The following is a 65,958-nucleotide window of genomic DNA, read 5'->3' as shown; positions in this document are numbered from 1 at the left end:
CTGGCGAGGAGTCCCCCCACCCTGGGCAATGTCGGCGAGCAACCTATTGGCCGGAGCAACACCAAAAGAGGCGACAAATGAGGGAGGAGAGAGAAAAAGTGCACGTGCAGGGGCAGCAGCTTCCAGGTGCGATTTCAGCTTCATCCGACGTCCAATCAAGGCGATTCTAATGGTGTTGAAAAGCTTATTCCGAGAGTTTTCTTTTGATACTAATTTTGCAGCAAATGGTAATTGGAAGAAAAAGTTATGGAGGAGAGAAGTTTTAGGTTTTTTAAGCTTTTTGGTTAAATCTAGGACAATCCAACCGTTGGATCGCAATCCGAAATCACTGATAGACTCAGAATGATGAAACCTTCGAGATGGGACTGACCTCGCTCTAATCAGGCACCATTTGAATAAGGGATCATCAGACGGTCCAGATTACTTGGTGAGATTTTTCGACTTTTTGATGCTCAAAAATTAAATATAATTATATGATAATTATTAATAATTTTTGGACTTTATTTGGGTGTGATCAGATTGATGATAGCTCACCAGTGCTCGAAATCGAATTTTTGGCCTGATCCGACAGCCTGTCCAAGAACATAGTCAATATTATAGTTGATCGCAGCATTTTCAGACGTCCCGGACACGTTCCAGGTAGCAGAATTTGTAAAGATAGTCTCGAACTTAAGTTGTGTAATTTTTACCTTGGTTAAGCTAGCTAGATAAATCTGTAAATATTCATGGCTTAGTAAAATTAAGTAAAATAATTTTAAATAATATAAGGACGATGTAGAGGACCTCCAGGAATATTTTTATAATTTTTAATGTGCTGAAAATAAATATTTGAACTGTAGAGGAGTTAGGGATCCGAGCTGAAATTTGAAGTATTAGACCTAGATTAGGATTCTTGTAGACCCCGGATGGACATTTTAATTATTGTTGTGGGCTTGAGGCCCTGTGTGTTGTTATTGGTTCATTTTCTTATAGGGTAGTTAGATCCAATTATAGAAGAGACTCTGCTAAAATTTAGGTAAGATCTTAGGATTTCTTTTAATTCTATAGTTTGAATTAATTATTTAATTTTGTTAGTCTTTTGATAGAGGTCACTGTGTAAGTTTAGGTGATTGGTATCGGCCGTCTTTCTCCTTTCAGCTGGACCAGCTGCAAATGAGTTGACCAGTCTGTGAGTTGGATATTGATTATTTTTGCAATTTTAATATTAATTATATATCTGACATACTCATGCATTTTATAGATATTCAATTATGTGCATATATAGTTAATATATCAGGGGCATTTTGGCTGCTGCATATTTAATTATTGTTATTTATTTGTGATTGCAGCCTTGAGGATAATTTGGAGCACTGTGTATGTATTGGCATGAGTATGGTGTGGATATGGATATGGGTAAGACGGGTAGTCGCAGTTGGAGCTTGACCCGCTAGGAGCCGATCTTTATATATGGACAAGTGGGGGTGAGTATGGCTTTGAATTGATCTCGTTGACCCCTACACTTGGATTATTAAGCAAAAGTCCGGCTCGAGTTGACCTCGCTGGCAAGTATTGGATTAAGAGAGCTGTATAGGGGATCAACGACTATATATATATATATATATGTATATATGTATGTATGTATGTATACACACACACACATATATACATCTATGATACACTGGGTGTGTGAGTAGCTCCAAATTAACTTCTCGTGCGAACATTGGGTGAATTAATTATTAAATGTGATGGATTTGCATTTCATGGTAAGATTGCACTAGTTTTAGATAGTTATAGAAATTGCACTTATAATCAATATCTAAACTCTTTGAGTCGAACGCTCATTCCTGTTCAAATTTTTTTTTTCCCAATGTTGTAGGAGGAGCGTATTTATTTCTTCGAGTCTAACCTGTATTTTTCCTCTGCAGATTGTGCTTCTTAATTTAATAGTTTCTTGTAACTATTTATTTATTTATTTGTTAATAACTAGAACTCTGCTGTGAGATTGAGTTATGTATTTACGGTATTAATTAATGAAAAATTATCATGAAATTAAATAGTTTGTGCATAACGGCATCAGGGTTGAGCTAGGCTCCCCTAGTTTTGGTTTCTGATAAATTATTAGGTTGGGTTGGCTCAAATAAAAACATAATATTTTATTTAATTCTATTTTCATGTTGGACCTTAATTTTAGCCCTGGTTATGAGTTTGAGAATATTGAGACTTACTATGGATCTCAGGGGCTTTATATTAGCCCAGGTCATAATGTAGGTCCAGCCCTTAAAAATTAGGTAGTGACAAAGTTGGTATCAGAGAGTAGGCTCTAGATTCATGGAAATTGTTTTCTTGGGTTTGTCACTTACAGAGTATAAGATCCTATTTCATCTTCTTCTGTAATTTCTTATTTTTAGATTCTGCATTTTTTCTTAGGTAGTATAAAAGTGCTTCAGTCTAGTATCTCATTTTTCGTGGAGTATATGGTAATGTAAACTTGAGCTAGCAGATGTGTTAAGGTCTGCCATGGGGATGTGTACTCCAAGAAGTTTTGTGTTTTTGTAAGTATGGAGTTATGTGGCATGCCTATCTAGCACAAGACATGAGTACATAAAGGTAAGTTATGGCAATATAGCTACCTTAGATAGGGGTGAGGATATCACTGCTGGCAGTCGTCAGTTGATAGCCTAGTCAGAGTAAGTTTATGATATCAGTGGGTTCCAGAGAGATTAGAGATTAGGAAACTTAGTCTGTTGGGACGTACCGTAGTAACTATACAATATTCTCAATTTTTGTGCTATAAGCTACATAGTATAGTATTGATATGGAATTATTATTGTAGAGCTGCGTGCTTCCCCGTGGTGTACTATGATGAAGGTGGTTACAGACAGCCTCTGTTTTGGTATAGTTATGCTAGAACAGAGTTCTATTTCTACAAGAGTTTGGAACTCCTAATTAGAGGTTTAAATCCTTGAGTTAAAGTATCAAAGATTACAGTTGGGTGGTAGCTAGAGTCAATAACTCGGTCACTCTCACATGAGCTAGAGTTATATCATGAGTTGCTATAAGACTAGAGGTTTCAATTTAGTTGTAAAATAAAGTTAACACCTACAGAGTGAGACCACTTGGTCTTCGGTATGAGATCTTGGGCAGTTTTTACATTACGATGGATGTTTTGTCTAAAGTTTAGTAAGAATAGTATATCCTTTGTGTGTCAGCGAGGTGCAAAGTACAACCTTACTGCCTAAAGGAGATTGGAGGCTAGGAATAGTGTTCATAGCCAGTTAGATGATGTTTTAGGGAATTTTAGAGTATGATAAGAGAGCAGATAGCCTTATATAGTTGTGGCAATATAGTAGATGTAGTACCTCTCTTACTGTTAGATGTGCTGCAGAGTATAATAATGTCCTTCAAGAGAGACAGCAGATTGCTATTGGTGTTGGTAATTAACTGAATGGCATCCTAGTCAGAATTGTAAGTTGCAATAAAGAGTTATTGGTTCAAGTACCCTAAAGAGGACACAAATCCCACTATAGGAATCATATAAGTGATAAGACCATAAAGTACACAAAGCTTTTGAGTTAATGATAGGTATGGATACTCAGTATCTTAAGTTTGGCTATTTAAGTTGAAACGAGAAAATAGAATTCCTGTAAATCTCCATCTTAAAGTAGTAAAGGGTAGTTTGTAGTCTAATGGTTAGGAAGAAAGATTACTTAGTGAATGTTTAACTACTATTCCTTGAGTTCTTCTTTAGCCTCTTACTGCTCAAGAATAGAGTATACTCCAAGTAAAGGAAAGGATAAGGGCAGAAGTTAGCATAGATAAATCATAGAATATGTACATATATAGAAGAAGTACAAAAAGGAAAGATAAAATAGTTAGTTTAGATGTAGCAGAGAAATAACACGAATGCCAGTGGAAGTGCTAGCTAGAGTAGTCAGAGGACCAATTCAGAGTAACATTGAAATATAGATGACTTATTAGAGATAGTAAAAAGGTACAAGTTTCTGATATGATAGTCGAGTCAAGAAAGAGAATAGAGCTAAAGAATAAAATAGTCAAAGTTCGATTTTGGATAAGATAAAGGAGTTAGCTAAAGAACAAATTAAGGCCCAAATTAGGATAAGATTAAGAAGAGTAGATTTAGGATATAGAGGAGGTAAAATGCTGTAACACCCCTATGTTCGGTAGTGCGTTCTACTGTTCCGGTGACCAGTGTTATCCAGATAGCTAGGATGCCTAGAACTACACTTAGATATGGGTGAGGAGACATAAAATAATGAAATACAAGAAAAGAAAATACAAGAAAAACAAAAAAAAAATAATAGCAATGAAATGTAACCAAGTTAAACGAGTCGAGAACCATAGCGATGGGTGACCTTGAAAAGTTTAGCGTGAACCGTTGACTATACTGGATCATGGAAACCCTGAAAAATATTTTTAAGACTTAAATGAACATCTATTGAAGTATAAATGTCATTAGAAATATCAAAGAAAAATTAAATAATTAGTACAAAAAAAAACGAGAAATCGAGAAAACGACAAAACTCGGTGTTACCAAAAAATCGGGAATGCAACCTGAATAAGGGCATTGTGATCAAATGATATCCCGAGTTGCCTTTTGACCTAAATGTCCATTAAAAATAAATGATATTACACTTTAAAAATGTCATGAAAAATTAAAAGGAGATACATTATGTAAATAGTGAAAGTGTGGTGGCCAAATTACAAAAATTGGAAACTTTAAATAAATAACCATTAAATTATTCCTAAGTGCTCCACTAACTCTCATCTTGAGCCACCTATATAGTAATTGGGATAGATTGTTCCACTAACCATCTCATTTTCTTCAAGCTTTCATCCATGGCCGAAATGAAATCCTCCCAAATTCACCATGGCCGTTTCATGCATGAGCTCAAGTTCTCCATGATCAAGCCATTATTTCTTCAAGCTTCCTTCATGAAAAATGATCCTTACACCATAGGCAACCTATAGGCAGCAAAAAGGAGAGGAAATTTCAAGGATTTTTCAAGCTCAAGTTGAGGTTAGTGCTTAATCTTTCCATTTTCCTTCAATAATCCTTGTGTTGAGCTTTGGATAAGTTGAATTGCTAAGAAAAATTGAGGAAATGATGAGTATTGGTGAACCTTAATTTTGGCAGCCATGGAAATGCAGGGTTAGTGACTTATTCTTATATGTATTGGATTGGAATTAAGGTTGATTAACTCAAATAAAAGTTGTAGTAGCTTAATATCCAAGTATGTGCATATTAGTGCTTGAATTAAGGGTTTGAAATGGGACCTTGATGCTTTGGCAAACTGCCATGTTTGGTAACCTATAATATCATGAATTTGTGTGTGAATATGAAGTTTATTAATGAAATATGATAGTGTTAAATTGTAGGCAGCATGTGTAAGTGATATTGAAGTATGAGTATATTGAAGTGTATGTGTAATATTGATATTGAGATATGTTGAATTTTGGTGGAAGTGAATGTTGGGCTTGAATGGTGAATTGTGTGCATTGAGCACTTGAGTTTTCTGCCCAATATGCTTGCTGGAATTGTATACAATATATATATGGAAGTGCCATTGATTGAATATTGAAGTAATAAGGAGGAGAAGGAATATCAAATTGGAAGTGTAAGTGTTTTGTGCAGGTTGTGTATTGATGGCAGCACCTAAATTAGGTCATAAGTGCCAAACTGTGAACCCAATTAGTATGAGGCCAATGGAGGGTGAAACTAGACACCAAATAGGCCAACTTTCATGGAGAAATGTTACCTAAAATCTGCCTAGAAGGTGACTTCAAAAATGACCAAATCCGGATTAGTGACTTGAAAGCCTGAAAATTGACTATTTGGGTAGTAGCTAGTATTTTAGCCATAACTCACTCAAAACAGGTCTAATTGACCTAAAATTTTTACCATGAATAGTTTAGACATAGATCTACAATTCTTATGAAGGCACCAAATCCCAAAAATGGCCATAACCAAGCCAAATAGCTTGCACAAGTTCTGGTACCAAAACTGGCCGAACCAAAAGTGACCTAAAAATGACCTAAAGTTACCATTTTGATGCATTCTGTCTAGCATTGGTAAATTGACCATAACTTGGTCTACACAACTCAGAATGACCTGAAATTTTGCCCCGCGTGCAATAAGACATAGACCTACAAGTTTGTAGTTTGGACCGAAACCCGAAAAATGAGGGAACTAGGTCGTCCGGCTAGGTCAAAATAGTACACCGAAATTCAATAAATTGCAATAAAATGTAATACACTTGAAAATGAATTTGGTAACATATACCAACACTAAAGGGCTATAAAATGTGACATATTGGTAACATTGGAATTGACTCACTTAGAGTGCATTAAAGGTCAATATTATAAGTTGACTAATGAAATGAATTAAAGGGAACAGTACCAAGAAAATTTAGATATTGGATTTTATGGTTGGAAACAAATTCATTGAGTACTGAAACACTTTAAATTGTGTGTTTTAGTTAATAAGGATATTGAGAAGTATAAAGAACATTGAGTCAAGGCCTAGGAGTGACTCAAATCAGGTTTGTACACAACTAGTTTTTAACTGATTTTATTCTGAATATTTCATATGATTAAATGACATATTTTTCTTATGTATTATGCTTAACAAGCGTTGGATTTAATTCAATGATTATTGAAATTGTTATAGTATGTATGAATTTAGCTTTGTGAAATGGTATTTCCACAAGTATTAAGCATTATTGTGAATTGAATAAATTATGTTTTGAAAAATTGTGATAGAACATGTTTTGAATTGTAATGGGCAATTTGCCTGGAAAAATGCAAATTTATGATTTGAATTGTGATGAGCATAAAAATTATTGGATATTGGAATTGACTTTGAATCGAATTGTATTGTGATTTATGCTCACTAAAAGGATTGTGATATTGTTTTATATCTCATTATAGATGCTTGACTAGGTTATTACCCGTCTCTCTCATTTGTTGAGAAGACAATGGAGTTAGTTGTGTTTTGATTACCATGGTACGTGCACAGGCTTAGATTCTCCTCTTATTGGAGGTTAGATCTAAGTTTTATGTTATGGCCCTTTCGGAAAATTCATTATTGTGATGTGTACTGTGCACGATGATTTGACCTCCCCGACTATAGGGAGTTAGAATCACCCCGAAGATGGCCCTTTCGGATTAGTCTTGCATAGTTAGTGAGATAAAGAATGATTTTTGAGATAAAGAATGACTTTTGAGATAAAGAATGTTTTTTGAATAGTAAAGAATTATGATTTCAATTGTGAATTATGCATAATTGATTTTGTTGGAATTACCTTAAATGGTTAGTTATGATTTGATAAATTGAATTTCGTGATCAAAGTCATTTTATACAAATGATTTATATTATTTGCAATGGTTATTTTGAGTTTTGGAATTTGATGAGTATTCAGATTTCTAAATTATTTGCTGTAAATTTTGTCAATGTATATTGTACTATGTTTTAAATTATAGTTGTGCACCACTGAGTTCACCACTCAGCGATAGCTTTGTATGCTGGCGCAGATAAAAAAAGCATAGAGCAATTGAGTAAGCTTCTTTGAAGAGACATTCAGATCAGCTCCAGGTATATCATAGGTATACCTATGTACATAGGTTTTGATATATGCATGTAATAATATGTATGTGAATTATTTAAGCAGTTGTATAAAAACTCTTGTAAAATATTTTGGTATGTAATTAAATGTAAATTATTGTGAATGTAAATTTGAGGTTTCATTTACCTGAATAGTTTTGTAATATTAATTTTTGAGTCTTGTAATCAATGAAATGTTTCTTTTATGATGAGGTTGGTTTGAAAATGAAATGATTGATTATTGAGATTGAATTGTGAGATGAAATGAAGTTTCTTGGAGTTGTATTTGAGAAAACATAATGGGAGTGTTTTTCCTTTTCAGGTTTGAAGAATTGTTTTCTCAAAACACAACCGGCACTTTGCCGAAATTTTAAAAAAATTTTATAACACCAAATTTTAATCGATGATTTAAATTTTACGAAAATTATTTTAAAATCCCTTGTAGTATATCTAAGGGGTTATCGGTAGGCGAAGTACGGTAATTCATTAGGTGTACTACGGGATCATGTTATATCTTACGGGGGAGTAGGGTGTGACAAATGCGATTCTATGAAAGGTAAATGAGATAAACAGAAAGGTAAGGATAGAGAGCTTAGAAAAGGACGACATTAGGGAGAACGTTTGTCATGGTATAGAACCTAAAAGTACAGAACTCAAAGCAGGTCATAATTAATGTAGAGTTAGGGCCCAGAATGTGTGTCACACCTTACCCCTCTGTAAGGCATAACATGATCTCGTAGTATACCTAATGAATTACCGTACTTCGCCTATCGATAACCCATTAAATATACTACAAGGGATTTTAAAATCATTTTTTTACTTTTTGGAAGTGGTGAGCTTTTTTGGTAGGAATTTAAAATATTTAATTTAAAAGTCATGTAAAATTTCTGTCCATTTCCATTTTTCCTTAATTTTTAGGAAAATTTTAGCAGAGTGCTGGCTGTATTTGAGAAAATCAAAAAATTTTACCTGTTGAAAACAATTCCAAATATATCACTTCAACCAAAATCAACCACCAAATTCAACTCAACACAATTTCTCCCAACTCCATAATTCAAATCAATATTTCACAACTCAAAATGTCAATTCAATTATTTTCAAAATTAGTAATAATTAAATTCATACACATTGCATTAAAGAAAAATTCATTTACATTCATCAACCCAAAAATTACATTAGAAAATCCAAAATAATATTATTACAAAATCTATACAATTGCTCAAGATCAGTTTATACATGTACATACAGTTAAATACACAAAAATAATATTACAATCAGGGTATAAAATTATACCCGACAAAATCTCAAGGATGTAGATTCGTGATCCTCAGCAGCTCACTCTGCTACTCTACTAGTCTCTATATCTGCGACAACAATAAATAGTCATCGCTAAGTACTATAATTCAATGGTGCACAACATTCTAAAATAATACTTTATGCATAATTCAAATCACATTTATTCAAATATGGTACTGAAAATGAAAAGTAGATACAAAAGACAATTTATAATTTTAGTCAAAACAGTCTCATTTCGGAAGTCTCAAAATAGATTTCATAACAACACACAGTTATATCATGCCATTAGAACAATGTTCATCTCAATAGCCAGAGGCTTATGAGAAATCTCAAGGCTAGCTAGCTCAATCTATAGGTACTCATTCAATTTCTTTATCTATTGGCACACACATCAACACTTCAGTCAGAGAGGGAATCAAAATTCAAAACTAATTCCTTCCACTAGTCATGCTAGTGAGGCATTCAAATATGTGGTCATGACACTGTGATTTCAAAACTATCTTAACCATTTACCAAACATTTACTGACAATTAATACACAGATCATTAAATTTCCAACAATTTAGATTAAAAGCATAGTATACATTTCACTCACCATTTTGCAATATAAGTAAATCACAATTCATTTCATGCATTTAGCAAAAGAAATTTAAAGAACATTTTATGTTGCGCACAAACCTCGTGCGAGTTGCCTCTAGGCCTTGACTCGATGTCTCGGGTTCTTTTCCAATATTATTTTCAACTAAAACACATAATTTTACAGTGTTTTAGTATCATAACGTATGATAAATTCAATAATAAAATCACAATTACTTATGTCTAGCTCTAAATGCTTAATTTAACATTCTTTGAATTTTGCATTTCGGGGTTACTATTTATGATACTATTCAAGTCAAATTGTTGACTTTCTTATGCTTACTAGGTATGGGAATTTCAATTTCACCCACATACCGCATTTTGGTTGCTTAATTTGTTGATTTTGGTTGTCCCTTCAATTTTTAGGTCTCCTAGGCACAATTTCAAATTTTTAGTTTTGATGTCCTATTTTGCATTGTTCCATTGGTTATGTTGTTGTGGTAATTTGGCTAAGTGTTCTTCATAGAAGTTGTTCCTTATTGTCTTCGCTTTAATCCCCTTTTTGAATCACTCCATTCGGAGTTTTGTAGCCCAAGATATGACCATTTGAATAGGGTTGTCCGGATTGGTCTACCTAGAGTTTCTTGGCACGTAATTTGGTTCTGGCAGTTTTGAATCACTAACTTTGGGTGGTGAAACGACTGGGTTATGGGTAGAATTTGGGTTGGTGTTATTCATAAAAGTTGTAGTGCTCTGTCATACCTTTTCAATGCCATAAAAATAAGGTCATTTGGACCTGTCTAACCCAAGTTATGGTCAAATGAGCAAATACTGTTCATTTAGTTATTTTGGTACAGTGGCAGTGCACAATACTTAGGTTTGACCTAATTGTTTACTATGTTAATGTCATTTTCTGGGCATGATTCCTAAATAAAAAATGTGCCATTATGTGTCTATTTTCATTGCCAATTGGCCTCACACCAATTGGGTTGATAAATTTTCAGTTTTGGTTCCTGAAAGGGACCTAGGTCAAGCTACCAGAATCTGATCACTAACCAATCAGAATTGTAACTTGGTTCTAGCAATTCACACACACCACAAATGGTCACAATTGACCATTTCTCAACTCAAGCAAGGTCAATGGCATCAATTGACCAATTCCACAAATTTTTCCTAATTTTCCAAGATGCCAAGAACCCTAATTACTCATTTATGTAATTCAATGCAATTAAAGTGTACATACATTGTCCATACAACTAATTTACCTCAATTAGCCATTTAATTTCATCAAAATCACTCAATTCCTAACCTCACTTAGGCTGGCCGAAATCCCAATTCCTCCCCCAACAATTGTTTTCTTTTCATTTTAAGTAACTTTCTTGGTTAATTAAGCCATAAACACAACAAATAAGCTGAAATTTTCAAGTTAAATTACATACCTCCACTTGAATTCCAATTCTTCACTTCTTCTTCTCTTTTCTTCTTTCTTTCTTGCTCAATCACCTTGTCTAGTGTAGATTGGAAGCTTTTTAGGGCTTAGGGTTGGAATTTATGGGATAAAATCAAGTAATTCAAGCTTTAAAAGCTTATTAATGGAGGTTGAGCAAATGGTGGGTTATGGGAGTGGTGGCTGTCGAAAATTTAGAGAAGAATGAGTGATTTTTCTTTTTTAATTTTAATGTAATTTATGTCTTTCATATGCTTTTGACTTGGTCAATTTATGTAGGAAAATTAAAATTATTTATGATGTCACATATGAGCTCATCATGGTGATGTAATAACTTTTCTTTTTTCTTTTTCTATTTTAATTTGTTTTTTTTTTCATTAGTTCTTTAATTTAATTTTCGATCTCGAAATTTTTATTTCTCAGATTTTATCGGACAGTTAGGTCAGGAGTCAGCTCTAGGGGTGAATTGACCAAATCGTCCTTCGCTGGTTCAATCCGGTTTGCAAGTTATTCCATATTTCTTCTGAATCCCTGACCTAATTATTTGACCTGCTTAACAATTCTTTTCTGTGATTTTCTCTTTTCCACTATGTTTGCAATAGTCCTAAGGACCGCGACGTCACATTTTCCAGTTCGGAATTTGGGTTAAAACTAACCTCGCAATCACTTCTCGGGAAGGTCACCCATCACTGTGACTCTCGGTTCATTTAACCTTTTATGTTCTGTTTTTCTTATTTATACTTAACTATCTAGCAATCACTAATTATTTGCATTCAGAGCTTATCTAGGTGTCTTAGATGTGGTTCTAATTTTCTTAATTGTCCGGACTGACATCGATCACCAGAACAGTAAAAATGTACCAGGCTATGCAAATAGGGGTGTTACAATATGGAGCTTGAAGTTATAGGATTAGATCAGCCTCTACTTGGTCCCCATTCCTAAGGTGAAGTGGATAGCAATGGGCAAGATTCCTTTAACCTATTAACAATATCGCGAAGGTTAGGCGAGGAATATAACAAGAATGAGCAAAAGCTAGAAGGTATGCAATAGTGTTCTAAACTGTCGTATTAGACAGAGAAAAGAAATTAGTAAGTAGTAAGTTGACAAAAGTCAATCTAATGGATCAAATAAGCATAATGAGAGAAAATAATAATAGATAATGACACTTAGGCTTTAGGTTAGACTTTTAAGATAGTAAGAAGGTAGATAGAGGTTCGTTATGAATGTCAAGCGAATGTCTTTAGTGTGACCATCAGAATCACTTTGCAGTAAAGCAATAATGACAGAACAATAGTAGGGGTAGAATGGGAAGCGATGGATATAGGTGGTTATAAGTCACAAGAAAGTTCAAGGATCAAAATAATGGTTATAAGTAAGGGTGGAGTTACTACCGGAAGAATCTATTAGTGACAGATATCTTTCAGAATACAGCAAAAGTCAGGAGTACAATACAAATAATGATAGGTATGAAATGTAGATCGAATATAAGCAAAGTTAATAAATTATAAAATGTTATGTCAGTTAGGACGATGGTATAATAGAGGTTTGGTGCGGCTGATGCCTTATAGGTAGAACACATCTTTTGCAAGGAGATGATAAAATTTGAAGAGAAAGACCAAGAGACATTAGTTAAACATTATTATACAGACAATCGTGTGTAGTTGACTGTAAAAGGATATTTCTCCTTCTCTTAAAGTTTAGCTCGTGCTTTTGACTCTAGAAAGTTATATAAGGAACGGAGACTAGATCGAGGTGACCCAATTATTTTAGAGTTTGGTAAGCAGCAGTTTATACACAATCTCCTGTATAGGAATGACAGTAAGTGCATACCTAATGTTAAGGATGGATGGACAATTAGGGTAGTGACATGAGATAGATCAAGTTAGTTACTAAGACTTGTAGCCCTTATGAACTATAAGCTAGAGGGAGTGTTATCTGCGGATGGGATTCGATAGATGAAACTTTTGCTAATGGGTAAATTTGAGGCTGAAGTTTGGAAAGTTATGGGCATTAGATGTGGCTATATCAAGGAGAATGAATACATAAAATATCTTATTTAGGATTAGAGTACAACACACATTTCCCACTGTCATGTTAGTTTCGATGGAACTTATAGGTTAAAGAGCCCCTAACTAACAATAATGAGCAATTTTCTACAAAGGATAATAGCAAATAATAATGTTCTAATGGTCAAGCTGGGGAAGAAGGAACAACAGGAACCTTCTATGGTGAATGGCATGTGTTACAGAGCATGAGTAGTAAGTGGACACTACAGTATTATATAACATGAAGGATGTGTTAGTAGGAATAAATCATAGTGTTAAAATTATAGGAGTAGTGAAGCTAACAAACATGTTAGACTAAGAAATAAATAAAGGCTCAAATTTGATGATGGAATGGACATCTTTAAAGAAAAGGGACAAAATGAGAAAAAAATAAAAAGGAATTGTATAAGAGGGACACTAAGGGATGTTTAGGATAAGTTATGATAAAATGGCAGGTTTAGGGGGCAGTGGAGCCTCGATCAAAGTGCTAATGTGTCAGAAAGTACATCAGATAGTAAGAAGTTTTAAGCAGAAATCAATGAACTTCCTTTTCAGAAAAGGACTAGGATATGATAGGTTATTTTAACTAGGTGGCTCGAGAATACATAAACTTTTATCGTGTCAGAGGAAAGATTAGTTCATTTTTCGATGTCAATAGATGGTGTAAGGAACATTTGGCTTTTGAATGGAACTCTGTATGGCTGATTACCTATGAGATAGGTAGAAGTTAGTACAAGGACCTAATTAGTGGCATAAAGCAAGTGGAAAGTTCACAATATCATATAAATTAGAAGTACAGGTGCTTTGAGCACGGAGAAATGTCTTGCTAGAGCTTCAATGGCCAACAGGATTAACAATGATTTCGGTTAAGGTGAGTGTAAAAGTAGTGACTTCAGAATGGCACTTCATGACACTTTCTAAGTAGGCAATATGAGTCACATCTTTGCATCGTAGGAATTGGTAGTAGAAGGGAATAAAGGCTAGTACTGCAAGATACTACATTAGAGTGTAGTGGAAGCACAATGGTCATCAGAAATGTCAGAGAAAATTAACGACGAGTTAAATGTCATGTCTTAGTTTTAATGGAGGATGGTAGCTAGCATGCCACAGTAAGGACAGTTACAAGTAAAATGTTTTTAACCATCTTTGCATAGCTGGAGGAGCAATGCTCACACCTGTTCTAGCAATGCTCACACCTGTTCTAATAACTTTCCTTTCTTTATCCCCTGTTTATTTGAAAATTAGGGGACGATTTTTCTTAAGGGAGGAAGATTGTAATAATTGTTTTTTTTTTAAATGAAAATTTTTATATTTTTATATAGTATTTAAATATTATTTTAATATTATCTAACTAATTTATAATTTTTGTAAAACTTTTGTTTATATATATTTAATGTTATTTCTAAACATATTTTATAAATTATTTAATAATCCAATTTTAATTTAAATGATTAGTTTTAAATATTAATGTTAAACCAATTAACAAAATATATTATTTCATTATTTTTAACCTTAGTTTTAAAATTTAATTTATTGTTATTAATTTGAATATTATTATCAATATATTAGTATTTTGAGACTTATTTAAAAAATATATAAAAGATCAAGGACTCATTTAAAATTTTTTCAGGAATGAATCTAGACAAATTCTTGTCCAGATTCATTCTCATATTTAAAAAAAAAGGGGTAGCAACTCTTTTTCTCTCTCCCCCTCTCTCTCTTTTTCCCTTCTCTCTTTTCGTCACCCTCCCCCTCCCTCTCTTTTTCTTATGGCCGGCGAGCCACCAGTTACCATGGCTGGTCGGCGAGGAGTCCCTCTACCTTGGGCTATGCCGGTGAGTAGCCTGTTAGCCGGAGCAGCACCAGAAGTGGCAGCAAACGAGGGAGGAGAGAGAAAAAAACGCTCATAAGGGTAGCAACTTCTAGGTGCAATTTCAGTTTCATCCAATGTCCGATTAAGGCAATTTTGGTGGCGTTGGAAAGCTTATTCCGAGAGCTTTATTTTGATACTAATTTTGCAATAAATGGTGGTCGGAGGAAAAAGTTATGGAGGAGAAAAGTTTCAGATTTTTCAAGCTTTTCAGTTAGATTTAGGACAATTAGATAGTTGTATCGACGATTTGAGACCACCAATGGACTCAGAGTGATGAAACCTTTGAGATGGGATCGACCCCGCTCCGATCGGATATCATTGGAAAAAAGCGATCATCAGATGGTCCAAATCGCTTGGTAAGATTTTCCACTTTTTGATGCCTGAAAACTAAATATAATTATATGATAATTATTAATAATTTTTGGATTTCATTTAGGTGCGATCGGATTGATAATAGCTCATCGGCGCAAGGACCGAGTTTTCAGTTTGATCTGGCTGGCCAGCTACCCGCCCTGGAACATAGTCAATATTATAGTTGATCCCAGTATTTTCAAATGTCCCAGTATTTTCAAACCTTAGTTAAGCTAGTTAGATAAATCTATAAAATATTATTGGCTTAGTAAAATTAGGTAAAATAATTTTAAATAATATAAGAACGATGTAGAGGACCTCCAGGAATATTTTTATAATTTTTAAAGTGTTGAAAGTAAATATATAGACTGCAGAGAAATTAGGGACCCGATCTGAAGCTTGGAGGATTAGACCTAGATTGGGATTCTTATAGGCCCTGAATAAGTATTTTAATTATTATTGTGGGCCTGAGGCCCTGTGTATTATTATTAGTTTATTTTCTTGCAGGGGGGTTAGGTCCAATTATAGGAGAGACTGCCAAAATTTCAGCAAGACCTTAGGATTTCTTTTAACTCTATAGTTTGAATTAATTATTTAATTTTATCAGTCTTTTAATAAAGGTCAATGTGTATGTTTAGATGATTTATACCAGCCATCTTTCTCCTTCTAGTAGGACCAGCTGCAAATGGGTTGACCAATCTGTGAGTTGGATATTGATTATTTTTTCAATTTCAATATTAATTATACATCTGGCATGCTCATGCATTTTATAAATATTTAATTATGTGCATGCAGAGTTAATATATTAGGGGCATTTTGGCTGTTACGCATTTACTTATTGTTATTTATTTGTGATTGACACCTTGAAGATAATTTAGAGCTCTATGTGTATGTTGCGTGAGTATGGTGTGGATATGGATATGGGTAGGACGGATAGTTACAGCTGGAGCTTGACTCACTGGGACTTGATCCTTATATATGAATAAGTCAAGGTGAGTACGTTTTTGAATTGATCTTGCTAATCCCTGCACTTGGATTATTAAGCGAAAGTTCGGCTCGAGTTAACCTCGCTGACAGATATTGGATTAAGAGAGCTGTATTGATGTGATACATCGTGTGTATAAGTAGCTCCAAATTAACTTCTCGTGCTAACATTAGGTGAAGTAATTGTTATATGTGATGGATGTGCATTTTATGGTAGGATTAACTAGTTTTAGATAGTTATAGAAATTGTACTTATAATCAATATCTAAACTCTTTAAGTCGAATGCTCATTCCTATTCAAATATTTTTTTTCTCAGGTTGCGGGAGGAGTGTGTTTATTTCTTTGAGTCTAACCTGCATTTTTTCTCCACAGGTTGTGCTTCTTAGTTTAATAGTTTCTTGTAACTATTTATTTATTTATTAGTAACTAGAACTCTGCTTTGACATTGGGTTATGTATTTACGGTATTAATTAATGAAAAATTATTGTAACACCCCTAATTTTTAAATTTATTATTTTGTTGGTAAATATTAATATTTTATTTTATTTAAATTTTAGGAAATTATTTGAAATTTTTCAGATTTTAGAAATCGGGTTCGATTTTTCTAAAATATAAAACTTTGATGATTTTTAAAAATTAATTTAAAGACCACGTGGCGAAACTAAAAATATATTTGGACTTTACGAATTTTTCTGAGTTTTCTAGAATTTTTTCAAAATTTGTGAGCCTCGTTTTCAATCCCAAGGCAGAGTAAAAATTTAAAATTTTATATCATGAATCGGACCAGCCGAATCGAACAGGACAGGCAGAATGGGACCGGCTAGCTCTTTTTCTTCTTCCTTCCGCCGCGCGCCCGACGCTTCATCTCCCTCTCGCATTTTCTCTCTCCTCTCACCTCTTCTTGCCGCGCCGCCGCTGCCACCCCAGCCCTCCCCACTCGCCGGTGCGCATCCCCAGTCCCTTCCTGCCGCCGGCCGACGCTCCATACCGCCGGAAAACGCGCGCGAAATCTACCATACGTGCAGTGCATTGCTTCGTCTTCCTGACCAAAATCCGGCAGATCCGGCCATCGATCGGACTGGGTCTTGTGTCAAAACTCTTCTACACCTCGAGAGCTTTCCATAGACACCAAGAACACCAAAATCCATCGAGCGGTTTGCCCAATTTTTGTCCAGGAAGTTTCAGCCCATTTCAATTTTTGGGCTAGATTTCTCACAAACCGTGAACCCCACGAGAAAACTGAGAGTACCGAAGCGCTCCACTCGTCGAGAGCTTCGCGGCAATATAAATTTCAAAATTTTCCAACACCGTTTTTCGGTGGATCTCATGAAACTTCGTAGTATTTTTTCGAGCACTAATTGAGCTCAGAAAATTCGTAAAAATTATATACTAACCCCTGTGTTGTGGGCTTCATGTAGGTACCTTCAATTCGCGGAAATTCAACGGTTGTCCAGGTCTGTAAATTTCCGGCCAGACAGACAGGCTATCGAAAAAGTCTTGGAATTGGGTCGAGATTTTGGCTACCCCACCATTGTCAGACGTCCCAAGCGCGTTCCCGGGGTCAGAATCGGCATAGGTAAACCCGAACCTTACTTTTGATTAAAAATTCATAAAATATTCGTGGTAGTTCAGAAAATTATAGTTCCTTTTGCATTAGCTTAGTTAAATTGCTAAGGACCGCGGGACAAAATTTTAGAATTTTTAGAGCTCATGGGTAGTTTTGCAAAAGGGTTAAGTATAAGGACTAAACTGTAATTTTTCATATTATGATTGTTGACTGTTTGGATGGGCCCAAGAGGGGCTATGTGATGTGATTGAGTTGTGGGTGTATGGTTTGTGGATATAGAAGTGCGTTTTAAGCCTTTTTGCAGGTTGGGTAGGTCTTAGGTATAGGGAAGACTCTGCCGGATTTTCGGCACGACTTAGGACATCTTTGGTCTTTTTCTTAGTTTGTATTGAGTCAAATGTATTAAATAATTGTAATAAAATTGTCAGGTGAGCCGGAATAGCTTTCCTCTTCCGCCCAGCCGCCACAGTGACTTCGGTTGAGTATGTGAGTAAAATATTAATTTTAATTGTAATTTCAATATTATTATATGTCCAGGCATGCCTATGCATCACTTAACAATATATATATATATATATATATATATATATATATATATATATATATATATATATATGTAGTTAAATACTAGGCATGATTTGTATTGCATTCTTACTGGATGAAGTGCTATAGATGTTGTTTGTGGTAATTTGGAGCAGTGTGCGTTTGTTGGCGTGCGTGTGATGTGTGGTGTTGGATATGGACAGGACGGGTAGACACGGCTTGAGAGACACTCGCTGGGACCCAGTCCTTTGGGGTAGACACGGCTTGAGAGACACTCGCTGGGACCCTGTATTTGGTTTATTAAGCGAAAGTCCGACTTGAAAGACACTCGCTGGCAGAGTTGGATTAAGAGGGCTGTATAGGGGATTAGCTCCCATATATGTATTGTTTGACATTATTTGGTGTGTGAGTGCTCCAAATTACCTTTTTGCTCTTATGATGTGAATTGTATGAAAAATTTATGATGATATTGCATGTCACTCCACATTGTGTATTAACTTTAGATAGCTATAGAGATTATGGTTAAAATTGATATTTTACTCTCTGAGTCGAACGCTCACTCCTGTTCACCTTATTTTTCCAGGATACAGGAAATTTCTTATTGAGTTCTAACTTGCCTCTCTCCCTTGTAGGTCGTCTATTAATGTCTGTAATGTTTGTATAATTCTGTTAACTCCTAGAATTTCGCATGTGTTATAAATATTTATTTAATATGGGTCTGTAATATATTTGTCATGTTGGACCTGTAAACTTATTAATGCATGTATGTTGGACTGGATGAGGGAGCCGAGCTCCTATTTATTTTTATGGCATCATGATTATGAGGAGGGTGAGCTGAGCTCCCCAGATGATATATATATTATGTTTATAGGTCGGGTGAGTCAAAAACTCTCCGTTGAATGGTCCATTTTATGGGCGGACTCTGTCCGATTGAATTCTTGAAATTGAGCCCAAATGGGCCTTAGAGTTGGGTTGAGGAATAGTTAGGCTTACTACGGGTCTCGGGGGCTTTAGGCTGGCCCAGGTCCTAGTGCCGATCTGGTCCATAGGTTGGGTCGTGACAATTATCATAAAATTAAATAGTTTGTGCATGATGGTATTAGTGTTGAGCTGGGCTCTCCTAATTTTGGTTTTTGATAATTATTGGATTGGGTTGGTCCAAATAAAAATATAATATTTTATTTAATTTTATTTGCACGTTGGGCCTTAATTTTAGCCTTGGTTATGGGTTTAGGAACAGTGAGGCTTACTACGGACTTCGGAAGCTTTATGCTGACTCAAGTCCTAGTGCCGATCCGGCCCGTGAAAATCGGGTCGCGACAATTTTACTCATTATATTATATATATTTAAATAATTAATTTTTTTTGCTATATTAAAAGAGGATGAGTTATATTTTTTATAAAATTATATTAATATGTATTCAAATATTTTTTATATTTAAAATATAAAAATTTTAATAATAAGACGTTTTGTTTTTCTATTTTCTTTATCCTTCTATTAATGTATGCCAACTAATTTAAAAATTAATAAAAATTATTTATTAATTAATTTATCTATAAATTTAAAATTAAATATCATATATTTTTATTTTTTTCAAATGCAAAATTACATCGTTTGTTATTTAAAAATTAATATATTAACACTTATATAAAATTATAATTAATTAAAATTTTATAAAATATTATGAAAATATAAAAAATAGATCAAATTACATTATTCAAATAAAATAATAAATAATTTGAGAAAAGTGAATAAATATACTAGTTATTTTTAAAATGAAAAATTATATATTTAAAGATTTGAATTTCACTAAAGAATTAAAAATTATATTTTTTATTAATATTTTACTACAATACATAAATATTCAAAGTATATCTTCATTATAATTTTTTATTAATTTATTTAATATAATTTAAAGGGTTTAATAATTCATTTATATTAAAAACTTAAATCAGACATTTGAAAAATTATCAGCATATCTCAAATTTTTGTTTTTCTAATAATAATAATAATAATAATAATAATAATAAGCAATTAGATAAATTGTAAAATTTAATTTATTATACATTAAAATATATTTAATTATTTTTCATTAATAAATTTAAAAATTATTTTTATTGATTATAAAAATAAAATTAAAAAATAATTTGAAGAAAAATAAAAATAATTCAAGTGCATGCTTTAATGGCCGTTGGAACTGGAAGCTTCAACACGCTTCATATGGGAAAATAAAAACCTCCCAATCCCAAAGACCTCTCAGTAGTCGCAAGTTTGAGCGAATCTTTTCTCATCTTCACCGTATAATATTAAAGGTTTCTTCTTTAGCTATTCTCCCTCTCTAACTCTAATTCACTTCTCATTTGTCCGTCCTTGGTCCAATCTGAGCTACCTTTTCGGTTTTGAATTGCTTCTTCTTCTTCTTCTTCTTCTTCTTCTTCTTCTTCTGCTATGAGATTGCTACGCTTTAACTCTGTCTGATATACATCGGGCTAATATCTATGTGCTTTTGGTAACATAGGAGTTATTGAGGTTGGGCAATTATGTTTGTTTCCAGAATTTCAAGAATTGGAGTTGGGATGTTTAAACAGCTTGGAAGAGGTATGTGCACATTTCCTTATCTGGGTTTTTGATTTGGAATCTATAGCTGCTAAATAGGATAGGATTAGTATGTCTGATATGTTTTCACATTCAGAAGCAAATTGAATAGCTAATCGATTAACTGAAAAATGCATAATTCTCTAAATTGACTTGCATTTTATTCACTCTATTGCCATATTGCTTCATTTCTGCTCAGGCTTGTGTACATCCTTGTGTAGAACAGGATTTTTGCAAACACCTTACGTTCAATATTGGCAACCTCAGGTGAGTGCTCTTTGGGTTACAAACAATGCTTCTGTATTTTTCTTGTTATGGCTGAATTGTTGTGGTAGTAGTCTGTTCATTCTTTTCCTTTGAGTGATTATAAGTTGGTTGTATGGTTACTCATCCAAGCTCTCCAGAAATATATAGTTATACATGCATTGATATTATTGAGGTCTAGATTTTAGATCTATGAAAACTCAATTACCAAAACAATTGATCTGTGATAAGCATTTATTGCTACTCCATGCTGTTGCCAATGTTCGTACATAGTAGTTATCTTCCGAATGTTTGTGATATATGATTGGTTATGGAGATTGAACTGGAAGAATGCCTGGCAGTCAAATACCTTATTATAATAAGGTGGTCAAAGTCAAACAAAAATTTTAATGGTAGACTTGGTTTGGATTGTCTTGAATAGTTACAAGCCAGTCTTGGCTCCAAATGCTGTTTGAGCTGTTGGAGGTTTGTGTGATCATCTTCTTATGGTATTGCAGATTCTGCCCTCTGGCCAGTTAACTTATGATGACAAAAAGAATATATTTCCCGTGATTGCCTGCAATTTTTGACATAAAGAGGACAACTAGTTTTGATTTTTTATCCATTTATGGTGACATGAGAATTTTTATAGAAGGATTAAGTCAATATTTATGAACCCTTGGAAATGGGAGTGGAGAGGATTCATTTAATTAAGAAACTAGTTTAAAAGTTTGCAAGCATTTCAAAATTGAACTGGAGAAATTTGAATTAATTTGGAAATTGGAAGTGAAAGAATGTGGTATTTAGCAGACACACAAGTATTTTTCCATATAGACGTGTTGTAAATTTTCATCCTATGCCTTCATGAATCAGATTTGAATCCTAGGATTTTGAACCTTGCTTCACCATTTGATTTCCTGGGCAAGATCCCAGCATGTGAATAAACTGGGAATCAGATTTATGCTAAGAATAATGGAACTAATTGTTGGAATCACACATGATAAGCCTGATTACTAAGATTTTGTAGTTTTATGGGTATGAGACCTATTTTAATTTTAAATGAATTTTTATTAACCCATTGTTCTTATTTCTAGATGTTCATTGGCTCTTAATTTTTGAAACAGTTCAAAACACAACTCGAGAGTAAGGTGTTTCTAGGTACCTTATTTCAGAAGCATCATCTGTTTTCTACCACAGCTTCTGGTAGTGATATTGTGGATGGAAGTGAAGGAAAGGAAACGTAAGCTCTTTTTAAATGAGTGTTCCAGAAAATGTAGCATTATGGTGAATGCATAAATTTATACTCTTTTTTTTTTTCTTCCGAAGCAAAGTTTACAATGACACCTCTATGAACTGCATAATAAAGTCTAAATTAGATTCTGAGGAACCTTGAATATGGCAATTATGATGAATGCATGAGTTTATACTTTTGTCATTTTTTGGAAGGTTCATGATGAAATCCTCTCAGAATAGCATAAACTCTAATGTAATTAGATGCTGTCTTAAGTAGATTCTAAGAAATCCTAGTAGCCTGTAAGCAAATTTTCAATTATTCTCCTGGACTTGCCAAAGAATCCACAGGTTGATTTACTCTCCCATTTAGATGGTATAATCGTGTTGCTTATTGGCTTGGCCTATTGGATCTCTACAAGCTTGAATAAGATCTATCATTCTCCAAGACACTTTTGTCTGTTTTCATGGATCATATTTATATTATAGTCAAAGGGAGTGGCCTGTCAATCCCCAAGAGTTAGGCATGCAAGAAAGGCCAAGATAAGTGAAACACTTCAGTAATGCCTTGCAGGAATTTTCTAGAACGTTGGAGAAGTGCTAGAACGTTCCGAAAATGTGGAGAGAATTCTAGGGCGTGCTAGTGAGTGCTGGAGCATTCAGCATGCTAGAATTGGCTAGAAGGAGCTGCTGTAAGGTGCTAGGAAGCTTCCCTTGGACTGACAAATTGTTGGCAAATTCTAGAATTGCCTACAAGGTGCTGGTTACCTACACCAGGTGCTGGATAACTCTAGACTCTTCCTTAGTGGGCTGTTTGCCTAAGTAATTGTTGGAGATGTATAAAAAATTCTAGAGATTTGCTGCACACTACATGTTTGAGACAAGTTCTCCACTACACATTTGAGGAGGCGAATTGCCTATAAATAGGGATGGCTAGAACTTAGAATGTGTAGTGTGAGAGCGAGTGCTTAAGAGCTCTTTTGTACAACATTCTACTTGTAAAACTATTCTTTATAAATAATATACTTCCTCTTGTGTAATTCTCTAGTCTTGTGCATTGTGTGTGAGTGAGGGTTTGCCTAAGGTTCTAATTGGTTGGGAAGGTTGACTTAGTTTGGTTTAAGGGTGGGAACCAAGCAAGGGCTGCACGTTGACAAGCAGTAAAGTCTTGTGGAGTGACACTTGGTATCAGAGCCTTGGTTATATCAATTGGGGGAATTTGTGACCATTACTAGCAAGGATGCTGAAGCTAGCAACCTCTCAGAGGTGCAAGAGGAGAGGGGGCGTGAGAAGGCCCATCTATAGCCAAAGATGCATGGGAAATCGAAGGAAACTCTATGGGATGCTGCTGCCATTTCTACGGATATGGTGGAGGACTTTGAGGCAAAGCTGGCGAAGTTGGAATTGGCCATGGCTGACGTTCTGGAGACTCTTAACTCTTAAGTAGGAGGAGCAAGAGACTATGAAGAAGGAGGTTGAGGGGGCATTGTAGGGTGCTCTTAATGTGTTAATTGATTTAATGAACAAGACTATGAAGGAATTTCGAAACACTGTTGCTACGGAAATTCAGTCCTGCATGAGGAGTTGCTGGAAGCCAAGGGAGAGATTAATTTATGCAAGGCTACCTTCTCTACTGGTGCTATAACTACTGCTGCTTCGAAGATCAAAGTCCTAGAGCCATCGAAATTTGGAGGTAAGCGTGATGTTAAGGAGCTTGATAATTTTATTTGGCAAATGGAAAGATACTTGGGTGCTTTAAATTTAGTTGATGATGCTTTACAAATTAGCACTGATACTCTCTATCTTGAGAATGATGTTGCCCTATGGTGGAGGTATCTTTATGAGGAGATGTAATGGGAGCAAGCTGAAATTCATACTTGGGAGGCATTCAAGGGGATCTGAAGAAACAATTTTGCCCTGAAAATACTAAGGAGTTGGCAATGAAGAAGTTGCGATCTCTTAAGCATACGGGGATTCTTAAAGAATATATTCGGGAGTACTCTTCCTTGACGCTGGAGGTCCCCAATCTGCTCGAAGATGTGAAGTTGCTATATTTTCTTAATGGGCTGTAACAATGGGTAGAACAAGAGCTCAAGAGAAGGGGCGTCCAAGATCTTGCCAATGCCATTGCGGTGGCTGAATCATTGGTAGAATTTTCAAAGGATTCTTCCAAGAAAGAAAAAGGTAAGAAGAAGGGAAATTCTGATAAAGGGGGAGACAAACCGTACAAGGTAGCTAAGTTGTCCAAATGGAAGGGCAAATCGCAGGGAGAAAGTAGTAAGGAGCAACCTGAGGTGAAAAAGGATTGCTTTCTATGTGGTGGATCTCACTTTGCCCATGAGTGTCCCAATCGTGGTAAGCTGATGCCATTGTTTCCTCTTACAAGGGACACCTCAAAAAGGAGAAGGTGCACAGTGTCACGGGCCCAAGTATTAGCACTCGGGACCTTGTGATATTTGGTTTGAACTCTTTCAAGACAAGTCAATCATAAGAATCTCATAATAATTTGTAGATCAAAATGAGTATTATATTACCATGGGGCTTTGGCAAGCCAAATGGAAAAATAACACAAACATCTTATATAGACAAGTATCACATGCATAATAAGCACATCAAACAACAGGGCAAGAACATTCAATGAATAGGTTACTTCTTTTATTCATATAACATAATCAATACAAGGAGACAAGCAATCCTTACATCACTTATAGGTAAGCAGAAAATCTACAAGGAGTGAAGGGATAGGGACTTCACTACCGATAACTACTTAGGCCCAACATTAATCAACTAGTCACTCTCCTTAAAGAGCATTAGGGACACAATGGGGTGTGGTAAGAAGAAACATCACTATGTTTGAGTCATCACACTCTAGAATTACATGAAACATCATTATGCTTGAGCCATCATACTCTAGAATTACATAAATGGTTACAAAATATCATCTTTAGTCCCTAAAAATCACATTTTACTACCCAGACTTTCTACCCCTTGACATTCTCTCCCACTCAAATGGTCGACGTCATCATCGACTAATCTTGTAACAATGCCTCGGTCTCTTTGTGTATGTGTTTGTAGAATACGCAATGAAATACTGTCTCATCCAAAAACCTTTACTAGAAAAAACCCAGTGAAAAAAATCTCGGTGAAAGAAAAGAATGCAGTGCGTATTTATAGATGGCACTGAGCCTACAAGAACTCTCCAATCTTTTGCTTGTGTGGTTAGAGGTTTGTTTCCATCTCCAACTAGTCTTTTTTGTACTCAAACCCTTCCATTTGACGAGGTATTCCTTGTATGGTTGGCGCTTGGTGGTGGTTTTGACAACTCATTTTGTCAGGATCTCTTCTACTCCTTGGTTGACTAGTAGTGTGTGGGTGAAAGCTGGTCTGGAAGATTTATTGCAGCTAAAATCTGTCTCATCTGTATGATATGGCTTCAATCTGCTGACATGAAAAATTGAGCGAATCTTTATCCATTCGGGTGGCTCTACTTTATAAACAAGTTGGCTAACTCAGCAACAATTGATATTGGCTCTTCGTACTTGTGAACTAGTGTCTCGTCTCGATTGTGAAGGAATCAGAATTGATCAGGTAGCAACTTCACTATCACTAGATTTTCAACTACAAACTCTTATGGCCTTCGATTCTCATCTGTCTATTTCTTTATATGTCTTGATGCTTTTTCCAACTGGGCTCTTGCAATCTCTACATTCAGCCTCCACTCCTTTGTGAAATGGTACGCTTTGGGATTTCTACCAGTGTCAGGACCATTTAGAGTATGAGGTGCCTAAGGCTGTTGACCTGTAACAACTCAAAACTCAAAAGCACTCTTATCAGTGACAGAACTCTTTAAAGAATTAAAATAAAATTGTGCCACGTTAAGTAATAAAGTCCAATTCTTCTGACTAGTATTGACAAAATATCGTAAGTATTCATCGAACAACCCATTAAATCTCTTTTGATCAAAATGATCCCACAAATCGGTCGTCTCAATCACTTAAAATGCTCTTTAGGACATCCCAATACGTCATCACATTCTTGGAAAAAGCACGGGCAGTATCTCCTACTGAACAATACTTTAACATCGGCACAAAGGTCCCGTATTTGTAGAATCTATCAATTATCACCAAGATGTGGTCATATTCTTACTCTTGGCAAACCAGTAATGAAGTCTAGAGAAACATTTTCCCATGGTCTACTTGGCACCAGTAATGGTTGTAACAATCCCGCAGGTTTTTGTCGTTTCACTTTATCCTGCTGACACACTAGACAAGTCTTCATATACTCCTTCACATCATTCTCTAATTGAGGCCAATAATAACCTTATTTCAACAAAACTAATTTGCGTTGCTAGTCTAGATGACCTGCCCATAAATTATCATGACATTCTCAGAGTAAGTCTTTTTAAGTTGCCGCCTTTGGAACATACACTAGATTTCTAGTTATCAAGAGATTATTCACTAGCTAAAACTATCTAGTCTTCCTTCTGCTAATTTTATTAGAGCTATGGCCTAGGGGTCTTTCTTTAAATTATTTCAAATTTATTCTCGCAATGTGGTAGCTACCCTGCTACTTGACAATTGCGCTATTTACTTATCGGTTGACCCATTTGACTTCCAACTTAAAACATCTACAACTCGATTCAAGCTCCCCTGTTTATACTCAAATTCGATGTTAAACTCGGCTAGACATTCCCTTCTATCTTGCTTGTTTAAGCATCCATTTTGGCTAAGATAAAAAGTGACTAATTGTAGTATTGTTTGTCTTCAGTATAAACTTTGACCCCAACAAATAATGTTTCCAAGTGCAAAGACAGTGCACCACTGCTAGTAATTCTTTCTCTTAAGTTGCATATTGAATCTATACCTCTTTCAACTTTGCTTTCTAAAGCAATCGGGTGGTTTTCTTGTATTAGCACTCCTCCCAGCACTAGATCGAAAGCATTAGTTTGGACTTTAAAGGGTTTTATCATGTCTGGGAGAACTAACACTGGTACAACCATCATCACCTGTTTTAAGTTATTAAAGGCTGCTTGACACTTGTTAGTCCATTGTCACTTGTTTTTCTTTTTCAACAATTCTGTAAGGGGACATACCCTTTGAGAGTAGCCCTACACAAACCAACTATAACAATTCACTAATCCCAATAAGAATCTCAATTCAGTTATGCTCTTAGGTACTGCCCATTCCTGCATTGCTTTTACTTTGGCTTAGTCCATGTGGATTATGCCCTGTTCAATCACATGGCTTAAGAACTTGATTCGGGTCTGGGCGAAAGCACATTTCTCCTTCACAAAGAGTTTGTTCCATAGTTATTAGATTCGCTACAAACCCTCGAGCCCCGCGATCTGATTCGCGCGTCCTGATTCACAAGATGTTTGCGTATCAATTTGCTAGGATACGTGAACTAAGTCGCCTTGCCAAGATGACGTACCATAAATCCTCAAAAATTACAGGGAAAGATAGTGAAGATTGAAGAAGAAGATACACTTAAAAATAGCACGAACCAAAGAGAAGGAGAAGGAAAAGAGAAGCCTAGAGGAAGGTGAACAGCTGAAGAAGACGATGTAAAAACAAAGAAAAAAAAGAAAAGAGAAAAGTCTACAACTGACAGACCTTTCAATTGTCTATTTTAATTATTCCACTACAGTTGGCACATTTTACCTAAAAATATATAGCTGGCGCATATTAAAAAATAACTATAGCTGTAGTTATTTATAGTACCAAATTAATGTTTATAATGTTAATAAATATATATACTCGTTAAATTTTATTCTTTTATCATCGTGGATCTTTTTTTTTTAATTTTTAGTTTACTTTGTTCAAATTAATTTGTTTAATCATTTTAATTTTTTTAAGAACGAAATTTATTATTAAATTTTATTTTTTTATCTATTTTATTAAACTAATCTATTACCTATTAAACTTTTAAAATTATTAAAATTAGGTTGAAAAACATACAAAGTAAGATATTGTAAGTAATAAAAAATATTATTAATTTTCACTTAACGAACCCAAGATATTAAACCTACCCTCAAAGTACTCAATATATAACTAAGGAGCGTACCTTGTTTCTGTCCCCATACCGCGACTCGCTACGTACTGCGTTCCAATTAACTATGGTTTTTTCTCCCTCAACTTTTCAAAGACAGGCCGAGATGTTTCGTGTGCTCTTTCAGTGTATAAGTATACACCATAATGTCATCAAGATAGACCACCACAAACTTGTTGAGGTAATCATGGAATACCTAATTCATTAGAGTACAAAATATAATTGGAGCATTTGTTAGTCCAAAAGGCATAACAAGAAATTCAAAGGCACCATACTGTGTTACACATGTGGTCTTGAGTTCATCCTCTCCTTGATGCGCACTTGATATTATTTGTAAAGAATTTTGGACCTAATTAATCGAATAAGTTTGCGATCAAGGAAATTGGGTACTTATTTCGCACTGTTACTTTGTTGAGAGCTCGGTAGTCCATGCACAATCTCAAACTATTGTCTTGTTTCTTCTGGAAAAGAATAGGTGCACTAAATGAAGCTTTTGCTGGTTGAATGAATCCAACTTCCAACAGTTCATCTAATTGCTTTCTTAACTCAGCGAATTTAAGAGGGGCCATTTGATATGGAGCTCTTGCAGGAGGCTTTGTTCCAGGCAATAACTCAATCTTATGATCTATGCTACAACGTGGTAGCAAGACTATAGGCAGCCTATCCAACATTACATCCATGTACTGTTGGGAATGTTGCAACGTTTCCCCAGCTTCTTTAATAATCGGAACCATCACATATGTCGTCTCTCTAAACTTCACCCCCTTCTTGAATTGAAGAGCCAATATTAGTTTCTTTTCACTAATGGGGCTAAAACTTATAGGAATTACGCACGATTTGTCCCCCATCAGGAGAAGACAATCTGTAGCTGGAACTGGAGTGGCTTACGCCTTTTTGAGGAACTCCATCCCAATTACTACATCAAAATCATTAAGAGGGCTAACTGTCAAAATTAGTCTCACCTTCCTAGGGCCCCATCTGGCAAGATACTTTACGGGCAATTCCTATAGTGTTCAACGCTTTGGAGTTAGCAACCTTTATTTTCCCTGCATCCTCCTGTATGTTTAACTTAAACCGGGATGCCATCTTGTCTGCCACAAAGTTATCAATGGCTCCAAGATCCACAGTGTAAAGGGGGGAGAATATGGGGTATTTAGATTGTATATGATTGTAACTTTATAGGGGCAAAATGAATATTTTGTAATTTATTTTATTTATGTAATTATAGGGGGTGTGACAGTGTTATTAAAGGCGTGGGAGGCGCCCAGGCGAGGCGAGAGGCGAGGCGAGGCGCCCCTCTGCCGCCTTGACTGGGTCGCCCCTCTTGGCACCTCCAGAGTCGACGCCTCATGCCGGCGAGGCGAGAAACCAGGCGGGCGAGAGGCGTCGCCTCTTTAAAACAGAGCAGAATCCCTTTTTTTTTTTTTAGATAAAAATATAAAACCCTACACACTCACCTGTTGCAGACAGAGAAAAGGAAGATAGTGTCGCCTCCAGAGCTGCGAATCCAGGTATGTCTCTCTCTCTCTCTCTCTCTCCTCTGTTTCTCTCTCTCTCCTTTGTTTCTGCTATCTTCCTCCCTCTCCTGCACTTTTCTTTGAAAAACTCAGCAGCACTGCAATTTTTTTTTTTCCTTTCCTTCTCCTTTTTCTCCTTCTTCCTGGTTGGGTTCTTCAGTTCTTCCTACCCACCTGTTATCTTTGTCGATTGTCTGTGATGCACCTCTTTTTTCCTTTCCTTCTCCTTCTCTGTTCTTCGTTTTATTAATAAGTTAATTGCTTGCTATTAATTTAATTATTTTATCTTTTATTTTTATTAATTAATTATTTAAATTTTATAGATATTATTAAATTAATTATTTTACTTGTTAATTATTTAATTAATTAACATGAATATTATTAAATTAATTATTTTACTTATTGATTGGTTGATTATTTAATATGGGTATTGTTAATTTATGGTAATTAATTTACTTTTTACTTGTTAATTTGATTAATTTTACTTTTTATCTTGTTAATTAGACATTAATTCTCATTAGTTATTTATTTTATATAGTAATTATTATTCTGTTGTTAATGTGATTATTTCACTTTTTGTTCTTATTAATTTATTATTTAATTAATATGAGTATTGCCAATTTGTTTATAATTAATTTACTTTTTAATTGTTATTCTTGTTAATTTAATTAGTTTTACTTTTTTTTTAATTAGTTGTTCATTTTATATAGGAATTATTAATTTATTATTAATTTGATTATTTTACTTTTTTGTTAATTAGTTTTACTTTTTTTTTTTTGTTAATTAGTTGTTCATTTTACTTTTTTTGTTAATTAGTTTTACTTTTTTTTTTGTTAATTATTAATTTGATTATTAATTTAATATATATATATATAATTTTAGCAATTAAGATTATAGCGCCTTGCTTCAAAAAGGCTCTCGCCTCGCCTCTCGCCTAAGGCCATAAAGTGCTTTGTCGCCTTAGTGTCGCCTTTCGCCTTGATAACACTGGGGTGTGACAACTGAGACATAATGATGTCTCCTTCTGCCAAGGGTGACTTTGTCCCAAATGCTCTTTAGGGGGGAGTGACTGGTTGGCCTTAGGTGGGCAACTGGCCTAGCTAGTCACTTTGCTTGCCGAGTCCCGTCTTGCACTCCTTGTAGGTTTTCCTCCTACCTACAATGGATTCATTATATTCATGTTATATGAATGAATGAAGTAGCCATTTTCATGACATGCTTGTGCCTTTCTGTTTGTTGTGCCTTTCATGCTTATGATGCTAGCTATGTGAACCCTCGCTTGTATGAAATGCTTGTGATGACTCCTTAATTGGCCTTACTTGCCTTGATATCGTTTCTTCTACCTTTGTTCTCCACCATAGCTTGGCATCATTGGCCAGATACATCGGTGCAATCTTCAATCTACCTGCATCAGAATTATTTTTGGTGGCATCGAAATATAATTCCATGTCAAAGATGAAATTATCTACCTCCCTTGCATCGCGAGCACCTCCAAAAGCTTTGGGCTCTGGAATTTTAGCCTTGCCCATCTCGAAAACTCCCCCATTAGGGTTGCTTGCAGCTTTCACTAGCAAGTTCACCTTTCCCTGCAAATCTTGTATTTCGCCTCGAAGCGTTTTCACCGTTTCTGTGACATCCTCCATGTCATTCACATTCCCCACTAGGGAATCATGAGCAATGGTGAGGGCTTTCAAGCTTTCTATACAATCCCCCACCTGAGAGACCTCTGCCTCTAATGTGAGCACTCTGCTCTCCATATCTCCTAATCGGGTAATATTTGTTGGCAAGGAATTTTGGATGGCCTCAAGCTCTATTGGCTCATCCTCATCCCCAATCAATTTGGCTACCGCAGCCAAAAGTTATTCGACTTTGCCTTCTAACACCTCAATGTGCTTATTTTGTTATTCCAGAGAGAGGTGGGCAACTTCAAGCTCCTTTGTTGATGCCTCATATGTAGGGCAATTATCAATTAAAGCAAAAACATCGTCAACCCTTCTCTTAAGGGCATTGACATTATCAGCCAAGTTCGTCATCCTTGATTCTACCCACGGATCAATTGCAGCTCTGATACCAATTGTCACGAGCCCAACTAAAACACTCAATTGGGATCGTGCGACAATTGGCTTGAGCTCTTCAAGGCAAGTCAGTTGATAAGAATCTTACAATAATCTGCGAAAAATCAGGGGCATGGTTAGCATCAGGCCATGTAAGGCTAATTAAGGAGTCATCACAAGTATTTCATACAAGCGAGGTTTCACATAGCTAGCATCATAAGCATGAAAGGCACAACAAACAGAAAGGCACAAGCATGTCATGAAAAGGGCTACTTCATTCATTCATATAATATGAATACAACGAATCCATTGTAGGCAGGGGTAAAACCTACAAGGAGTGCAAGACGGGACTCGGCAAGCAAAGTGACTAGCTAGGCCAGTTGCCCACCTAAGGCCAACCAGTCACTCCCCCCCTAAAGAGCATTTGGGACAAAGCCACTCTTGGCAGGAGGAGACATTACTATGTCTCAGTTGTCACACCCCCTATAATTACATAAATAAAATAAATTACAAAATATCCATTTTGTCCCTATAAAGTTACAATCATATACAATCTAAATACTCCATATTCTCCCCCCTTTACATTATCCCCCACTCAAAGAGTCAACGTCCCCGTTGACTGGGCTTGTAAGAACTCTTGAATCTTCTGCGCATGATCATGGAGGGCTGTCTCCTTCTCCCAGCTGGTCTCTTCTACACTTAAGCATTTCCATTTGACTAGGTACTCCTTGTATGGTGGGCGCTTGGTTGTTTTGACGACTCGTTCTGCCAGGATCTCCTCTACTTCTTGGTTGACTGGTGGTGCGCTGCCAGGATCTCCTCTACTCCTTAGTTGACTGGTGGTGCGGGGGTGAAAGCTGGTCGGGAAGACTTGTTGTGGCTGGCATTTACTTGATCTGCATGGTAGGGCTTCAATCTGCTGATGTGAAAGACTGGGTGAATCTTCATCCATGCTGGTGGCTCTACTCTGTAGGAAACTTGGCCAACTCTGGCCACAACTGGTACTGGTCCTTCATACTTGCGAAATAGTCTCTTATCTTGATTGCGGAGAAATCGAAGTTGATCTAGTAGTAGCTTCACCATCACTAGGTCTCCCACTGCGAACTCTAGTGGTCTTCGATTCTCATCTGCCCATTTCTTCATGTGTTTGAATGCTTTCTCCAACTGAGCCCTTGCAATTTCTGCATTTCGTTTCTACTCCTTTGTGAATTGATAAGCCTTGGGATTACGGCCTGTGTAAGGACCATCTAACGTGTGAGGTGCCAATGGTTGTTGTCTTGTAACAATCTCAAAAGGACTTTTGTTAGTAGCAGAGCTTTTTAAGGAATTGAAACAGAATTATGCTACATCAAGTAAAGCGGCCCAGTTCTTCTGACTGGCATTTACAAAGTGTCGTAAGTATTCTTCCAGCAACCCATTAAATCTTTCAGTCTGGCCATCTGTTTGAGGATGAAAGTTAGTGGAGACATCCAATCTCGAACCCAAGAGACGAAAGAGTTCTGACCAGAATGAGCCCACAAACTGGCCATCTCTATCACTGGCAATACTCTTTGGGACTCCCCAATATTTCACCGTGTTTGAAAAAGGCCCGCGCGGTGTCTTACGCAGAGCAATATTTTGATATTGGTATGAAGGTCCCATATTTGGAGAATCTATCTATCACAACCAAGATATGGTCATACTCCCCCACTCGTGGCAATCCTGCTATGAAATCTAGGGAAACACTCTCCCAGGGTCGGCTCGGAACTGGTAATGGTTGAAGCAATCCTGCAGGTTTTTCCCGATCTACTTTATCTTGCTGGCACACCAAGCAAGTCTTCGTATATTCCCTTACGTCTTCTTCTAACTGAGGCCAATAATAGCCCTGCTTCAATAATGTTAAAGTGCGTTGCCAGCCCGGATGTCTTGCTCACAAAGTGTCATGGCATTCATGCAGCAGTAATTTTCTCAAGTTGCCTGCTTTCGGAACATACACTCGATTCCTTCGGGCCATCAAGATACCATCTTCCAACCAAAATTGTATGGTCTTCCCTTCCTCCGCTAGTTGCATTAGAGCCACTGCTTGAGGGTCATTCTTTAAGTTATCTTGGATCTGCTCCCGTAATATAGTAGTCACTTTGCCATTAGACAACTGTGCCAATTGCTGAAGAATCTCCCCCCTCGACTTCCTACTTAATGCATCCGCAACTTTGTTCAGAGTCCCTAGCTTGTATTCAAAGTGGAAATCAAACTTGGCCAAACATTCCTGCCACCTGGCTTGTTTAGGTGTCAGCTTGGGCTGTGAAAAGAAGTGGCTCACTGCTGTGTTATTTGTTTTCACCACAAACTTGGACCCTAGCAAATAGTGCCTCCAAGCTTGAAGACAATGTACCACTGCTAATAGCTCCTTTTCTTGGGCTGTATATCTAATTTCAGCATCTTTCAGTTTTCGGCTTTCAAAAGCAATGGGATAACTTTCCTGCATTAAGACTCCTCCCAATGCAAAGTCAAATGCATCGGTTTGCACTTTAAATGGTTTCATCATGTCAACGATGACATCGACCATTTGAGTGGTGGAGAATATCAAGGGGTAGAAAGTCTGGATAGTAAAATGTAATTTTTAGGGACTAAAGAGAATATTTTGTGTCCATTTATTTAATTCTAGGGTGTGATGGCTCAAGCATATTGATGTTTCATATAATTCTAGACTATGATGGATTAAATATAGTGATGTCTCCTCCTGCCACACCCCATTATATCTCTAATGCTCTTTAGGGAGGAGTGACTAGTTGGTTAGTGTTGGGCTCATCTAGTCACCAGCCGTGGAGTCCCTGTCCCTTTAATCCTTGTAGGTTTTCCCCTTGCTAACAAGTGATGTGAGAATTGCTTGTCTCCTTGTATTGATTATGCTATATGAATGAAAGAAGTAGCCTGTTCATTAAATGTTTTTGCCTTGTTATTTGATGTGCTTATTATGCTTGTGATGCTTGTCTATATGAAATATTTGTGATGTTCTTCTGTTTGGCTTGCCAAAGTCTCATGCTAATATAACATTTGTTTTGATCCACAGGTTATTGTGAGATTCTCTTAGCTGACTTGTTTTAAAAGAGTTTAAGTCAAGTGTCACACAGTCTTAAGTGAGTGCTAATACGTGGTCCCGTAATACTGCACACCTTCCCCTTGCTGGGGTGTCCCTTCATAAGAGGAAACAATGGCATTACGCTTGCCACGATTGGGACACTCATAGGCAAAGTGAGGTCCACCACATATAAAGCAATTCCTTTTCATATTTTACCCTTCCATTTGGATGACTTAGCTGCCTTGTGGGGTTTGTCTCCCCCACCTTTATCAGAATTTTCCTTCTTCTTGCCCTTTTCTTTCTTGGAAGAATCCTTGAAAAATTCTACCAATGATTCAGCCACCACATGCATCGGTAAAAACTTGGACTCCCCAACTCTTGAGCTCTTATTCTACTCCACTAGCTGTAGATAGAATTGGCACTTTCTGGCTTTTTCCTATCTCCAGTGATATATTCTTGCAGTCCTCTAGCCTAAATGTACAGTAGACAGGATCTAGACTATGCCAAATAATTAGTTCTATCCAACTTTATAGGACTAATTTGTAAAGAGGGATTATCACTAACAAATCCAGCCTCTGTTTCAGAGGCTTTCTTCTTTCCATCAGTCATTTTTCAATTAAAGGAATAAGTACCGAGACAGAAAGCAAGAAACTGGGCAACGAAAGGTACCCAAAAAAATAATTATGCAAACCAGGTGTGGAAACACGTTGGTTAGAGGCGCGGTCAGAGAAATCACCGAAAAAAGGATGCACACGCCGATGCGTGAAGAATGACGCGAGACTTCTGGAGGCGCGTGAGCTCACACGCTTCACCAGATGGCGGTGGGACTCCGAGCGTAGGTCGATCGGTTGGTGTCCTTCCTCTTCAGGTGGGTGGTGACAGTCACCTCCCTTCCTAGAATGACGTAGATGTTTGACCCACAAAAAACTACCTAGAACTATACTGTTCACGCCAAAAAATTTTGGCACAGCTCTGATGCCATGTAGAAGACAGATAATTTGGAGAATTTCTTTTATATTTCTTCATACTAAAAATAATTTACAACTCAACTCAACTCAACTCAACTCAACTCAACTAAGCCTTTATCCCAAAAATTTGGGGTCGGCTATATGGATTCGCTTTCTCTACTCTAAACGATTTTGGGTTAAATCCTCAGAAATGTGTAATGCTTCTAGGTCATGTTGTACTACTCTCCTCCAAGTCAATTTAGGTCTATCCCTTTTTTTCTTTCTATCCTCTAATCTAATATGCTTTACTTGTCTAACTGGAGCCTACGTATGTCTACGCTTCACATGACCAAACCACCTCAATCTCCCTTCTCTCAACTTATCTTCAATTGGCTCCACTCCTACCTTTTCTCTAATACTCTCATTACGGACTTTATCTAGTCTAGTATGGCCACTCATCCACCTTAACATTCTCATCTCTGCAACTCTTATCTTAGACGCATACGACTCTTTCAGTGCCCAACACTCACTATCATATAACATAGCCGGTCGTATGGCTGTACGGTAAAATTTTCCTTTCAACTTATTGGGAATCTTACGATCACATAAAACTCCCGTGGCACGTCTCCACTTCAGCCATCCGGCTTTAATCCTATGACTAACATCCTCCTCACATCTCCCATCTACTTGAAGGACTGAGCCTAGATATTTAAAGTGATTAATTTGGGATAGTACCACTCCATTCAAACTAACTCCTTCCCTATCACCAGTTTAGCCTTCACTGAACTTGCAATGCATGTATTCTGTCTTCGTTCTACTTAACTTAAAACCCTTTGACTCTAGAGCACTTCTCCAAAGCTCTAGCTTTCTATTGACTCCTTCTTGTGTCTCATCTATCAGAACAATATCATCCGCAAACATCATGCACCAAGGAATACTCTCTTGTATATGTTTCGTCAATTTATCTAAAACTAATGTAAAAAGGTAAGGGCTTATGGCTGATCCTTGGTGTAATCCAATTAAGATCGGAAAATCTCTTGTATCCCCTCTCACCGTGCGCACAATAGTAGTTGCTCCTTCATACATATCTTTCAACACTTGTATGTACCTAATAGATACCCTCTTTTGTTCTAACACATTCCATAAGACATCTCTTGGAACACTATCATAAGTCTTCTCCAAATCAATAAAAACCATGTGTAGATCTTTCTTCACATCTCTATATTTCTCCATCAAGCTTCTAATGAGAAAAATCGCTTCCATAGTTGAACGACCGGGCATGAAACCAAATTGATTGAGAGAGATAGAAGTATCATGAAGTAGTCGATGCTCCACAACTCTCTCCCACAATTTCATAGTATGGCTCATGAGTTTAATTCTCCTATAGTTTGAGCAACTCTGTATGTCTCCCTTATTTTTAAAAATAGGTACTAAGATACTCCTCCTCCATTCATCAGGCATTTTCTTTGAGTTTAGAATCTTATTAAATAATTTAGTTAACCATGCCACTCCCATATCTCCCAAACACTTTCACACTTCAATTGGTATTTCATCGGGTCCACAGGCTTTACCCACTTTCATTCTCTTAAGTGCTTCCTTTACTTCTAAAGATCTAATCCTTCTAGTATAATTCACATTCTTTTCTATTGTTATATAATCTATATTCACGCTATTACCATTTTGACTATTATTAAAGAGATCATTAAAATAATTTCTCCATCTTTCTTTAATGTCCTCATCTTTCACCAACACTTTTCCTTCTTTATCCTTAATGCACCTGACTTGATTGAGATCTTGACATTTCCTTTCTCTCCTCCTTGCTAATCTATAAATATCTTTCTCCCCTTCTTTAGTTTCAAGTTTCTCAGACAACTTTTCAAAGGCCTGTGCTCTTACTTGACTGACTGCCTTTTTTGCCTCTTTCTTTGCTATCTTGTACTGTTCATATGCCTCATTATTATCACATTTAGGTAATTTCTTGTACTATTCCCTTTTTCTCTTCACTGCCTTTTGTACTTCCTCATTCCACCACCATCTCTCTTTTGAGGGTGGTCTATGTCCTTTAGACTCTCCAAGTACTTTTGTAGCTACTTCTCTAATCTTTGATGCCATCTGTATCCACATATCATTGGTCTCCATAACCAGCTTCCATACTTCGGACTCGAGAAGCTCATTTTTGAACTTCACTTGCTTTACTCCTTTGAACTCCCACCACTTTGTTCGAGCTACACTATTTCTTCTGACCTTACTTGAATTGTTCCTAAACTTGACATCCAAGACCACCAACCGATGTTGACTTGTTAAAGCCTCTCCTGGAATGACCTTGCAATCCTTGCATAAAGTTCTATTTGTCTTCCTGGTTAAGAGAAAGTCGATTTGGCTTCTATGTTGCCCACTTTTGAAAGTCACTAAATGTGACTCTCTTTTAATAAAGTAGGTATTTGCTAGTATTAGGTCGTATGCCATAGCAAAATCCAGAATGCTTTTTTCCTCCTCATTTCGACTTCCAAAACCAAAACCTCCATGAACATTCTCATAACCTTGTCTATCACTTCCTACATGTCCATTCAAATCTCCACCAATGAAAACATTCTCTTCATTCGGTATACTTTGCATTAAATCATCCATATCTTCCCAAAACCTTTGTTTACTCTCACTGTCTAGTCCTATTTGTGGGGCATAAGCACTAACTATATTTATTGTTTCTCCTTCTAGTACTAGCTTTACTAGTATAATTCTATCTCCTACTCTTTTCACAGCTATTACTGCGTCTTTCAATGTCTTGTCTATGATTATGCCCACTCCGTTCTTATTTCTCTCATTTTCGGTAAACCACAGTTTGTACCCTGAATTACCCACTTCTTTACTTTTCTCTCCTACCCATTTAGTCTCCTGAATGCAAGCAATATTCACCCTTCTCATTTCCAAGGTATCCACAAGCTCCATTAATTTTCCTGTAAGCGATCCAACATTTCAAGTATCAACCCTGATCCTCCTCCTAACCTACTCCTTCCTAGTTGGTCTCTTTCTATGATATCTTCTATTGTTTTCTATATCTATCTTGTGTTCTGTTTCACTATCTGTTCTACTATCTGTCCTATGGACTAACTTCTTTACCCACACCCGTCCATGATGTGGGAACCCTTGCTCACTTAACACCACACTCGGGCGCTAGCATGGCGCGTCGTTTTCGGTGAACGCCCTACACCCTTGCATATTTCTCACTACACCCGGGCTCCGATGTAGCGCGTCGTTAGTAGAGGACGCCCCAACGTTTATATCATTCGAATTCATATCATAAGGTGTGACGAAATTTTTACGCTGGTTGTCACCTACCGCAACCCTCCTCCTTTATCCGGGCTTGGGACCGGCTAAGCGCAAACTACTTAGGTGGAGTTACTAAAAATAATTTACAAGTATTCTAATTTATATACAAAGGCTAGGACTAAATAAGGAACTAATAATAGTCGATAAATACAATGATTCCTAATTATATTCTAATTTACAGTTAATTTACACTAATTAAAGGATTTACAATAATTAAGGGATTCTAACATGAAGTTAGTTGGGAAAAGAAGGCATATTTGTGGCAATTTGCGGAAACAATCAAGGGTTTTGGTGGGGGAGATTGTCAATCCCCAAGAGTTGGGCATGCAAGGAAGGCCAAGGCAAGAGGAACACTTCAGTAGTGCCTTGCTAGAATTTTCTAGAACGTTGGAGAAGTGCCCAGTAAGTGCTAGATCGTGCCGGAAGTGTGGGGAGAATTATGGGGCGTGCTGGTGAGTGCTGGAGCATTCAGCATGCTAGGATTGGCTAGAAGGTGCTAGGAAGCTTTCCTTGGGCTGGCAAGTTTATGGAGAATTCTAGAATTGTCTACAAGGTGTTGGTTGCCTATACCAAGTATTGGATGACTGTAGACTCTTTCTTAGTGCACTGTATGTCTAAGTAATTGCTAGAAATATATAGAAAATTCTAAAGACTTGCTGCACACCACATGTTTGAGGCAAATTCTCCATCACACATTTGAGGAAGTGGATTGCCTATAATAAGGATGGCTAGAATTTAGAATGTGCAATGTGAGAGTGAGTCCCTAAGAGCTCTATGTATAGCATTCTAATTGTAAAACTATTCTTTGTAAATAATATACTTTCTTTTTGTGCAATTCTCTACTCTTACGTATTGTGTGTGAGTGAGGGTTTGCCTAAGGTTTTAGTTGGTTGGGAAGTCTGACTTAGTTTAGTTTAAGAGTGGGAACCGAGCAGGTGCTGACAAGCAAGAAAGTCTTGTGTCGTGACAGGCCGCAGCTAATATGTCTATACTGGTGGTTTGTGTTGTTTGGAAATTTGCATCAATTCATTGTTCCATTTTTGTGTCTTCCATTATTGAGTGTTCACGTGCATACTATGTAGGTGTTATTCAGTGGTCTGCACTCATTTTCAATTGAAGAATAGAAAGCACCATTATGCATGGGAAGTCAACTTTCTAGGCCTGAATGGTAACTATTTCTGTTATTTCTTCTCATTTGGACGATGTTTGCAGCATATCTGTAACATTTGTGGATAAGGATGGAGAGGAAAAGAACCTCAACGTGCCAATTGGAATGTCTATGTTAGAAGCTGCTCATGAAAATGACATAGAACTTGAAGGCAAGGATTTTTCATGCATTTTTAGTCTGGTTGTTTCATCTCTGAGTTTTATTATTATTATTATTATTATTATTATTATTATTATTATTATTATTATTCTTCCTAAGTGAGTATATTTGGATGTTAATGCTTCAACTAAAATCTAATATTTGCGATTTGGCCCCCCTCTCATTCGTTCCTTTAAATAACGTATGCTAGCAATTACACTCACAGAACATTCCTCTTCCCTTCATTTTTTAAATAGTGAAATTTTCCCTTTTGGCTTCTTCAATTACCACTGCTACAGCGGAAAATAAATTTTACTACAATGCCAATCTTTTTGTAGTTTCATTCTATAATTTTAATGTCTTTCCAGGAGCATGTGAAGCCTCACTTGCCTGTTCAACATGTCATGTGATTGTCATGGTATGTCAATTCTTTTATTTTATTATTATTTTTTTTTGTAATAACTCCATGATAATTTTAAGTGGGGGCCTAACGTTTGAATGCTATGGTAGGATGTGGAATACTACAACAAATTAGAAGACCCTACTGACGAGGAGAATGACATGTTGGATTTGGCCTTTGGGCTCACACAAACGTAAGTTTCTTCTGCATAAAACATGCATCAAGAACTTTCTTAACCCAGATTTATTTATTTATTTATTTATTTTTGTTGTGGATTTTGCAGTTCTCGATTGGGTTGTCAGGTGATTGCAAAGCCTGAACTTGATGGAATTCGCTTAGCTATTCCAGCTGCCACAAGAAATTTTGCCGTTGATGGGTATGTTCCAAAACCTCACTAGACATGGAGCAACACTGGAAAGTGTATGCTGAGCGTAAAGGACGCATTCATCCCAGTTTTGTAGCCTACAATATTGTATTCAACCAATGAACATTTCTAGTCCTAGTCATATTTCCGTGCCATTGTTTATTACAGATTTGTTTCACCTAATAATTTTTGAGTGGAACTAACTTGCATCATGACAAAGGGAAGATGGGATTGAGACCATCGAATCCCAACAAATAATGACAAAAGGGAATGACTAATGCATTACAATACTAATGTTCTTATAATTCCACCTTTCTATCGTAGAGCTTTTTACCTTGAGCACCATGTGTTTCTTTTGGACTTCGGTTGAAATTTTTTGAAGGTTTCTAAAATGGAAATTGTCGTAATTGAAAATATTATAATAATTGCATATAATTAATTAAATTATTTAAAAATAATAGATTAATGAATTTTATTATTTTATAAATTATTTTTTATTCAATAACATTAAAAAATAATAATTAAAAAAAATATGGAATATTCTCCATTTACTTGTTTAGCAACTGGCAAGCACAAAGTTCATTTTAAACGTAAAAAACAATAGGGAAGAATTTTGAGATAAATTTTAATAATTATTTCTAAATTTATATCGCTGTAATATTATGATTTTTTAAATTTAAAGTGTAATTTTTTAAATTTTATATAATAAAATTTTTTTGACTATTAATTATTAATTTTTTAATTAAAAATTGATGTGAATAGTTTTTATATGGTATTTAGTTAATATTTATTTTTTTTATTTTATGTAAAATATAAAATTATTTTTATCACCTATAAAATTTTTTTATTTATAAAAAAAATTATTTAATTTATATATAATTTAAGAGAGAAAAGAGAAATATTGATTAAATTTATGTTAAAATTATTTAAATTAATGTTTAATTAAAAAATTAATAATTAAATATGAAATAAATTTTGTTACATGAAATATAAAAATTAATAAAATTTTATGTTATATTTTTATGTTAAGAATGGTTATTAAAATTTTCCCAAGAACTAAGTCTTGTCATGCTAGGAAAGAAGACAGCAAAGGAGCTAAGCTATGGAATTATGGAATCTCCCTTTCGAATCTTGGGGATGCGTCTTCATCTCAATTCATTCGCCGTCGATGTTTCCTATTTTTCATTTTACGCCTCCATTTTCCTTTCCTTTCCCTTACACTTTTCCTCTTTGGTTTTTCAAGTCATTAGTCATCCATCTAAACATCAACATGATCACATTAAATCAAAACCCCCATTACCCTTTTTCTCTTCCTACCTCTCATGTCCCAATCATTTTCTCAATCACCCAAGAATCGAATATTGTGAGTTTTCTTCCTGGGTTTTGATGTTTCTTTCTTTCTTTGTCATCTTTCTAAATTATCTCCATGCTTATCAGCATCAAAATGATAACTTTGGATTTGATGTTAATATCCCATTTCTTTTTCGCTTTTTGTTTCGCAGCTTTAGCTTCATATAAGAAATATTGGCATTTTTTTTAAAGAAAATAAAAATTTGTGCCGCCAGGACCTTGATTGAGGCTTAGCATGGGATTTGGGAAAAGCCTTCAACGGTGGGAGTTTCTGCATAGATGATGGTGTTTCTGGGTCTTGTGTGGATAGCTTTTCTTGTTGGGTTAGTCATCGGCTGGGCATGGAAGCCCAAGTGGGTAACCGTTAGAGGAGACAAATTAACTTTTCATGTATCAAAATTCTTGGATTTGTCGTTGCCTTCATCTCCACTAAAGGGTTTTGCTTCGGCTTCATGTTCTAACTCATTCATGATCAGTTCAAAAAAGGATGAACCATGTCATGTTGATAATCCTGCAGACAAAAAATCAACCTCACTATCCATTTCAGAATATGAAAATTGCAGGTACCTGGACTTATCTGCTAATTACTTTTTCATTCTCAATACACAAAAAGAAAATTTTAGATATGTATAAGAGTTTCATAAACGTGTTCAGAAGTACTTGCTTTAATCTTTTCATGAAATTTTGAGATTTGGACTTCAGACCTCTTTTTGAAATATTGAGTAATCACTTGCTTGGTTTTAATTTAACTGGAACCCTTTGTCTTTGGGATGACTAAACGTGCTCTAAAATAATCAGCACAACAAATTATGTACTAGCCTACTATGTTTGATGCAACTGGGAATAATATAATCAATACTTGATTGTTCTTGCCTAGCCCATCACAGCAGAATGAAGAACAATCTAATGTTGCCAATCTTGTGACGGAGAAGGATTTAGAACATTTATGCCAGCTTATTGAGATGAAAGATGGAGGTCCTACATGGATACAAATGATGGATTGCTCCACCCCTGGTATGAGGTGTCAAGCATGGAGGAGAGAACCCAAGGTAAAGTTTTTTTTCCCCCCTTTTGTTTAAAAGGTAGCTGAATGATGAATCTAAATTAAGTGGAATTATTCATCTTCAGATTGTGTTTGAGTGGAATTCTGGATATAACAATCATTCATAGAACTGGATGCTAGTTTTGAGTTTTGATATATGCCATTTTGTGAAGTAGATATTTTTTTCCTACTGATTGTTAGACTGGTCCGCCTCAATATCAAACTAGAACCGTGTTTGAGAATGCAACACCAGAGATGGTGCGAGACTTCTTCTGGGATGATGAATTTCGGGCAACTTGGGATGACATGCTTGCATATTCTGCTACGATAGATGAGTGTCTCACTACTGGGACTATGATTGTGCAATGGATTAGAAAAGTAGGGATTTCCATTCCATCTTCTCTAATTAATTAATAGCTGGTCTTTAGTTTGTGTTCTCACCTGCTTCCAATACTTTGCTGCAGTTTCCACTTTTCTGCAGTGACAGAGAATACATAATAGGCCGACGAATATGGGAGTTGGGTGGATCTTATTACTGTGTGACAAAGGTAACCTTTGCTCTTTGATGTTTACAAATTATTCAACCACAGGAATGATAGCTATAATATACATTTATTTAGTATTTATATCACTTTTTTGGGAAATAAACATGAAAACTTAATTTTGCTACACATGATGAGGTACAAAGCAAAGAAGCCTTTTGGCATTTATCATAGTGAAGAGCTGAAGATGTTATGTGTTTCTCAGGTTTCATGAACTTGACATCTTAGTTTCACAAGTAAAAAGAAAATTTATAAGAAAGGACTAGTATGAGATATATTTGTTAAAGAAAACATTTAGGATTATGAATTGGCAAACACTGTAAGCAAAAAATACTTGAAGTGAAAGTATAAGGATGGAAAGGACTTGTTTTGCCATGAGAAAGAGTTAAGAATTGATCTGCTATCTCACTTTCTATGGCTTTTTTACTTTTCCTTTCCATTTATTTTCCTTTTCCCCTTCTTGTGGCTGCCTTTTGATTGTTATGATGGTTCAGCTTTTGGTTTTCAACTTAAGTAACCACATACAACATTTCAGGGAGTACCCTGCTCATCTGTACCAAGGCGAGCTAAACCCAGACGTGTCGATCTCTACTACTCAAGTTGGTGTATTCGAGCAGGTGGTTTACATCTTCTAAATATAATGGATATGTAGATTAGATAGTATTATAACATTTGTTTTGTGCAGACATGCTACTTAATTGTTCAAATTATTTTTATCATATATAGCCCTACACTTAGTAATGTGAGCAATAACTAATTTACCTCCATTAAACTTGGATAGTGGAATCAAGAATGGGGGATGGCCGTTTGATTGCCTGTGAGGTATTACTTTTCCATCACGAAGAAATGGGTATACCATGGGAAATTGCAAAGCTTGGAGTAAAGCATGGGATGTGGGGAACTGTCAAAAAGTTTGAGCCTGGCTTAAGGGCGTACCAGAAAGCAAGAGCATCTGGTGTTCCACTTTCTCGGCCTGCATTCATGGCTCAAATCACTACCAAAATAAATTCAGGGCTCCCAAGATCCCTGGCAGTCAATGAGAATTCATCAGAGACAGAGGTAGCAGCAGCAGCAACTTCATCCAACAGATCTTTGGGCAGGAAGATACCAAAGTGGTTAATTTTTGGTGGGGTCTTTGTCCTTGCTTGCAGCATTGATAGGGGACTCTTAACCAAGGCATTTATATTTGGCGTAGCTAGAAAGTTTGCAAATATAGGAAAAAGATTGTAAATTGAGTGTTGAAGACTACGGTTTTTTTCATCTTTTCAAACACTTAAGGGATGCTCTTTTTTTTCTTCAGGTGATGTCTCTGTCAGATGAGAATACATTTGAACCAATTCTTGTTAGATTCTATAACAAAAGAGTACGGCCTGCCATAGTGTGGTTCTGGGTTAGAATCAGAACCAGACTGGTGATTCGGGTTCTGGGGCCAAGGGACCAGGTTGGCCCTTGCAATTATAGACTTGTAGTCATGGTGTATCCTCCATTGATAATAATAATAATAATAATGATAATAATAATATGGCTATTTTTTATTTAAAAAAAACAAAATAATAAATTTTTAAATAATAAATTTAATTATGGAGGCTTAAGATTTAATAATCAATTGTTAAAAAAATAATATTTAATTATGAAACTTGATGTAATAATGGCAAAAATAAAAATACTTATAAGAAATTAAATTAAAAAATTCAAAAATATTAATAAAAAAATTATATATTGACTGATAAAAATTAATTTTTTTTTAGTTTTTTACATAAATTCTTATATAATTATATTAAAAAAATTTTTACATAAAGAACTATAAAATAGAGATAGAAATCTATTAAGATTTATTAAAAAAAAAAGTGATTCATGTAAATAAAACATCTTCATATTTTTATAAATAATATAAAATATAAAGATTTTTTATAAAATTTTATTTTAAATTATATTATAATAAAAATTTAATTAAATAGAATTTAAATACAAATAGAATTAAGAATTTTAAATTTATATAAACTCTAAAATTATATAAACAATTAAATTTTAAGTTTTTAAATTTATATAAACCTTAAATTTAAATTAAATAATAAAAAATATAATTATAAATAATATTAATAAAATTCTATCAGACACATAATTTTTCCTTAAGAAATAATGGGATAATCACAACCTAAACCATCTGGCTCCAAAATACACCATGCAAAAGAAACAAATATTAGGTGGCTTACCCTTGGCTTAACATAATGTCTTTTGACGCGTTTTGCAATGAAATTCACATTGTTCAAATAAATAAACAGATAAAGAAGAAGAAGAAAGAATTGAATGAATCATTGGGCAGGCATCATCATCATTGAGTTATGAAAGTTTCAAAACAGTAAAGGCCATCGAATTGAGGAGCTAACTTTGGCAACTCAGTGTTAGTTTTCATCTCTTCCTTCACTTTTCCCACCATACCTGCTATACATGCTTGCATTCCACTTCCAACCTCCTTAACAAATTCAAAATTTACAGAGACTTTAGCTTAAAACTGCATGACTATCTGCATATAAAGAGAGAATTAACTAATTACCTGAGCTTTGGAATGGGTTTTTCCTAAGAAATAAAGCCCAGCAGCAGCAGCAGCAATAGCTGGTACTGTCACACACGTAATCCCCATGGCCATTTGAGCTTCAATTGAAAGAGATTATCTTTTTCTACCAGGCAATTCCCCTTTTAAATGCTTTTTCTTTTTTTTTTTTAAGAGAAGCAAAGAGAATTTGAGTTTCCTTGAGGACGAAGAGAAGTAAAGAACGGTATATATATATATATATATATATCTAAAGAAGAAAGAAAAGGCAAGGAATAAGAATAAATAAATTTTTTTATATCCTGAGTTTTAATTAAAGTTAATTATATAAAACATAAATATATAAAATTTATAATAATAATAATAATAATAATAATAATAATAATAATAATAATAATCTTTGTTCGAGGATAAATGAGTAGAGGAATGAAGGGAAATAGAGAGGAACGCATGCTTGGCATATAGGCAAAATTCTATTATCCACCTTATCCATCCCATCGTAAAGCAAAAAGAAGCCACGACAGTGACGAGTGCGCGGACCACGCGTTGTCGCTAAAATTCTTATCCGAGCCAACATATATATATATATATATATATATATATATATTTTTTTTTTTTTCTTGTAAATAATAATTTATATATATTTATATAGTATAGGATTAACCCATCCTCCTAAATTTAGTTGAAAATAGTGCTCTACATAAGAAGAGGGAAATCTTCGTTTTTATTAAAAGGTCTATTGCATCATATGACTAGGCAACATAAAGTTTGGTGGGAGATACAGCATACACGACTTTCTAAAAATATAATTTTCTTTTTAAATTCAATTCTGATAAGAGTAAAATATCTTGTGCTTGTGTTTTTTTGTTTGAAAATAACATTAATAGTAACGCTTCATTATGAAATGGTGATAGAAAATAGGTTTATTTGCATGTATTAAGGAGTTTAATAATGGGTAATTTTTATTATGACTGTAATTTGAGATTTTAAAGTAATATTCTGTAAATTGTATATATTTAGGTTGACTAACTAATATTTTTTTTTTATTATTTTTTAATATACGTGACAATTTCTCTATTGAAGTTCATGTAAGTGGTATATTTAGAGAGAGGGGAATTAAGCAATTCAAAGCTTAGTTTAGCTCAATTCATTTGCACTCTCATATAAAGATAGGCTTGATCAAGAAGTTTTTTTGTGTGGCTTAGTCATTGGTTAAATATTTTTTACTTAAGATGTATTTGGTAAATGTTTTCTTGTACTTTTAATTAATAAAAAGTGTAATTATTAACCTAATTTTTTTAAGGTCAAAATTTTATTAGACAAGAAGATATAAATATTAAAGAGATAAAAAATTAATTTAATTTTTTAAAATATTTAAATAATATTAATAAGATTAAAAGTTATAAGGTAATAATTATTTTTATTTTTTTTTAATAATTTCAATCCTCTGTATTTTAGGAAATATGTGTAGCTCAGATGCTGATTGTGAAGCCCTTGCTTTTTGTTTCTTGGTAGTATTGGGTGAAACAGCTTGGGTATTCATTTGGGTGTGGTGCACTCTAAATTTTTTAATGCACTCCAATTTATTTATTTTAATTAATTAAATGATAATATTATTCACATCTTAATATAGTTGACTAATATTAAAGATAAATTTTGTTTTATATATATATATAAAATTTTATTGAAACTATAAAGTATATCTATAAAATATTAAAAAAATAATGGGACTATTCTTAAGGAAAATATTTTTTTAAAAAAAATATATTATTTAACATTATTATTAAAATTATTGAAAATTATATTTTAAATATATTAACTAAAGAATATTAAACATTTCTAATTAATCTTTGTTTTAATTTTTTTTAATCAATATTTAAAAGAATACTTTGAAAAGAGGGCTTTTCCAACTTCCTAAACAAAAGAAGTCTAAGAGAATGTAATAGGCCTTCAACAATTGAGAAATGTAACTGCAACTCTCAAAGGAATAATGAAGTATTCAAGCCAAACAAATTCAAAACAGAATCGAAAATTTAACTACTTGAATTAGTTCTAAAAAAATAATTTCCCAAATACAACCCAATTGGATTAGTTCTCAAATTGCAAGGCAAAATTGAATAATTATGATAAGTGAAAGCACCTAATCGAACAAGCTGAATCCCATATCCTCATCACTCTCTTCTTTTGGCTCCTCCTGTAAAACAAGAAGATTTGCATAAATTAAAAGTAAACTCATCTATTTTATGGATCTTATCATTATCTGTGTAAAATGAAATGAAAGAAAAAATAGCAGCTTCTTAAAGAGAAAATGGGCAAACCTTCTTCTCCTCAACAGCAGGAGCAGTGGCAGTGGCACCACCAGCACCGGCAGCAGGAGCAGCAATGGTAGAAGGAGCAGCAGCGCCACTAGAACCAATGTTCATCATAAGATCGTCAAGGTTCCTCTTCTCCGCCAACTTGGCAAATAGACTAGGCCAGTACGCTTCCACCGCTACGTTGGCCGTCTTCACCAATGTAGCTATCTTCTCAGCCTGAATTTCATAAATTTGTTTTCAACGATTTCCCCAAAGCAAAAATATTAAACCATGAAAAAGAATAACCGACGGCCAACGTAGAGGGAGAAACTTACAGTGACGGCGATTCCATCATCGTGGAGGATCAAAGTAGCGCAAGTGCAGGCGATCTCTCCGGCGGACATTGTTGAAAACTCTTGAGCAGAAATCAAAAAAACCCTAAAAGAATAGAGAAGTAGAGGGAGAGAGTAGAGGCTGGTTGAGATGCAATGGGGTTTATATCAACTTATATTTATAGGTCTAGGGTTTTGACTTTGAAATGTGGTACGAAAGGAAGAATAGATGCCTGTATTCTAAACTCTCTTTAAGCCTCTTTGAGAAGAGGTTTTATAATTATAATATAAGGTTCAGTTTGTCTCACGTATTTTTTTAATATTTAAAGCACTTAAAATAATTAATTAATAAAAAATATTTTTTAATTAAAAAAATTAAATTATTTTTTTAAATAATTTTTTCTTTTTAAAAATTTTAAAAATATTTATATAAAATAAATATATATCATTAATTTGACATTGTAGTTAAATAACAGAAATATCTTTTATAAATGGATTCTATTTTTTTTTCTTGCAACGCATTAATTTAATAGATTGAAAAAAAAATTGTAAAAAAGTTTAAAATCTCTTCTACTAAATAACAAAAAATTATGAAGTTTTGAAAATAATGAAAAACATTACTTCTCCTCTGCCAAAAATAGAATAATTGTCTATTCTATATCAATAAGAGTCTATTTGCCATATTGTTACAACTAAATATTCCTTTAAATATATTCATTATAAAGTATTAAAGATAATTTAAAATTATAATTAATATATTTTAATTATAAAAACTCTAAAATAACTAATAATTTTTAAAGTATTTTTTAAATAGTTAAAGTAATCTTTAAAAAAAAGTTTTTTTTTTTTAATTTCCTAATTCAACTCTCAATAAAAAATAGAAGGTATTTCTCTTAACTTACAAGCTGATCAAACTAATTTATAATTTTAAATTAATCTGTTTATTTAAAATATTTTTAGAGTTTATAAATTATAAGAAGAATAAACAAGTTGAAAGAGAGCAATTTTTAGTTTAGTGCTTGTAAGATAAATTAGTTTAATCAAGTATTTTATTATATTATTTTCAATTAATTTTATAATTTCACCATATATGATTATTGTGTAATTCTCATTTTCATTTTAAAAAATTTATCTTCCGACACTAATATAAATACATTATTTACATTAATTTTAATAAATTTAAAAATTAATTTTTATTTATTTTTATAAAATGTCAAATATTTACTTATTTAATTTAAAACTAAATTATATTACAATATAATTGAAATATATTTTGATAATATTATTATAAAATATTGAAGTTAAGAAAATAATTTAGTATATTTTTAGTTATTTCAATAATATATTTATAAGTTATTCTTTTACCAAACACGTCAACTATATATCAATCATATATGAATGTCTTAACCAAACGAAATGGCTTAAAATTTTAAATATTTACAAACACAAATTAATTTATAAATATTAAATATTTATAAACACCTTCGAACCGGTTAATACCTGCACACATCATGAGTACGTAGGCACCACAAAAAGCGCGAAGGGGGCACACGCCCAGCGGGAATGAAAGTGGAGATGCAGAAGAATGATGAAAGCCTAAGCGGCACAAAGTTGCCATTGTAGTGCAAAATAGAATGAAAAAAACAACAATTCACCACCCCACAGCAGTCCATGTTAAATCAAAAAAATTGATGATTGTTGTACCCTTCAGCAACTCCAAAAATGACACCAATTTCTGGATTTTGCACTTGCCTTCTAATCGAATGGGTTATAGATTGTGATTGATGATGGGATCTTTCTGAGGAAAATTTGACGTGCAAAAATATGAAACAAACAGATTTTAACCAAATTAGACACGCTGACATAGCTTAGAGGTATATAACAGCACAAAATCTAAACTGCGAAGTCATATTTTACCGTCACATCAATCTGCAAGCGGGCTGCTAGAATTGTTAAAAACACACAGGCTTATGACCATTTGTCATTAGGCCACTAGTTTTTTGCTAAGAATGGAAGACTGCTCCCCCCATTAAGAACAAGGAAAGATGAAGAGCATGAACCATCCAAGTTTAATGCATTTCCTCTTATCATCGATTAAGGGTAATAATATTAGCACTCGTATGCAAATCCTGGAAGTAATAAATAACTAGAGCAAACTTCAGCACCTATATGCTTGCTCCTAAAGTATACTTGATTGAAAATACCATGTCAAATAGACAAAGTCATCCAACACTCCATGATAGAAGAAATCAAATCAGAACATTCACTAGAATGATTCTAGAGATGGCAATCTGAGTTGATAAACTGAAGTTTAATAGGAAAGGGCAATTAAATGAACGATGCAGTAGTTCCACGAATTGACACTAGAATGATCACGCCAAATAGTCAATACCTAGTTCTAAGTTTTTCAACAAGACATTTTTATGTAATAATCCCATGCAATATCTGGTCAAGTTTCCTCTTAAGTCCATCTTACAGGCCATGAAGAATTTTCACTGGAATTTTAAATTATTCAGCCACCTTCAGATCTATCTCCTTCCTCACCAAGAGTCATTTACCATTGGGAGATCCTGACGCTGACCTTGACCTTGCTCTGCTTATTCCATGATCACCAAATGAAATAAGAAATAAATACAGAACTTTTTTTGTAAAAGGAGAAAATGAAACAGAAAATAGAGACCAAATTTGTAGCTCAACTCTGAATACCTGGGTGATTTAACAGGTGATGCTGATCTAGACTTTGACACTGATCTTGATGGCGATCGTTCCAATGATTTACTGTAGGAGAAGATAGCAAGGCTTGAAGCACTATGGCAAAAGAAGTTACAATGCGTTTGAACCAAATGCGCATGAAATTCATTTGATTTGCAAATGAAATTTATAAAGGCTTCATTTGGAAAAAAAAATAAAAAAAATTCAATTCAATTCAATTCTCACATACTAATATTATTTTTGGCATAATTTCTATTTATTTTAAAATGATTTTTTTTAAGTTAACAAGAATTGAATTCTTTCGCCTATTAGGCTTCCAAATTTGAGAATGAATTCTTATAAAATCCTAATTACCAAACGAGGGGAAAAAGAATTCATTTGTAAGTAAATATTATGGCTGCATTTGAAATAAATCATTTGTAAGAAAAAAAATTCAATTGAATTCTCACACTATCATACTTGATTTCTATTTCTTTGAAAATGAAAAATTTTTCTAAGTTTAAAATAGTTGAATTATTTCATTCTATACATGAGAATTGACTAAAAAGAAATCGATTAAATTGAATTCTTGTAAAATTCTAGATTCCAAGCAAGGGGTACAACTTCATTAGGTTAGAATTCATTTACAAATTCTATCAATTTTGGTAAATTTTGGGCCAAGCTTAATGATGCAGTCAAGCAAAAGAAGATTTAGGAATTATTTTGATTTGTTTTTAATCGTGAAACGAAAATATTGAGTTCAAATTGTCTATTACAATTCTATTAGGATGCTTAGGTTTCTATTATTTAGGAAATAATTTATATTTTGGTATTTTATTTATTCTGGGAATTTTTGGTATTTTAGCTATGTACTTATAAATGAATTCCATAAAATTTTAAAGAATTAATTTCAACAAACAAGCTTTTAAAAAACACATTAAAGAAATGCACATATATAACACAAGCACACCTTCGGTTCCTTCTTGGACTCCTGCTTCTGCTGCAGCTTCTACTACGGCTCCTTGATGGAGTACGCTCATACCTCTTCACCTGTAATTGTAAAGGAATATATTAAAAATAAAATAAGGGAACAATTCAGAATGCACTTTTATTTGAAGCCTTCAGACAATAATAATATCTCATATATGCCCAAATCATCTTCAAGCAGACAGTAAGTTATGTTTGTTTCCCAAAAAGCATGCCAACTTTAACGCCTCCTTGTTGCAAATATTTATGATAGTCCAGAATAGGGGCAGGGATGGCCAAAAGAATTAACTTCTAGCTGACCAATAAAATTTTAGATTAAATGATTACCCGAATATAAGCTCTAGCCCAAGGATTTTTAAACTCACTGTCATCCAGCTTCCGAATCTGCATAACAGAAGCTCAAGTCAGTTTTTAGTTAACAGAGAAACAAAATGAAAATAAACACACACACACCCTGTCCCATCAACTCTTAGTTTAAGTAAGAGTGATTGGAGGAAGAACAACTTACGGAGTACTTCATGTCTTCATAATTAGTATAATCAACAATACCAAAAGTCCCTGAATAAGTCAATAAACAGGAATAAACAGTGCCATTTCAGCTAGGAATATGAAGTGCAAAGCTCATTAAATGTTTAATACAGAATAATCCAATTCAACACAAAGCAGGACGTGAAATAAAATTCCAGTAAATTGCAATAAAAAATGCTAAAATATGAACACATTTATGAATAGTTACTCTAGTGAAAAGGAATACCATCACCGTCTCGAGAAACTTCAGCAAAGCAAACATCACCCGCTTTTCGCATATGATCCTGAAATCACTTTATTGATCAGCTAACAAATACGCTAAAACAAAAACAATGTGCTAGTTGGTTGAAAATCAAAAGTTTTCAAACCTTCAAATCTTGCCAGGAAGCAGAAGATGGGAGTCCACGAACAATAACTGCAAATCAAATACACAAACTTTGAAGTTCAGAATAAAACTACAAGTAACTGTACGCAAAGACAGACAAGCATCTTTGCACAGCATTGTCAATCCTTCTAGCAAGAAACTAATATTCTCACAACAAACCTCGAAATTCTGAATGGCGTGAGATGCCATACCGACCCCCACTCCCACCACCATAGCCACCACGACGATCACTTGAAGATTGCCCTCTACCACCATGGGCAAGCTCAACCTGGGTGAACAATAATGAGAAACCAACAATGGAAACGAGATAGAGAATACACATTAAAAAGTTGGAAGTACTTAGTACCCTCAAACGACAGCCATCAAAATTATATCCATCACGACCCCTGATTGCATCTTCTGCATCCCGAGCATTCTCAAACTGCAAAACAAACAAACAGTAATCCAAAATAAATGATTGCTTCTCCTATCTTTCCTTAGAATTAGAAAGAAATGAAGCTTTTGTCTGTGTATGCACAATCAAAAGTGTAAGAGTTTTACCTCCACGAAACAATAACAAGGAGGACGAGGTGGAATCTTCAACTCAATATCCAGTATGCGGCCATACTAAAAAGAAAGTTACATTCATAAAGATTAGCCATACCATCATAACCATTGAAACAGCTGTAAAGATATGCAAAACGAAGTGAAATAATTTGGGGTAAAAAAAAGAAGAAGAATAGCAAATATTATCTGAATCGAATCATATCCAGAAATTTTTATTTTCATAATTACTAAGACTAGTATCAGGTGCTAACTATTACCAGGAATCTACAAATCAAAAACACTCTGTCCACCAGGTCAAGTATGATCTATGTGAGTGAAGAAAAGAGTGAATTTTGTAACAGTAAATGCATCTTTTGATGTTTAAAAATGACAGAAGATAACGAAAAGATAATAATTTTGATGTTCAGTGAAGTTCCAACTTCAGACTCATACATAAATACTTTATTATGGGTAAGAAATCACAATTATTATTTCTCAAGCACAAAATGAGAAAGGAATACCCATATAATATTCATAACAATGAACCTTATTGTTCATATAACATCAATTATATACAATTCATCAGAATGAATGAACCTTATTGTTCATATAACATCAATTAAATACTGCAAATAAAGCATTCAAATCAAACCTTGTAAAATAGATCTTCAACTTCCCCTTCTCTTATATCTGATGGCAAGTTGCCAACATAAATTGTCCGAGAAAAGCGGCCACTCATTTCTGCTACCACAGGAATATAGCAAAGCTTTCACTGCAAAGAGCAAATCAATCACATAAATAGAGAAAAACTTCCTCAACTTTTCAGAAATACAGCAACTCCATTCACTCCTGATCCATTTATCATCAGCATTCTGACGATAGTGAAATTAGCAAAACCAAAAACTATGAAGCAAACCAAGTGAGCAATCCTCCATGTGAGCGGTGCTCCAAAAGCTCCATTGCTCATTTGCTCCAAGATGCTCCAAAGCTATAATAAATTTGAAATTTATTTTGATCTCCTCATCCTCCCCTGAATTTTTGCAGGCGTATAGTTCTTCTGAGGGTGAGCAACAATCTCCATTTATAAAAAATAATACCCATTAGTCCACCCTGATTCTCCCACTCCCTCTCTATATCCCTATGTATGATTGCAAAGCTCAAATTTGTCCAAGCGCTTGTCATCTATCATAAAGAAAGCATTTGTGTCATGAGATCAGGTAAGCTTGACATATATTTATGCATTCACCTTGCTCAGTTCTCTTTTTCAACAATTTGAAGAAAAAAAATCCCGGAAAATAGATATAGCATCCCCCAGTTCCATTAATTTTTGTCAAACAATGAAACTCCAAAATAAATCATCTTCAGGGAGAGAAGGGGGGACATGTTACTTTGTCAACCTGTCATTTAAATTTTTCTTTTGGTAATAGAGCAGAGCTTTATTGACAAACAACACAGGCATGATGTGAATCAAGAAAACTTTGGCCTGTAGCGTTCAATATATAATGGATAGATATAAGTTGTAGAGTCATTTTTACTGAAATTTTATTTATTAGCACAGCTGGTGCTTGGCAGATCCAGAAATACTTATCACTAAGCGCAAAATTTGTGTATATAGCTATATATGTGTGTATATATGGGTGGCTATATATTTACTCAACCAAAAAAAGATAAATATCTACAGAAATCGGTGGGGATCAATGAGGGCACTTGCCACCCTTTCTCCCAATGCGGATCCGCCACTAAGCACAGCTATGGAATAACCTAAATTGATAATATACTGGAATTCCCTATTTTCATAATACTAATTAAAAAAATAGTAATACCCAATAAATGTAGCTGATATGAATCTAGGTGCCCTCCTATGATACTTATACATCTGCTACCAAAACTTAAAATCATTTTGCAACAACCATAATACTATATGCAAGACAGCAATAAATGAAAACTAGCGTCAGGTACATCTATCACTGAGCTTGAGTAATCAAAGTGAGTGCCTTTGAATATGGCTCTCATATAGCAATACGCTCAATTTCACTGAACTCTCGTTTATCATCAAGAATCCTTCTTTGACCATATCTGTTAACTTAATCCACTAATGTCCTCTAAGTAGAAAATTACATATTGCAAAGAGAGAGAGAGAGAGAGAGAGAAGCCCATGACCAGAAAGCAAGTTAATTTTTAAAGTTCTCTTCATGGAAATGCATGAGGAGACATTCTGAATCCTGATTTCCAATACCTTGACCACTATTCGAGAATGACAATCATGTACGGATTTCTTATTCATGATTTCTCATCTACATTCCCTTCATTTAGGGGCATCCAACCGAATGAGGAAATGAATAGTTAATTCCCATTCCTAATCCCCAAAAACCAAATGGGAACACCATCTTCATCGTTGACAGATATCCTACTGTTCCAAACTAAAATTCAGGCATTCCAAACTGATATCAAAACAATAAGAAAAGCCAGAAAAAAGTAAACAATCACAACCAGTTGCTGATAAAAAAATATCAGAACAATAACAACAATTCATTCAAAATTATGTTATATGCTGATTCTACCCAGAAATTGACAAGAAACTCCATAGCAATTACAGTCTCAGCTAAGCAAAAAGGGGATAGACAGCAGTACCCACTTATTAAGACTGGTAGAAATCAAAAATTCACATCTCAAAACCCTAAGATAGAAAGAGAGATAGACAGAGTGGAGCTTGGTCGACATTGTACCGAAAGAGCTGAGAGCAAGAGTAGAGAAACGGACTGGTGTGGAGCGAGCAATCCAGTCCACAGGCTTCGTTCAGCTAACCGAGCAGCTTGCGTTGATGCAGCTTCAGGAGGGTCTAGGGTTTCTTTTCGTGGCTTCTGTCAAGGCCTTGGGCCAAACGTGATAATGCATTTGTGAATTTTATAGTAAAACTAACGCAAAAAGACATTCATGCCCCTACAATTACCCTTGGATTAGGGGCTTAATTGTCAGGGTCTAAATTAAATTGATAATTTTTTTTTTGAATTCGAGAGTAATTAATATATGGACCAATAAAATTTTAAAATCAAATATTAAATATAAATAAATAATTAATAAAAGTGTTGTTCATTTTACCAATGCAAATTATTAGAATACTTTATTTTAATTTAGCCTAATTCATTAACGACCCAACAATTTGAGGCAAATAGTGGGGTTTTTAATGATTTAAATTATTGAGGATATTTTAATCAATTATATTTGATTAAAGTATGTGGGCTTAAATTTAAATTAATGACCCAATTTATTTTTATTTGTGTCTAGTTACGCATAGGTTAACTAGTGAGGAACATTAATAGAATGAGTTGATATCAAATTATAATAGCATAAAGGATGTTTATGTATAATTTAATGATCTATGTTCTGATAATAGCTTATTGTGTATGATTTTGAAGAAAACATTGAGTGGGCCCATCTTTTGTAATGTGGACCACTAATGTTATAAATCATATATGGTCGAATTTGTCACAATTAAACTTACTTGTATCAACTCAAATTTAAAATACTGGGTCTAAAATTTTTTTAATACTTAAATGTATAAAAGAGAAAATATTAATTTTCTCTAAATTGTCCTTTATTTTTTAAATTAATTATAATTATATTTTTATTATTTAAATTAATTTTAAAATTTATATAAATTTAAAATTCTTAATTTTAGAATTAATATAAATTTATAATTTTTGATCATATTTATACTTAATTATAATTAAATATAAAATTTTATAAAAATTAATTAATTAAAATAAAAAATTAAAAAATAAATATATAATTGAATCATAATACAGTATTAAGTAAAATAATTTATTAATATCTAATTTTTCAAATTTATATTTACAATTAATTATTTATTTATTATTTAGTTGCATATTATTTTTTAAGTTAATTTCCATCTGAAGTTTTTTATTAAAATGAAATAATATATTAATATTTATAAAATTATAGATATTAATTAAAATTAAATATTTTAATGACTATAATTTATAAAAACAATAATAAAAATAATATAAATTGTTTGAATATTATCATTAATTTATTATTTGTCCCACGCATTACATGACTTATTTATTATTTATTTTAATATATAATTTAGTATTTATTTTTATAAAATTTTATATTTCGAAATTATATTATAAAATTTTATTCTTCGTTAATTATATTAAATACAATTAAAATTTTTATTAAAATTTTAAATAATTATATTCCTATTTAAATTAAATTTTATTTTATTTCTAAAATGATTATCAATCTGTTACGACCCAAAATTCTGAACCGTGACCTGCACATAATTTAAGTATTTTTAAATCAGGTTATCAGAGTATCATGAATAAATATATTATCACTTACTAATCCAAAAAATAAACAAAATTCAAATAAACAAAATGCTGAATAAATATCATAAATATCCCATAAGTAAACTGCGGAGTCTCTACAGATTTCAATAAAAACTTAAACTGTTCAATAAACTAAACTAATTATTAGCATGAGAAAACATGAATTCGGGCATACCATGAGAACAAATCAAAGATTGTCCCTCTCCAGAAATTGGACTGAATATTTGGATCAACTGCAGAATTCTACTGATCTGAAACAGATAACAGACAAAGAAAATATGGTTTGAGTAAAATGCTCAATGAATGATAATTATAGCATAGAACGGAATAGGAACAGGCAAACACTTGATTAATTTCACAATAAATTTTCTATTCAATAAAATCATGCTCATACTGTCAAAATCACTAATAAAATAATTTCATAAAACATATATATAAAAGAAATTCATTCAATAAAAATTTTATGGTACAGTGAATCAGGGTGATGATACCCCTCATCATCAAATGCCAGATGGTAAGCGCGCTACCAGTTATTATATACATTCCTCCTTCACAAATATCAATGCATATGATACTAATGCAAACCATAAACTGCAATGATGCATGACTCGACAATGCAACCTAATACCGTGATAGTCCATACGGTGAGGTCAGATAACAGAAACAGATACTGGGCACAGGTACCAATTCAAAACAGAAAATCAATTTGTACAAATCAATCAAAATCAATAAAAAATTTCAGATAACAAATAATAACTGATATTGCAATTCCAATAGTTTATTTCAATAATTTCAGATAGTCAATAAGATCAAATCAATTCAGTGCAACACATCGGTAAATTTTATAGTCAAATATCAATCAATATAAATATATTAAAGGCCTATTCCCATAATCCTAATAACTCTAATGCAGAGATAGTTGGCAAAATCAATTATTTAATCAAAATCGAAATAAAATTCAATAATAAAATAAAACTTTAAAAAATCACATGTAAAATAATTATTAAAATATTGATTTAAATTTTTATTTAATAATAATTTTAATGCTAAGGAATTTTAAAAGGGAATAAAACGGTGCTATGTACTATAATTACCACTCACCTATAACCTTCAAGACAATAGTTATTTTCAATGGAAGAGAGATAATTTCAATTGACTGATTGAATATTCAAATCTCTTTGAAAACAAAATTGAAGGTGATAAATAGAGAAGTAAGAATTTATGGATTCTTTGCGCACATCAGATTATAAATCGTGTATATATATATATATATATATATATATATAACAATAATGAAAGATGATGAAAATACCTGTTGAGAGTATTTGGTAGAAAAATGAGGTGATAAATAGGCTACGAGAGCAAAGTTTAGCAGAAAGAGATGATTAGAGTATATATATTTCAAGAGTTCTATTAGGTATATAATGGGATAAGAGTTATTATTGAACTGAGTTATATATATATATATTTAATTTCAAAAATAATATATAAAAGCAAGCTATTCAATAAAATATTTCTTTTTTTTTTATAAATATATTATATTAAATTATTGTTAGCTAATTAAAATAAATAAATAAATAAATGGATAAAATATTGGATTTTCACATACTTCCCCCCTTAAAAGAAATTCGGTCCCCGAATTTAAACAGACAAAATTCTAACCTAAAGAATCAAATAAGTAAGGATATTTGACTTGCATTTCAGATTCTGCTTCCCATGTGGTCTCACTACTTGAGTGATTATGCCACAATACTTTGACCAAAGCCACTTCCTTATACTGGAGTTTCCTAATTTGTCAATCTAAAATCTTTACTGGTTGCTCATCATATGACATATCATCCTTAAATTATATGGTCTGAGGTTGCAAAACATAAGATAGATCTGATACATACTTCCTAAGCATAGAAATATGGAAAACTGGATATACATGTGCAAAACTATGTGGAAGGGCTAAATGGTAAGCAACTGCTCCAATTCTCTCTAAAATTTCAAATTGACCAACAAAACGAGGGCTAAGCTTCCCTTTCTTCTCAAACCTCATGATTCATTTCATAGATGAAACTCTCAGAACTACATGATCACCAACCATAAACTCTACATCTTTACGCTTAGGGTCAGCATAACTTCTCTATCGACTTTGAGCAGTCAAAAGTCGAGCACGAATTAGTTGAACCTTCTCTGAAGTTAATTGTATAAACTCTAGTCTAGTAAGCCTTCTTTCTCCAACCTCATCACAACAATTTGATGACCTATACCTTTGACCATATAATGCCTCATATGGAGTCATCTCTATACTTGCTTGATAACTGTTATTATAAGCAAACTCTACTAAAGGCAAATGATGATCCCAACAGCCACCAAAATCCATAACACATGCATGAAGCATGTCCTCCAACATCTGTGTGGTCCTTTCTGACTGTCCATCTGTCTGAAGGTGAAAAGTAGTACTAAAGTCTACTCGTGTTCCCAAAGCTTCTTGGAATTTCTTCCAAAATCGAGAAGTAAACTGAGTACCACGATCAGAGACAATGGATACTGGAACTCCATGAAGACTAACAATCTTGTTTATATACAACTGTGCAAGTTTTGCAAAGTCATATGTAGTCTTCACAGGAAGAAAATGAGCAGATTTTATCAATCTATCCACTATCACCCAGATTGCATTGTAACCATCTCGTATACTAAGTAGGCTCACAACAAAGTCCATGGCAATATGCTCTCACTTCCACTCGGGAATAGGCAACGGCTGAAGTAACCCAGATGGTCTCTGATGTTCTACCTTAACCTGTTGACAAGTCAAACATTTAGCAACAAAGTCTGCAACATCTCTCTTCATGCCACCCCGCCAATAATGCTCTCTTAAATCACGGTACATCTTAGTTGAACCTGGGTGTACTGTGTAAGCAGAATGGTGTGCCTCCTCCATGATTTCTCTTCTCAACTCATCAACATTAGGGACACAAAGTCTAGTGCCATAACGAAGAACTCCATCATCATTTAACATGAACCCTTGAGCTTGGCCTTGATGAATATTATCTATAATCTCACGCAACTTAGAATCCCTCTTCTGAGCAGCCTTAATTCGATCAATCAAGATAGGCCTAACTCGAAAATGTGCTAAGAATGATCTAGCTATGATTTCAAACTCTACTCCCTGATCTAGCAACTCATGTAATTCACCAATCAGAGGCCTCATCTTGGTAGATATACGGGCTAAACTACTAGAAGACTTCCTGCTTAGAGCATCAGCCACCACATTAGCTTTTTCAGGATGATACTGTATGGTGCAATCATAATCCTCCAGCAATTCTACCCATCTCCTTTGCCTAAGATTAAGATCACATTGGTCAAAGATGTATTTAAGACTTTTGTGGTCAGCGAAGATCTCACAAGTCTCACCATACAGATAGTGCCTCTAGATTTTCAAAGCAAAAATTATTACAGCCATTTATAAATCATGAGTTGGATAATTCTGCTCGTGCCTTTTCAACTGACGAGAAGCATATGCAATAACCCGTCCATGCTGCATCAAAACACATCCTAAACTAATCATAGAAGCATCACAATACACTACATAACTCCCTAATCCATACGGAAGGGCTAATACTGGTGCTGTAGTTAAATGAGTCTTAAGTTCCTGAAAAAATTTTTCACAAGCCTCAGACCACTGAAATTTTACATTCTTATGTGTCAACTTAGTTAAAGGTGTTGCAATACGAGAGAAGTCTTGAACAAACCGTCTATAATACCCTGCTAAACCCAAGAAACTACGAATCTCTAACACAGTTGTGGGTCTAAGCCAATGAAGCACTACCTCAACTTTCTTCTTATCAACACACACCCCATCCTTAGATACTGTATGGCCTAGGAAAGCCACACTATCTAACCAGAACTCATGTTTTGGGAACTTAGCATATAGCTTGTGTTCTCGTAAGGTTTGAAAGACGATTCTCAAATGCTGCTCATGCTCCTCTTTACTCTTTGAGTACACTAGAATGTCATCAATGAACACTATAACAAATTTATCTAAGAAAGGCTTAAAAACTCTATTCATGAGATCCATAAAAGCGGCTAGAGAATTGGTAAGACCAAAAGACATTATAAGAAATTCATAGTGTTTATACCTAGTCCTAAAGGCCATCTTGAGTATGTCTTCTTTCTTGACCCTCAATTGATGATACCCAGATTGAAGATCAATCTTGGAAAAATACTTTGCACCTTTGAAGTTGGTTAAACAAATCATCTATGCGTGGAAGAGGATACTTATTACGCAGTCACCTTATTCAATTGCCTATAATCAATGCACATTCTCAAAGACCCATTCTTCTTCCGTGCAAATAACACAGGAGCACCCCATGGAGAAATACTAGGGTGAATAAACCCCTTATCTAGTAGGTCCTATAGCTGCCCCTTCAACTCCTTAAGTTTTGCGGGTGCCATACGATAAGGTGGCATAGATATGGGCTCAGTTCCAGGAACTAAGTCTATACCAAACTCTACCTCTCGCTCCGGGGGTAAACCTGATAAATCTTCTGGAAATACATCAGGAAACTCCTTAACCACTGCAACATTCTCCAAACCTGCACCTTCTAGCTGAACATCTCTAACATAAGCTAGATACCCCTTATACCTCTTTCGCAGTAATCGTCTAGCACTCACTACTGAGATAAGATTACTAGAGGCTATACTGCGATCTCCCTATAATTGAAATTCTACCTCCCGAGCAATTTTAAAGAGTACAACTTTATTATGACAATCCAATGAAACGTGATAAGTGGCTAACCAATCTATGCCTAAAATCACATCAAACTCAAACATATCTAAAGAAACAAGATCTGCAGCTAATTCCCTATCTCCAATGTGAACTATACATCCCCTATACACCATATCAGTGTCTATTGCATTCCTCATAGGTGTTGATACAGATAAAGGATACTCTAACAAAGTAGGTGGTGTACTAAATATTATGGAAAAGTATGGAGAAACAAAGGAATGGTTGTGCCCCAGTCTTAGCCATAGGCGTCTGTTCAGATGTCTGATTAATAGTTTGAGGAAGTACCTCCCTTGTTGGATAAAGGTTTGCACTATTAAGACCCTTGGCCCTAGCTCTCCTCTTACGTTTAACAGACTCAGGCACCTATTCATTTTAATAAACAAGTATTAAATATGAAAATGTGAGCCAAATTAAGACAGGTGAAAAAGAACGATGACGCAGATATCTAAAGCAATGATAAACTGAAAAGACGTTAAGGATCCTATGCTCCGCAAGTTTACCAAACCTCAACCGGGCTCTAGTGCCAACTTTGTCACGACTCAAAATTTTAAACTGTAACCGGCGCATAATTTAAGTATTCTTAAATCATGCAAGCCTTATCAGAGTATCTTGAATGAATATATTGTCACTTACTAATATCAAAAAATAGACAAAATTCAAATAAACAAAATACTGAATAAACATCATAAATATTCCATAAGTAAACTGCGGAGTCTCTCCAGATTTCAATAAAAGCTTAAATTGTTCAATAAACTAAATTAATTATTAGCCTGAAAAAACATGAATTCGGGCATACCATGAGAACAAATCAAAGATTGTCCCTCTCTAGAAAATGGACTGAATATTTGGATCAGCTGCAGAATTCTATTGATCTGAAACAGATAATAGACAGAGAAAATATGGTTTGAGCTAAATGTTTAGTGAATGATAATTATAGCACACAACGGAATAGGAACAGGCAGACGCTTGATTAATTTCACAATAAATTTTCAATTCAATAAAATCATGCTCATACTATCAAAATCATTAATAAAATAATTTCATAAAATATATATATAAAAGAATTTCATTCAATAAAAATTTTATGATACAGTACACCAGAGTGATGATACCCTACATTACCAAAGGTCAAATGGTAAACGCGCTACCAGATATTAGATACTTTCCTCCTCCTTCACAGATATCAATGCATATGATACTAATGCAAATCATAAACTATAATGATGCATGACTCGACAATGCAACCTAATACCGTGATAGTCCACGCGGTGGGGCCAGATAACAGAAATAGATACTGGGCACAGGTACCAATTCAAAACAGAAAATCAATTTGTACAAATCAATCAAAATCAATAAAAAATTTCAGATAACAAATAAGAACTGATATTGCAATTCTAATAGTTTATTTCAATAATTTCAGAGAGTCAATAATATCAAATAAATCTTAAATCAATTCAGTGCAACAAATCTGTAAATTTTATAGTCAAATATCAATCAATATAAATACATTAAAGGCATGTTCTCGGAATCCTAATGGCTCTAATGCAGAGATAGTTGAAAAAATCAATTATTTAATCAAAATCGAAATAAAATTCAATAATAAAATAAAACTTTAGAAAATCACATGTAAAATAATTATTAAAATATTGATTTAAAATTTTATTTAATAACAATTTTAATGCTAAGGAATTTTAAAAGGGATTAAATTGTGGCAATGTACTATAATTACCACTCACTTGTAACCTTCAAGACAATAGTTATTTTCAATGGAAGAGAGACAATTTCAACTAACTGATTAAATATTCAAATCTCATTGAAAACAGAATCGAAGGTGATAAATAGATAAGTTATAATTTATGGATTATCTGCGCACATCAGATTATAAATCGTAAATATATATATATATATATATATATATATATATATATATAAGGGGCGAGGTATTGTAATGTAGCCGGAGAATCCGCCGTTTCGGCTACCACAATAGTGTACTCCATTGCCCCTCTTTCCTGTAAAGTAGTCACTACCTGAGCCACAGAAGACGCTTTTTGCCCAATAGCTACATAAACACATATTACATTTTGTCCTTGTTGATTGAGAATTGTATCATCCCCAATAATTAATTCTCGTTGACCACGGATCATCGAATCAATAGCAATAAGTCCTGCTTGAAGAGGCTCATAATAATACGGATTCAATTAGATAAATTTCACCTCGAAATAGGTTTAGCTAG

At 34.3% G+C, this 65,958-nt stretch overlaps 4 protein-coding genes and 1 long non-coding RNA gene across 9 annotated transcripts; 2 read left to right on the top strand and 3 right to left on the bottom strand.

Moving 5' to 3' along the window:
• Positions 1-20,468: 20,468 nt before the first annotated feature.
• LOC110656827 (uncharacterized) lies at positions 20,469-41,717 on the top strand. 2 transcript variants are annotated; one of them, XM_021813811.2, is made up of 8 exons: positions 20,469-20,595; positions 20,802-20,881; positions 21,105-21,145; positions 22,246-22,361; positions 40,515-40,621; positions 40,977-41,026; positions 41,119-41,201; positions 41,292-41,717. In XM_021813811.2, exons 2-8 carry the CDS (start codon positions 20,824-20,826, stop codon positions 41,404-41,406), a joined length of 570 nt encoding a protein of 189 aa, XP_021669503.2. In that variant the 5' UTR covers positions 20,469-20,595; positions 20,802-20,823; the 3' UTR covers positions 41,407-41,717. The 2 variants fall into 2 exon arrangements, with proteins under 2 accessions (XP_021669503.2, XP_021669502.2); XM_021813810.2 differs by having other exon boundaries at positions 21,078-21,145.
• Positions 41,718-42,419: 702 nt separating this feature from the next.
• LOC110656826 (uncharacterized) lies at positions 42,420-45,652 on the top strand. The gene is made up of 7 exons (XM_021813807.2): positions 42,420-42,735; positions 42,938-43,285; positions 43,600-43,771; positions 43,966-44,142; positions 44,229-44,312; positions 44,842-44,923; positions 45,088-45,652. The coding sequence occupies exons 2-7, from the start codon at positions 43,002-43,004 to the stop codon at positions 45,534-45,536; spliced, it is 1,248 nt and encodes a 415-aa protein (XP_021669499.2). The 5' UTR covers positions 42,420-42,735; positions 42,938-43,001; the 3' UTR covers positions 45,537-45,652.
• Positions 45,653-46,411: 759 nt separating this feature from the next.
• LOC131183455 (uncharacterized) lies at positions 46,412-47,094 on the bottom strand. Its single transcript, XR_009151526.1, has 2 exons — positions 46,861-47,094; positions 46,412-46,779 (listed from the first exon to the last, which is right to left on the bottom strand). It is a non-coding gene; the product is annotated as an uncharacterized LOC131183455 (long non-coding RNA).
• Positions 47,095-48,879: 1,785 nt separating this feature from the next.
• LOC131183454 (60S acidic ribosomal protein P1) lies at positions 48,880-49,646 on the bottom strand. The gene is made up of 3 exons (XM_058154220.1): positions 49,487-49,646; positions 49,176-49,388; positions 48,880-49,051 (listed from the first exon to the last, which is right to left on the bottom strand). Exons 1-3 carry the CDS (start codon positions 49,553-49,555, stop codon positions 48,998-49,000), a joined length of 336 nt encoding a protein of 111 aa, XP_058010203.1. The 5' UTR covers positions 49,556-49,646; the 3' UTR covers positions 48,880-48,997.
• A 2,038-nt stretch (positions 49,647-51,684) lies between these two features.
• Positions 51,685-57,480, bottom strand: LOC131168757 (serine/arginine-rich splicing factor SR34A-like). 4 transcript variants are annotated; one of them, XM_058154093.1, is made up of 13 exons: positions 57,326-57,480; positions 55,516-55,781; positions 55,252-55,371; positions 54,615-54,680; positions 54,421-54,495; positions 54,234-54,342; positions 54,058-54,104; positions 53,916-53,973; positions 53,670-53,719; positions 53,489-53,545; positions 53,145-53,224; positions 52,190-52,261; positions 51,685-52,076 (listed from the first exon to the last, which is right to left on the bottom strand). In XM_058154093.1, the coding sequence occupies exons 3-13, from the start codon at positions 55,336-55,338 to the stop codon at positions 52,034-52,036; spliced, it is 744 nt and encodes a 247-aa protein (XP_058010076.1). In that variant the 5' UTR covers positions 55,339-55,371; positions 55,516-55,781; positions 57,326-57,480; the 3' UTR covers positions 51,685-52,033. The 4 variants fall into 4 exon arrangements, with proteins under 4 accessions (XP_058010076.1, XP_058010073.1, XP_058010074.1 ...); XM_058154090.1 differs by having other exon boundaries at positions 55,252-55,781; XM_058154091.1 differs by lacking the exon at positions 55,516-55,781.
• Positions 57,481-65,958: the final 8,478 nt, after the last annotated feature.

Source organism: Hevea brasiliensis, chromosome 9, assembly GCF_030052815.1.
Source record: "Hevea brasiliensis isolate MT/VB/25A 57/8 chromosome 9, ASM3005281v1, whole genome shotgun sequence".
NCBI lineage: Eukaryota > Viridiplantae > Streptophyta > Magnoliopsida > Malpighiales > Euphorbiaceae > Hevea > Hevea brasiliensis.
The sequence above is the reverse complement of the archived record's forward strand: the minus strand, read 5'-3'. Positions and strand labels throughout refer to the sequence as shown.

What these genes read in the sequence shown, in the direction of transcription:
- LOC131168757 (XM_058154090.1), bottom strand. Translation starts at nt 55,338, where the DNA reads ATGAGTGGCCGCTTTTCTCGGACAATTTATGTTGGCAACTTGCCATCA. An exon ending in AGTTTCTCGAGACGGTGATG is followed by an intron (nt 53,720 to 53,915) that starts GTATTCCTTTTC and finishes TGACTTATTCAG; the next exon opens with GGACTTTTGGTATTGTTGAT. An exon ending in GGGCTAGAGCTTATATTCGG is followed by an intron (nt 53,225 to 53,488) that starts GTAATCATTTAA and finishes TTACAATTACAG; the next exon opens with GTGAAGAGGTATGAGCGTAC.
- LOC131183454 (XM_058154220.1), bottom strand. Translation starts at nt 49,555, where the DNA reads ATGTCCGCCGGAGAGATCGCCTGCACTTGCGCTACTTTGATCCTCCAC. An exon ending in ATGATGGAATCGCCGTCACT is followed by an intron (nt 49,389 to 49,486) that starts GTAAGTTTCTCC and finishes TATGAAATTCAG; the next exon opens with GCTGAGAAGATAGCTACATT. An exon ending in CTGCTGTTGAGGAGAAGAAG is followed by an intron (nt 49,052 to 49,175) that starts GTTTGCCCATTT and finishes CTTGTTTTACAG; the next exon opens with GAGGAGCCAAAAGAAGAGAG.
- LOC110656827 (XM_021813810.2), top strand. Translation starts at nt 20,824, where the DNA reads ATGTTTGTTTCCAGAATTTCAAGAATTGGAGTTGGGATGTTTAAACAG. An exon ending in CATGTCATGTGATTGTCATG is followed by an intron (nt 41,027 to 41,118) that starts GTATGTCAATTC and finishes ATGCTATGGTAG; the next exon opens with GATGTGGAATACTACAACAA. An exon ending in GCCTTTGGGCTCACACAAAC is followed by an intron (nt 41,202 to 41,291) that starts GTAAGTTTCTTC and finishes TGGATTTTGCAG; the next exon opens with TTCTCGATTGGGTTGTCAGG.
- LOC110656826 (XM_021813807.2), top strand. Translation starts at nt 43,002, where the DNA reads ATGATGGTGTTTCTGGGTCTTGTGTGGATAGCTTTTCTTGTTGGGTTA. An exon ending in TCAGAATATGAAAATTGCAG is followed by an intron (nt 43,286 to 43,599) that starts GTACCTGGACTT and finishes GTTCTTGCCTAG; the next exon opens with CCCATCACAGCAGAATGAAG. An exon ending in AAGTTGGTGTATTCGAGCAG is followed by an intron (nt 44,924 to 45,087) that starts GTGGTTTACATC and finishes AAACTTGGATAG; the next exon opens with TGGAATCAAGAATGGGGGAT.